Source organism: Trachemys scripta, chromosome 18, assembly GCF_013100865.1.
Source record: "Trachemys scripta elegans isolate TJP31775 chromosome 18, CAS_Tse_1.0, whole genome shotgun sequence".
Lineage (NCBI taxonomy): Eukaryota > Metazoa > Chordata > Testudines > Emydidae > Trachemys > Trachemys scripta.
The window spans coordinates 5,740,709-5,812,797 of NC_048315.1; the positions used below are offsets into that span (position 1 = coordinate 5,740,709).

At 43.3% G+C, this 72,089-nt stretch overlaps 1 protein-coding gene across 1 annotated transcript; it reads right to left on the reverse strand.

The window, feature by feature from the left end:
- Positions 1–8,274: 8,274 nt before the first annotated feature.
- On the reverse strand, positions 8,275–59,809 carry TBX4 (T-box transcription factor 4). Its single transcript, XM_034752600.1, has 8 exons — positions 59,654–59,809; positions 55,925–56,019; positions 41,412–41,531; positions 38,883–39,030; positions 19,657–19,809; positions 12,301–12,389; positions 11,605–11,846; positions 8,275–9,679 (listed from the first exon to the last, which is right to left on the reverse strand). The coding sequence occupies exons 1-8, from the start codon at positions 59,807–59,809 to the stop codon at positions 9,054–9,056; spliced, it is 1,629 nt and encodes a 542-aa protein (XP_034608491.1). The 3' UTR covers positions 8,275–9,053.
- Positions 59,810–72,089: the final 12,280 nt, after the last annotated feature.

Below are 72,089 nucleotides of genomic sequence, written 5' to 3' on the forward strand. Positions count from 1 at the left end.
ATGGGACTAGATTTGGCTCTGTATCTTTAAAATAGCAACTGAGAATTGGCTAATGAGGTAACAAAAGAGACCAGGAGGAAAGTTGTGTTTTTCAACTAGGATTACAGTTACTTCTCATTTTCAGAGGCCTGCGCTTTTAAATGACCCAATAGCAATGACTGGGGCTGTAGTTAACTTTAACTTTTATGCTTTTGCAAGATGTCATCCATAGTTCATTACATGTTAAAAGACCAGTAAGGGTTAATAGAAGGAAGTTCGGAGGGCAGCCTAGAACTGTCAGTGTGGGGCCCACAGTAGGTATTATCTCATATAGAATGGGGTTTATAAGACGACCCTTGCAATGTGTTAACACAACAAAGCAAACTAGGTCCCTGATCCTGCAAAGACTTATGCACACGCTTTTCACTTTACTTAGTGCATAGTTCCATTTGATGCTTGACAAGTTTTTTCCTTTCCATTCTAGTTTGTTCCATGTCATTTTTCTCCTAATTAATTGCCTATATTTTTCTTTAATTGTCTGTTTCCCTTGATTTTGTTTTAAGCAGATGACACTCCTGCTAGTGGTGCTGATATCACTTTTCATCTTCAAACAATCCTCCTTCACTTCTCTGAAGCAGGCATGACGGTGTGATTTCCATTTCATGGATAAGGAACATAAGGCAGACCCTAAATGACTTCCTGAAGGCCACAGAAGGGATCCCTGTTAGGTCAGTGCTCAGAAGTTCCTGAATTCCAGTCTTCTGCTTAGACCGTTGGATCATGCCACTCGCTCTCTCTGAAACCCCAGGTCAGATGCACACAAACAGGTACAGATTTACTTGTTTCCTTACAGGCCTAGTGTAAACTATGATTTAAAGATCTCTCCCCATAGGCTTTAACTCAGTCAGTTTAGGACATGTTAAAAAGTCAGTGTGTCTTGTCGATGCTGGACCAGATGTATTGGTTAACATGGGCCAACATCACACCTTTAAATTCTAGTCAACACAGGACCACAGAGGGGTGGGATACGATATGTAGGATAACTACACTCTTAAGTGGGTGCTCATCCCATATGGAATCTTTGGACTCCAGGCTATTCATGTACTGCATAGCACTCATGCTGGCAGCCATCTCTAGAGTCTTTATTTCACAAACTTCCAGCTTCCTCTCGACTATGTGGAGCTGCAGAAGATTCAGATTTTTCCCACTTAAGGAGACAGTACACTATTCCCTGATCATTAAATGTTCCTTACCATTTGTTGGGTGTGCCAAACATCTCGGTTTTTTCTAAACAAATTTAAGTCCAATCATAGCCCCACTCCACAACCTATACAACTGGCCATGCTTAGGATAGTCCCCCTGGAGCAAAGAGAGGGGAGAAAATCTCCCTCTGTTTCCCAGATTGCAGAGCCGCTCCAGGGCCACACTAGAGCAGCCTCTGTTAGTTTGACATCTGTAATATGCAAGGTCTTAGAAAAATTTTTGAAGGAGAAAGTAGTTAAGGATGTTGAGGTCAACGGTAATTGAGACAAAATACAACATGGTTTTACAAAAGGTAGATCGTGCCAGACCAACCTGATCTCCTTCTTTGAGAAGGCAACAGATTTTTTTAAACAAAGGAAACACAGTGGATCTAATTTACCTTGATTTCAGTAAGGCATTTGATACGGTTCCACATAGGGAATTATTAGTTAAATTGGAAAAGATGGGGATCAATATGAAAAATTAAAGGTGGATAAGGAACTGGTTAAAGGGGAGACTACAATGAATCATACTGAAAGGTGAACTGTCAGGCTGGAGGAAGGTTACTAGTGGAGTCCCTCAGGGATTGGTTTTGGGACCAATCTTATTTAATCTTTTTATTACTGACCTTGGCACAAAAAGTGGGAGTGTGCTAATAAAGTTTGCGGATGACACAAAGCTGGGAGGTATTGCCAATACAGAAAAGGACCAGGATATCTTACAGGAAGATCTGGATGACCTTGTAAACTGGAGTAATAGTAATAGGATGAAATTTAATAGTGAAAAGTGCAAGGTCATGCATTTAGGGATTAATAACAAGAATTTTTGTTATAAGATGGGGAGCCATCAGTTGGAAGTAACAGAGGAGGAGAAGGACCTCGGAGTATTGGTTGATCACAGGATGACTATCAGCCGCCAATGTGATATGGCCGTGAAAAAAGCTAATGCAGTCTTGGGATGCATCAGGCGAGGTATTTCTAGTAGAGATAAGGAGTTGTTAGTACTGTTATAAAAGGCACTGGTGACACCTCATCTGGAATACTGGTCTCCCATGTTTGGTCTCCCATGTTCTGGTCTCCCATGTTTGAGAAGGATGAATTCAAACTGGAACAGGTACAGAGAAGGGCTACTAGGATGTTCTGAGGAATGGAAAACCTGTTTTATGAAAGGAGACTCAAAGAGCGTGGCTTGTTTAGCCTAACCAAAAGAAGGCTGAGGGGAGATATGATTGCTCTCTATAAATATATCAAAGGGATAAATATCAGGGAGGGAGAGGAATTATTTAAGCTCAGTACCAATGTGAACACAAGAATAAATGGATATAAACTGGCCATCAGGAAGTTTAGACTTGAAATTAGACGAAAGTTTCTAACCATCAGAGGAGTGAAGTTCTGGAATAGCCTTCCAAGGGGAGCAGTGGGGGCAAAAGACATATCTGGCTTCAAGACTAAGCTTGATAAGTTTATGGAGGGGATGGTATGATGGGATAGCCTAATTTTGACAATTGATCTTGGACTATTAGCGGTAAATATGCCCAATGGCCTGTGATGGGATGTTAGATGGGGTAGGGTCTAAGTTACTACAGATAATTCTTTCCTGGGTGTTTGGCTGGTGAGTCTGGTGAGTCTGACTCCTGTGTCTCCACTCCACAGCTGGGGAGAATGACCAGTTATCCTCACCTGCCTCTCCCCTAAATACTCCAGAGCACAGATCCATGGTGTGTGGATCCTCTGTGCAGGAGTTGGGAATTCTGTCCCCTTTCCTGAGAAGTGGAAACACATTGGTTCCACTTCCTTACAGAGACTCTGGCATAATATGTTCAGATACAGGATAAGTAGGGTTTGCCCCGTGCCCCCCCTTTTTTTTAAACACATACCATTGCGTACCTTGCTTTCACTGACTGCTTTGGACTCTTAAAATGCTTAGGAAATGTCTATGGAAATAGTTAATTTCTCCCTCCCACGCTCTTCACATTACAGAGGGAGAAATGTCGAAAAACTACAACTCACCCAAACGTTTTTGTAACGATCCTGTGCTTTGTTTTAACTGTAAAATGTAAATCTGTTCCTCTTTAGTGATACTGTACAGAAATCTCAGTGGACATTTTTCCTGCTTCTAACTGATCTACTTTCTTTCATAATGATAAATGGTTGGGCAGGTGGGGAGGGGGAAACTACTCTTCAAACTGGTTGCTTTTTAAAAGGACAGGAAGGAGGAATGGTGATGCATATAAAACAGAATCTCTGTTTATAGGGCTGCGGCACTGATATTTTTATCTTCCTGACCTTTCATGGCTCTTGTGAGGAAGCCTTGGACAAAGATGTCTAATCAGCTAAGACAGTCACTGTGGTACTTTGGTCTCCTGTTTAAATTGAATTGATTACCAATCCCCACTTCCATTTTCTTCTGTATCCAGTTGCTTAGTAGCTGTCACCTTTACCATTCCATGCTGACTGGTTCACATTACTTTAGATACATAGTGCAAGTTCATCACCTTTCCAGGATGTCTCCTGATTGATTCCTTATGTCTTGTAGAGACCTGCTCTATATTTTCAGGCTGAAATAAGTTGCTTTAGGTGTTTTCCAGGAGTTGTAATATTTTTTATCAATGTTTGAGGCTACTCTTTTTTGTGTATTGTGCATTTTTATTTATATGCAGTAAACTGATTTAAGTTCAGGGTTTCGCTGTGTGTGTAAACCCCATTAGCAAAAAGACAGATGCAATGAAAATGAGTTATACATAACAATGTGTGATTTTGCCCTTCATCAAAGGCCTTATACCCTGTGCCTTGCATGTCAATGTCCTACTGCACATCCCAGGGCTAGTGCCTCCGTGAAAGATATGGGTTTGGACTTGTTGATCAGGCTCTTCATTTTTATTTTCATGCCATACTCAAGTAAGTCTATGGGAGCTTTCTCATTGACTTCAATGGAAGAAAGACTGGGCCCTTTTATATCTGCCAAGCACTTAAAGGTGGGATACTCTCTGGCTGCAAGTTGAAGTTAGACACATTCATCAGACTGGAAATAATATGTACATTTTTAAGTGAGTAAACCTTGGAACAATTAACCAAGGGACAAGGTAGATTCTCTGTCAATGGCAACTTTTAAATCAACTTTTAAACTTTGTTTTTCTTTAAGATATGCTCTAGTTCAAAAGGAACTATGGCCAGTCTTGAACTGGAAGACAGACCGGATGATCACAGTTGTCCCTTCTGGCAATGGACTCAATTAATGTAAGTAGGATTTATTTTTGTTTGGAATATCAGATACACCAAAAAACTTGTTGTTCTTTGCCTGTTGTTCTCTGTGAAGGGTTTTATCAAAGGCTTCTTTAACTCCACAAGAGCGGCGTCTAAGGCTTTGTCTACACACAATCTTGGACTGGTTTAATTAAACCAGTTTAGTTAAGACAGTGCATAGTCCTATATGGTCACTATAGCTGGTCAAATGTTTTCATTCAAAATGTTTTGACAAAAAATACTTTTTTTTTTCCCAAAATAGAAATTTTGCTGGGAAATGTTTGGTTTTTTGCCAAATCAATTTTTAGCTAAAAATTGAAATATTTTCATTGCTGAACAATTTTTTAAAATGCTGTGGGTTTTGGGGGCAAAATCCTGTTGCTTTTTGCAGATAGATTTTGGGGGGGGGAGGAATTTTTTGTCAACTTCTGTCACAATCTGCTCTAGTGGCTACTTGTTTTGATTTGAGTGGGTTATTTTGGTTTATGTTAAACAGGTTCCTAATTGACTTAAACTAAACCAAAATAAGCCTGGTTTAAATCACAATAATGATGTCAGGCTTTTGCATTAATTAAACTAAATAAAACAGTTTTAAAAATCACACTTCAAGTTAAACGAGTGCAATTCTCCAGGTATACAATCCCTGAGGTTGAAGATAAATGGCAACCAGATTATGCTGATCCTTTATAGTTCCCACTTCTTAGTGACGTCAGTCCCTTTCCACTTACCTGGTACTCCTCTTACAGCTGGCTATCTGCTTACAATCTTAAAACAAAAAGCAGAACTAGGATGCAAAATCCACCACTAAGCATGAGAGGCTGATCTCTTAAGAAGTCGGAAAGGTGTGTTTTAGATTCCATTTGATTATCTGACTCCACAGCTTGAGTCTTTCTAAAAGAGACACAACGGCCCCTGACTCTCACATGACAGTGTCTTGCTACGATTAATATACATTCTTTATTGAATGGGACCCTTTGTCTTAGTGTTCTCCATGTTCCCCCTTTTTTAATAAATTGACAATATAACTTGTGGAGGGGGAGATACATTTTAAATCCTTATTTTCCTCACCAGCAAGTTGGCCATGTTGCGATTTCCCTGAAATCTTCAAGCGCTCTTAGAGCTCCATCCAGCAAAGTCTCAGTACTTTCTTCCCACCTGGCATTCAAATGAATTCAGCATGTTACAGGAGGTACTGAGCACTTCCCTGGATCAGGCCCTTATTTTCTAAAACTGTCATCTCTTGCTGTTCAAAGACCAGTAGGGAATCTCGACTGGCTAATGAAGAGATGACTTTTCTTCCTAATGGAATGTTCCACTCTAACCATCCCACCAGGGGAGTTCTCATCTTCAAAAGAAACATTTTTTCTAAACAAGCTGCAAAAAGAATTATTTAATGACATCATAAATTAAGACGGAGAGGCCCAAATCTTCCAAACTGTAGAGACACATTTAAGCCTGGAAAAAAACATTGGGTGTGTGTATATGCCAAAAACACCCCAGTTATTCCAGCTTTAGGCCTCTGTCAAGTATGCGAGCTGCCAGTGATCCCAGACTAGTGGTTTTTCTGGCATGAATTAATTTTAGCTTGTTTAATTTCTGACATTTGTATCAATTTGTAGACTAAGTAAGTAATACTAATATATTTAGAGTGAGGGCCAAATTCAGAGTTGGCATGAGCACTATTCAAAGCAGTGGAACTCAGCCCAACTTGCTTCAACATCACATTTTGACCCCAACCTTTAAAAAAAAACATACTTCCACTGATACTAATGGGAATTATGCATAGGTTATTAATGTCTCAATGAACAACAGACTCTAGTACGTATCCAGCTTTTTTCCAACCCCTCTCAATGTTTGCTTTAATGTAAGCCCCTACAGAAGAAGTTTGAAAGCCTTATTTCCACACTGCTCATCTTCCAAATATTGTAGGACTTTTCAACCTTAGGTTAATCTTGTACCCCATTCCCCAGCACAGTAGCACACTTATAGGGCTATTTGTTCAAGTCCTTTACAACAAGTCCCAGTGCATTGAATGTAACAGGAGGCAGGTAACTGGTTTTAAAATGGAAAGGATAACTGTTCAGGGGAAGGGCACTATTTCTACCAAAAGAAAAGGAGATGATGTATCTAATCTATAGAGATATATCTATATTAAGATATATATAATTTGTAAAACAGGCAAAAGAATCCAGAATAGATGGTCACTGGGACTGCAGGCTCATGGCCCCATAAATTTTAGGAAGGGGTGGCAGCACCAGTCTCTTCTAGTGTTGCCTCACTGTCACTATGACAAATGAAAATGTGTACTTCAGCCTCTGTCCAGTGACACCTGTTACCTTTTTCCCCCTTAAGTCTTGAGATGTTGCTTTTAATTATAAATGTCATTTAAACATGTAAAGATGCACCATTTTGGTGCTTTTATTTTGCAGGCAGGGTAAGGATTCTTCTCAACATGAGTGCTTTGCAGCATGGTCTATCACTATCAACTTGTTTCTAGAGCTTGAGTGTCTCCATTTAAAAACAAAAACAACAAAAAAAACCTTGAAATAGGCAATTGAAATATTATTGAGTGGCTGTGAGCTGGTAAAAAGGTCAAGCATGCAAAAGAGTAAGATTTATATTAGGACAGAGGGAAAGATCAGATGTCCAATGACTCACCACAGCACATTTTATACTAATTATTGAAATGCACCCAGAGACAGTTTATAGTAATAAAATGGCTTTATGTTCTGATATGTAAAATAAAATGTCCATGCTATGTAACAAAACATTTAAAAATTCCACACCACCTGTATCTAATGTGGTTTCATCTGTGGTATATATGTCTTTTGTCTAACCAATTCTTAGTTTTTACAGCAAGTGTGTAATTAAAAAAATCTTAAATAATGTCTTTCAAAAAAAAAACCCTTTCAACATTCATTTTTATTAAGTATTTCATTTGTAAAAAGCAAAGCTGAATTGGACAGGTGGCCTGCATTTGTGATATATATTTTTATATATATAAATAGCTATTCAGCATGCAAAAATTGTAGTGATTTCCCAAATCTGATTACAAAATCCACACATACTGTCTGTTGAATGCGGTATATATGAATGTCCTGGCTAAAAATAACCTTCACTTCAGTGCCCTCGGGCTTGTCTAGCTTAAACGTCTTCATCAATCTCTCCTCATTGGAATGGATTCAGAAAAGAGCAGAAGTGACTTAATTTTTTTTTATTTTTTTAGCCCTCCACCTATTCATTGATTGCTTGGCAAACAGGACCAAATTGCGTACTCCTTAATTGAACCAAACTCCCAATATTATTTTTATGTTTCCTTCTATTTGTTCTACAGTAACAGCTGGTGGTCCTGCATAGGACTGGAGACCTAATGTGGTGTATATACATAGAAAAAGATGCAATTCCTTCCCAATAAAACTATTCAGTTGAAATCAGTGGGAGTTTTGTTTAATAAAGAATGCAGAATTTCCCCCCTAAGTGTCCATGTCTCGTAATGGCTGGGTTTTTTTGTTTGTTTGGATGAATGAATTCTTGCAGGCCTTTGATAATTGAAGGAGGTATCCTTCCATTTGTCACCTGAAAATAATTCCACAGTAAAAATATTAGCAACAAATATATTGGTCACAGCTTTTCACACCTCCACTGATACTTTAATTAAAATGTGTGTGTGTGGGGGGGGGGAATTGGTTCACTGTCTCCACTGTCCTGAAAACAACTCCCTTCAGTTCAGTGCAAATAAAATGAGTTGTTTTTTTTAATAGAATATTAGGGTTGGAAGGGACCTCAGGAGGTCATCTAGTCCAACCCCATCCTCAAAGCAGGACCAATCCCCAGATCCCTCAAGGATTGAACTCCCAACCCTGGGTTTAGCAGGCCAATGCTCAAACCACTGAGCTATCCCTCCCCACCTATTTAGAGGCTATTACACTGTGAAATAGTGGGAATGGTGGAAACCCCATTTCTAAAGCCATTTAAAACTAGACTGGACAAATCTCAAGCCATTATGGTGCAGTGTCTGGGAGAAACAGAACCAAGAAGCCGATGACATGGGTTCTGTTCCTAGTTCTCCAATTGGCTTCTTACGTATGCAGCCTCAGGGCAAGTCACTTCACTGAGATTCTGCTTCCCCAGCTATAAGGGGCTAATAATGCTTATCCACTGCTGAGGATAGAAACAGTCCTAGATGAAAAGAGCTATGACTTGCAGACATTGGATTACAATTGATGGTTTTGTCTTTAAGTGTTATAAGCCCCATAAACTAAGGGTAATAATTTCCCCCAAAATCTGCTGTTTTAAACAAAGGAAAAGGACCAGCCACGTCACATTTTAGTCATTCGGACAGTCCTTAGAGGGCTAGTAGGACTGAATTAATTTAGAAGAGATTGGTGAATCCAGGCCATTGAGTCAAGAGTTACTTTGTACAGAATTGTCTATGGGTAAAGATACAAACGCCTCATACACACACACCCCCTTTGGAAATGTGCATGTGTGTAGGTTTCACTGAAGTGCAAGTTACCCACAGGAATTAACACTGAAGTAACATTGTTCAGGAGCAGTAAAACTAGCTGTTTTGTTACTTAGATAGTAGAATCATCCATCAGTCCAGTTTTCCACAGTCCCCATTCCTGAATGGTATGGTAATGAAGATTCCCTCGAGAGTGAAAAGCTTTGTGAGTACAGAAATTCGTTTGCTGTGTTTAAGTGCGGAGATGGGGGCTTCCTCTCGCAAACAGATGGGTGCACTCTTTCCCTCGGGAAGGATGAAGGAGGAACTCGCTCCCGAACCTGAGACTGGGACAGTTGATTGTAGACACTGAAGGGGCTATTACCTGGTGGTTGTGAGCTTTGACTTGTGATAGAGGGGAGTCTTGGCATCATGGTGGTGGTTGTAAAATGAGCAGGGAAAGGCTGATAAGGCACAGTTTCCATTGTCTGAACGCTGTAGCTGGTGTAAGGTGCAACAGAAGTCCACATATTGCAGCTCAAAGGGGGAGGGGGAGGAGGCGGCAAGTCATCGACTGTTGAGACACCTGCGATTTCAGCCCCAGAACCTGAGTACATACAAGCTTCCCTAGGTGTCACCTCACTGCAATAGGAAGGACTTAACATTTGCTGGTCATATGGAGGTGGCGAACGAAAATAATGATCTTCTCCTACAGCTGAGGAGGCTTCCAGATAGGAGCGTTTGCAGGGCAGGTCTAAATGCCGAGCACTTTCTGTAAACAAAGAAATAAGCATTGAGGGAAAGGTTTCCAGTGTAACACATTACATTGTCAAGCCCTCGAAAAGCTTATGGATTCACCTTAAAAGCATGTGAATCTTACAGTCATTTTACTAGGTTACTGGCATTGTTATTCAGGCGAATCCAGTTAAGCTACTTAATTTTGAAAAACAATATTTAATATTAAAAAGGCATTACACTGTTAATGTTAGTCTAATCCAATCGGCCTTAAAGCATTTTTCGGCTACGTTTATCAGCTTAAATAAGTGATCTGGGTTACTACTTTTACAGCCAGAGATTACTTTTCATTCATCCAGATAACTGAGGACCACGACGCTTTTGACAAATTCAAGAAGTCTTTTTAAATGTCTTATCGCAACCTTTCTTCCTGTCCTCACAAAAATGACTATACATTTACCAGGTATTCACGTCAAAGGCTGCAGAAATATTTCAAGATAAAGCCAAGGGAAAGTGCTCTGGTAAGGATTTCTGCTATGTGCTAGAGACGCTGTCTCTTTCAATTGACTTTGTATGTTGTTTACAGGCATTCTATCATTAGGAGCTATTTACTGTAGGAGAAGCAGCAACTCTACCAGCGGATTGCTATTATTAAAGTTTTGCATTGCAGTTCTTATTACCTGTGTCTTCACCAAGGCTGAGATTAATTAGCAGCAAATGAGACATGGTAGTATAAGGATTTTTCTCAGCAAAGCCCTTCCATTTAATTTAAAAACAAAAGAATCTGACATGATCTCATCTGATACTGGTCTGAAGGGAGCAGTGTGTACTTAAAAGCTGGTTACATTTAAAAACTGGCTCAGTGGGCAAAGAAAATGTCTACAGCTAGCTTCTGTAATCAAAAATAGACAGACGTTAACAAACTTACTAAAGGCTTGATTCTGAAAAGTGCTGAGCATGTACAACTCCCCATAATCTCACTGGCAGTTGGAGGAGCTCAGCACATTTCAGGATCAGGCCTCAGTTGCATAAAGTTTCTGATTACATAGACATATGTAACTGTTTGTAATTGAATGTATAATTTACCAACAGAATCTCACTCCTTTAGACACACGCCATGATGCTCTGCTTTGCTTGTTTGCTCTAGTTTAGGGCCTAAGTCGGTCTTTTTTGGGGTGGGGGGGAGGGGCGCTATAGGGTAATAAGCACTACTCTCAATAGTGTTTGCAGGATCAGGACTTAGATCTAATCCCCAGCCCACCGGAATCCGCGGAAAGACTTGCACTGAGCTTTGCATCAGGCTCTTTAGGGTGGCAAATGAGATTAACCACTGTGGCACTATAGAAGTGATATATAATAAATCACTTATGGCACTATCCTGTCACCTTTCTGATGACATGAATTTTATTCCATGAGTAGTACTGTGTTTCTTTCAATGAGACTCTTCACCCGAACTACTCAGTGTGAGTAAAGGTGGTAGCTGAGTCCCTAGTGTGTCATAATAGTTGTTTCTAGATTCTCCTTTGGTGCACTTCACTGAACACGTTTAAAGTGCAGAGACAAATGGCAACTTTACGCACAGATTTAGAGTACAAATGAATTAGCTTGTCGGCTATATTTTGAGCTCAGATAATTTAGAACTTGAATTTCCTACATTTAAAATATTGTATCATGAATATTGACATCCAAAATATCACTTCCCTTAGCACCTTAGCATTGTTCTCAGGGCCTGATCCTACAAGGGCCTGTATACTCGGGCAAACCACTGAGCATTCATAACTTGCAATGAAGACAGCAGAGCACCTTGACAGATTGTACTCAAAATACTATCCAAATCAGAAGTTCCACCGGTGCTTTGCACAGCACAGCTCTCCTGGCCCTGGAGAGACAGGAAAAGGTGCCAAAGAATCTACTAGGGTGTTTTGTTTTGTATATGGAGGAAGATCTATAAAGGTCTGTTACCTCTTCTTTTCAGGCAGTGATAAAAGAGCCCTGAATCTCTCTGTGCTGTGAAGGTGTTGAGTGGTAGATCTTGAGTATCGGAAGCAGCAAACGGCATATGAGCACCATTCTCATACTGATAATGCTGAAGGGTCTGGTGATTCCCATGGAGTGGGTTGACATCTGTTTTTGTTGAAAGCTGGCCATGAGTGGAAACCAACCTCTGCCTCATGATGCTTTTGGAAATCACTGGATATTCTTTGCTGCAGGCGAGAAAAGTTATTTACTAGTTAGATAGCGGGCAGCCCTTGCAGGACAAAATACTACTACTTTAGCATTCCTATAGCACCTTGCAGCCAAGGATTTCAAGGCATTTTACTAAACAAAAATAAATTAACCAAGTTTCACAACCACTGTGTGGCAGTAGATGAGTATTATAGTAACTATCACAGGTTGAGCCACAGAGTGGTGGAGACTTGTGCAAATTGGTGGCCGAGCCAGGCTTAGAACGCTGGAGCCCCTTGCTCCTACTCATTAGCCTACATTTGCTCTCCCAAAGCCCTGTTACCATAGCGTATTGGATTGGAACAAAACCCCCCCTGAATGCATTTCATACATCCATACCCACACATTGCATCAGTGCCCTCTGATGGCAGAGGTTAGAACTAGATACTGTACTCTAAACAGCTGCCATCTCATTGCCCTTTTTATCCATACCTTTGTAGCCGTGCCACACGCAAATCGCTGTCATCGCTTCCCCTGAATCCCTTGGCAAATGGGTTGTTTTCAATTTTCAGCTGGGTTATCTTTAAAAGAATGAAACAAAACAGGAGTCCGTCAATAGTGTCTCAGAACCACACGTAGGGTTGGGGGACTAGGTTTGTAGATCTGAAAAGATGCATGTAAAAAAGCATCATCCAGTGGCATTCAGCGTCTACTTCCTGCACCGCTTCAGTCACCTAAAGATGCTACAGCGGAAGGGGCTGGATCAGTTGAAAATCAGAGAGGCCTGAGCTGCAAAGTTTGGGTCTAGAGCTGAACTTTCCCAAAAGGCCTTTTTTATCTTATTGTCCAGGGTTGAAGGCAGGAGGTTTGGGCTTGAGATAAGGGCACAGTGAGGACTGACAGTTTTTATTCAGTGCTATCATTAGGGAAAATGTACCTTTTGTGGCCTAAAGTAAAGGTCTTCAGAACAGAGACCTGGGTGGAGAGCCGCCACCCACCCCTTTTAAACCATCTTCCCCGACCCCAGGCAGTGTCTTCTAGCCCCTTCCCTTATGGCTGAGAAGAATTACTACTGCTTTATAGTCACTATTGCTCAGAAATACACTAGCCTTTCCAGAGACTAAGTCCACCACAGTGATCCAAACCCCTCCCCTGAGATCAATTTCTATAACTTCATGAAAATTTTGCAAAAAAAAAAACAAAAAAAACAAATCAATCACACACACTAGGGGAAGTTATAGGGCCGTGGGTAAAGTTTCATTTAAAAATATTCATTAGTTTCACCCCTCAAAAAACACAAGTAAACAAGCCTCTTCTCTCATTCCCCCCTCTCCCTCCGCAAACACACAGCTGAAATTAAAACCGCACACAAAAGTCATAGGAAAGAGTGTTGGGTTGCAGGGTATTCTCTAAACTATGTTCTCTTTTAACAAACGATTTTTGTGGAGAATATGGGAAGGGTTTCAGAAGCTGGGAAATTTCACATTAACACTCAGCTAAGTAGAAAAAGCAGAGCAGATCCACCAAATCCCCTTAAGACCTTAGTAATAACTTCAGTCTCTTTTATAAACTATATGTACACAGAAATCACTTCACCCACCCTATAATGCAGATATGCAGAAACATACCCTGCAATCTAACACGTGCACAGCACCACTACCCAACTGATTAGTGAAGAGGAGCTACAGGAAGATTTTATGGAGACAGACTAGAGTTACCAAAGGTGATCACTCTTTCCCCCCTACCCTTGAGAATAGTGCTATGGAATCGTTAAGGCTCAGAAATGATCAGGACCTCAGTTTTATTTCTCAAGAAAAAGGGCATCTCCCATAGCACAATGCTGGGCCAAGCCCACCTCTGGGGAAAAGAACACAAAAATCCAAAGATGAAGGTCAAACGGGACCATTATGGTCATCTACACTGCTGTAACACAGGCCTTAAACTTTCACTTGGTAATTTCTTCAGCAAGCAGACTGTGGTTGTGCTAGAACATCTCTTTAAGACCGACAGCTGAGTGAAAGGCTTCAAGTGATTGCAATTCCACCAGCATTATTTTCCCATTGTTCTAATTGTGTTTCAATAGCTATGGAGTCACCTAATCTACGTCTTACAGCACCTGGCGTTTTCCTTGGTGACCCCACGCAGGCTTACTTTCTAAACTCACACTTGATGATGAAACTCCAGGTGATACACCCAAGCAATTGCACCTTTAGATCTGGAGTCTTGTCACTGATGTTAGTTGTTTGTCTCAGCACCTCTGTGACTTACAGTAATCACTTGGACTTTTAGAAAAATACCACAACCCATAGAGTTCAACTTTTTCAGGCAGGAGCACTAAAAGTGCTACACAAGCTGTGTGGTTGTTTTCACATTTTTTTTTGCTCGGGTTGCTAAAACCATAACCACCAGCAAGTAGACTGAGGCTTTTCAGTTTACAAAGGCATGCTTCTGCCCCCTTGTAGTTCAACGGCAGCAAAGCCACAATTTTAACTTAATTAAAAATGAGCATAACCTGGATTTGCCAAAGATATTTGTAAAAACAGGGCTTTGATGAAAGAAAAAATGGACCAGACTTGGAGCTGTTAAACTCAGAATAACGCTATTGCCTTCCCAGGGTTTACACCATTGTAACTTGGGGGGGGGAAAGGACGGGGACACACACACACAAAAAAAAAAAAAACACCACTCATGGCCTCAGAGCCCATCTCAACTGATTTAGGCTCACGCTGCAGAGCTAAAAATAGTAGTGTAGATTTTTGGACTTGGACTGGTTTCTGAGACATCGCAAGCGTGAATCACTTAACCTGCCCCTGGAGGTGGTTTTTTTTGAAAATTTTACCCATAGTCTGAGCAGAGAGGGGTTTACCCCAAAGTCATCTGGCAGTAACTTTCATGCCAATACCTTAAATATTTCCTCAAGGAACAATAAAACTCCTTATACAACACACGGCGAGCAGCTTTGTGGGTGCATGCATACATCCAGCAGGTCATGCAAAGAAGGCTGCCTTGCATGGGAAAGAGCTTTTAATAACTTTCCTACTGATTTGAAGCAGCCCCTGGAGCACTGACACTCAAACCACTTTGGTTAATACCAACTTTAAGGGACTCTGAAGATGTGGGGGCAGCAAACATGTCAAAGTAGTTGTGGGGCGGGGCCTGGGCCTGCTGCTGCTTAGTCAATGGCACAACTCCCAATGATTTCAGTAGGAGTAAGGTAGAGCTCACAATGTCATCTCCGGGTTTATTGCACCATCCCAGGCCTCAGGAGCTCCTCTCTTGTGATTCACATGTAACAAGATACCAAGGAAATAAAAATATCTAAGAAATATTGACTGAATGCTAAACAACTGTGAATTACAAGGCTATAAAGCTTTCATCCGTGATGTCCTCACTTGCATTAGGGCTTGCAGTTCACACTTCCTAGTTGGTCTTTCTAGATTTCCTCCTCTTCCCTGCCCCCACAAACAACACTTGAATCTTATCAGGGTTTTTCCCACAGTCTTTTCATTTTTCTGCTTCCCCTCATCTATGTTCTTGGATTCTCCGGCTGTCTCCTGAGTTTCCCCTCTGGTAATAAAGTTCAGTTGCCTCATCAAGTTTCCCCACAATCCTCTCAATCTCTGCATTTATTTACTCTCCCTGCCCCTGCTGTAATCTTCTCTCAATTCTCTTGCTTTTGTGCACCCTTTGTTTCTTCCTGCTGTTCACCCTGAAGCTCATAGTGGTAGCCTTCCAAGGTGACCTCTTCCAAGTCCCTCTTTAAAAGTAATTTCTTAAGCCACACCATTTTTGTGCCTGATCCTTCAGTTTTTGCCTTCTACTGGTGAACATTAGCAGCTCCTTGGAGAAGAGCCCCTGTTTACGGCTGTGTTTGTCAACCCCACTGTACATCTCTAATGTTACGACAACGATGGGCCACGGTGGTGGAATCTTCGTGATGCGCTCAGGTGAAAGGCACCAACCTTTGGAAAGTAACTGTTGTCAAGGGTTGCTTTCTCTGATGCAGCATGCCTAGCCTCATCTCTTCCAGGCCCCTTCCCCTCCAAACACATAGTAACAATTCTGTGCTCCTCCTCTGCTTCCCACCCACTGAAAACTGATATTTAAAATAATTACCACCAAATTATTTTCTATCAGAATACTGACCCAGGAGCTCTGGAAGTGGGCATAAGGCATCTCTTCCCAAAGGGTGTATACATTCATACCAACTTTATACAAGTCTAAGAAATACCATAGACAGACAAACAGCCCTGCATTACTGTGCTGTTATGGTAACACAAGAGCAACACTCAACCTCGTCTCCTCATGCATTTGATTGCAAATGAAAATATGAATAATTTCCATGCGGAGGGAGTGGTAATGTGCAAAGGTTATTGATAGTTTGAAGGGAGTATACACACATACTATGGCCCTAAACTCCAGTCACTCCTACAATGTATTCTGTCTCTGACATGGGGCAGAATCCAGATAGCCACCTTAGCAGGCAGGGGCGAGTGGGAGCTGGCTAAGGATTTTCTGGCAAGTACCTGTACCATCCACCATTTGGCTCTTATTTCCAAAAATGCTGCTGTAATTAGCATCTGTACTTTCAATAACGCTTTAACAATATCCCTTACCCAACAGAATGAAAATTATAAAAGAGCTTCTCCCCCCTGTCATAATGGATCTGCTGGTATTTGTAATCAAAGAAGGGATGCGTCAATACGTGAACGTAGCCAACATTGGATGCCACTTTCAACAGCTGTCAGGAGCTGCTCTGTGCAGACTGTAAACTGAGCCTGGCGTTGATGTTGTTGGCTCCATGTTGGATGGAGTCCGTGCTCTCTTTTCCCCCCGCTTTGATTCACTAGTGGATTCTGTGGTAGCCTAACAATCATCTGAGGAACCACAAGAAGCTTAAGGCCTTGCCTGCCTCCCCACCCACAGACCAACATGAAGCCACGTAAGCCTTAATTTAATTTCTTTGATGCTGTAACATGCAGCCTGACTTGATTCTGCTGCAGTCACAACACATTTTTAAACAAGCCCCTTTTGGCAGCAGAAATAATAATTTCCATTGTGTTCCTGCTATTCTTTTTCTTCAAAGAAATTTGAGATGACTGTTAGGTAGAGATATATGAGAGCTCAAATATTAATGCTTTGGGGTTGAAATTTCTCCCCCACTTCAATGCAAAATCTTTGGCACGTAAGGTGAAACCCTAGCCCCACTGAAGTGGATACGAGAATTGCCACTGACTTCAACAGAACCAGGATTCCATCCTGCCTGCATCTACCCCAAAAGGGAAGTTTGGGGTAAATATACCCGGAACGATCTACTGCCTAGACCGGTGTGCATGCAGGGTGGAGCTGGGGATTTTACCCAGTAGCATTATGCTCATTTCAACTTCATATTCAACTGTGAAATCAAGCTCTCGATTCTCTTTCAGAGAAGCTGCCGTTATTAATAAGTGCACCGCTGGCTGGCTGAAGGTTTCTTGAGCCAAGGAGTTTGGCAATTGGCTGAAATCTGGAAAACAGACCTTTTAAAGATGATGTGCAATTCCTGTGGTTCTGGGGGTTTCATTATCGATGCCAGAAAGGATGGTTTTCTAATGAAGAACTTATTATGTATTTAGCACCGTGAGATGATGATTTGCTCCAGGCCACACACTGAGTCCATGGCAGCGCGGAGATTAGATCACAGGAGTCACTGGCTCCTCGTCCTCTAGCTCATGTGCTCCACTAGCGGTGCAGCAGGTCTGCACTACCTCGGCTCTGGGGGTCATCAGGTTCAAATCCAGGCAGTGCCAGGGAGCCCTTTAGCCTTGGAGGTAGGCACATGGAGTTCCACTTGTTTTGTTCGGTCATGACATTTCAGAGGTGACATTAACAAAGCTCGTCACATGGACGGTGAAGGTTAGATTTTCAAAAGAGCTCCGCTCCCGTTTAGACACCAACATGAAGGGCTCAGCTCTCTGCAGCTGCGATAGTTCTCCATAGAACTGCTATAAGCGGAGTTCTTTTGAAAATCTGGCCCTAAAGATCCCTAACAGTAGTGGTTTGTCCTGGTGACTTTACCCCCAGCCACATCACCATGTTGTGTGCTGTACATCTGTTAGCTACCAGCCTCCCCACAAGAAGTGGCTGCATGTCAGTTGTAGTGCAAGTATAAAGTTTATGAAGCACATAAGGCTTCTTCAGGATGAAAGGCGCTATTGACGTAAAATATTATGAGTAGCTAGTAAACGAGCTCTTCAGTGCCTTTCTGGTTAACCATGTTTGGGCTATTGGTCATTTTACATTTACAGGCACAAGTTTGTAACTAGGATCCATCTTAGCGTTCAGCTAAGGCTCTCTTTTGCCTGTTTTACTTTGACACACAGAGCCCTGTTTCCATTGTGATTCTTCGCCCTGCCTCAGTAACTGCACAGGATTCCGGCCTTCAAATGGCAAAATAAACAGACCAAAGATGGGCAGGAATTTCACATGTGTTTGGGACAATCTACTTTTGTATGAGGAGTCTCTCTCTTGACATACAGTGCAGATATTAAAGGCCTGCCTATGTCACTGAATGTAACAAAACTCAGTTAAGCCTAATACATCCCTAGGAGGTAGACAAGTGGCCTCACCTCTATTTTACAGACAGGGAAATTATAGTATAGAAGCAGCAAATCACAAGCAGAGCTACGAATAGAACCTAAGAGCCCGAATTCCCCATCCCCCTGCTCTTGCTCCTACATGCACTGGACTACTCCTGAGAGCCATGGGAAGCTGACCGGCTGCACTGTTGTCTATCCGGCCTGGGGATTACAATGCTCCTTAAGTCTCACAATCTGTTGCCTCCTCCCCCTTTCTTTTGTTGGCCTCGTTGGGAGAGGAGACGGCCTCAGATAACCACTCACGCATCTTCCCCTGTGTTCTTCCCCCATAAGCACCGCCTCCGCCCAAGTTACAAAAGCAACAAGCCCCATTAGATGTGCATTCCTGGCGCTGCAGGAAAACCTGTTTGAACTAACATGCTGGGAACGACAGGGTCGTTCGTGTAAGAATATGATCCCCCTGCTCTGGACATCTCTGGACAGCTTCAGCTTACACTGACATCTTCTCTAAGGGCTAAATAAGGGGGGAAGGGAAGAGGAGGAGACAGAAGAAAAGAATGTGTATTAAGTAATTGGTCACATTCCTCTCTCTTTTCTCCAATCAGCTCACTTCTCTTCTCTTCCTATGTTGTTTAGCACCTTCCACCTCTCCCCGTTTCAGATGGGACCACACCAAATTTTGTCACTCCCCTCCTGCTCTAGCCCCTCCCAATCTATGATAATCCATTACGTGCAGCTGAACTGAGCCCTTAGAATTTTATATTCCCCAAAAAACAAAAACACGCACACACACACAAACCCACCTTCCCTCATGTCCTAACCACAAGTCAGGCTCTGCGCTGCACTTTTATGGTCACATTCCTTGTATGTCTCACTAAATATATATACTGTAATTACTTTTCACTGTAGATTTATGAGCCAGCTTTACTAGTCATTATTAGATTTGCTTGCTGTTGTGAGTGACATTTGAGAGTTTATGGGCTCTCAGCTTCATTAGTTCTATACTAGTGGAGATTGCCAAGATATTTTTTGCACAGTACATTTTTCATGCATCTCCTTAGCTGCCTCTCCAGTCTTGCTAACCAATCGCTATGCTTGGACATTTCCTGCTGCACGATTGCATCATTAAACACTGTTCCTCAAAAGCACAGTGCCTATAACGGTAATACTGTGCCTGTTCCTATCAGTTCATTACAGTCGTCAGTGCAGGGCTGCAAAAATTACACTCACCTAACAAAGCTAAAGGCCCTTTTGCTGCAAAGCACCATACCTTGTGATTCTGATAGGAGGTCACCGATATAAAGGATGTCTCTGGAAACACATGTGTGCAGAACGCTGTGTTCTTGGACCCAAAGGCGTTGTTTTCATCTGCTTTCACAATGTGCAGTCTCGGCTGGTATTTATGCATTGAATTAAGAATAATCTGAACAGCAAATAAAAACATGGCAAGTTTGTTAAAAGTAGTCAGAACCGTTCAAGTGGCGTCAATAATGCAATAAAATATTACTCAACAGCTCCAGCTGTGCGCTTTGATTTCCGAGAAAAACAAATATAACAGGTTGGTGTGCAGTCCCGAAACAGGCTTTAGGAATACATGACTGTACTTAACAACGGCCAGGACTGTGGCGTATCAGTGAAACTGCCTGTGGAGCTAAGGACCAGGGAAACATGGGGGCCACAGCCCAGGACCGAGGTGTATTAACAGAGCTGTATGGGGAATCCCTGCAAGGTTTGAGCTGTCTTGACAAACGTGCCTGGGGAAGCTAGCTCAGCCGCTTGCCTCAGCCCAGCGTTATCAGCCCTTCGCAAGCACTAGATTTACTCACGTTACAAATAAAGGTCTAGATTGGTTGCTGCCTTTAGTGCCAAAACATCCCGCCTCTGTTTTCTCCTTTATTACCCCTCCCCTCCCCCCGCACCCTTGCCTGTCTTCTTGGTGCAAGGCTTATTCCCCCTAACTATTCCTTCCCCCATTACATTCTCTATCATTGTCCCAGGGGGCCCATTCATCTCTAATGGGAGAGAGAGTCCCCACCCCCACCCCGTCTTTTCAAAATCCGTATTCCTTGCCACAAACACTGGTGCCCAAAGCTGCCTGGGAATGGCAAGGATCTGGCCTGTTTGATTTGGAGAGGCAAAAGATGCTGGTTCCACTCCCTTTGGAATCGGCTGGTTTGGTTAGCAAAACTTTCAGATTTTGTGCCCTTCAGTACTGACGCATGCAGGGAAAAAAAACAACAAAAAAACAAAAAAAACCCCAGAAGCATATTCTGCATTTCAGACAAAGAAGCAGGTACCGTATGGGACTTTAAAGTCTCCTCATCTGGCTGCACATAACTCTGCCCACAGTAGCTGGCTGCATCATATACCATTTAAATGTAATTTTTATTGTTGACATTTTCCAGACAACCTTCCCTCTCCCCCTCGCAGAAGAATGAGGAATTTTTGGCATTTTATCAGCTTTGCATCGTTTCTCTTAACTGTTTTGCTGCTATGTTGCAGGGCTCAGAATGTGAGAGGGTCAGCTTCGTGTTTGGTTTGTAGGTTTTGCTGTCCCTTCAGGAATCAACCAGTGGAAGCACAAACCCCTAGAGAAGCATGGGGCAGAGAGCTGAGGCGTTCCTGAAGAGGAGGTTTTCAGTTATTAGTCATCAGAGAGGAGCCCACACTGCAAAATCCAGTTTAGATCTGAACTTTCCCCAAATCAAGAGTGTTCAGTTCAGTTCAAGCTTCATCATCCTCATTTTACAGCTCCATAGAGCCCAAGGCCCGAAGGGACCATTATGATCATCTAGTCCAACCTTCAGGCTAACACTGGTCATAGAACAACTCTGAAACAATTCCTGTTTCTAACAGCACAAAGGGGCAAAGTGACTTGCCCATATCACACAGTGGGTCAGTGGCAGAACCAGAAATAGAACTTGAAACTGGGATTTTTCAAAGGGGGAAAAAATGAGGGACCCATTACATTTGGGGCTCCTTTGAAAAGCCAACCCTAAAGCTCCTCACTCCCACTCCAGTGCCTTATCCTCTAGGCCATGCTACCTCTCCTATAATGCATGTTTCAAGACCCTGCTTGAACCTAACTGGAACAGAGCCAAGGCAACAACTAAAGGCAGTATTACTCGGTTGTAGACCCTGATGGAGCATTCAGAGTTTGACCAGACAAGGATATTTTACAGAGACTCTGAAGGATATTGTTGTGACCATAAATACATCCAGAAGTTCATTTCGGAACTCAAACTCCATTATTGCTTAAGCTGCCCCACCTCACTTACGAGGTTTTGTATTTTTGTCCCTTGCTGCACCAATCTGAAAATTCACCACTGCTCAGAGACCTTACAGCACACAGACCAGGAAAGGAAACAGCCTCAGATTTGCCAGATCAAAGGTGATCCCTTTACATGAAGTGTGATGAATATACATGAGAAATGCAGAGGGTGGAGGTTAACGTGATTTAGTCAGTGGCCATGGACATGAATGAGGAACAGCTTTCAGCAGAGAGCAGAAAAGCACAAAAATCCAACAGCACAGAAGGGAAATGTGCCATTTTCTTGATAATAACATTAAAAAAGCAGTTTTTCCCATGGCCAAAGGACAAATTACACCTGCAAAAACTGCCATTTGTGTTTGCCAAAAAGCTGAAGCTAAAAAGAAATGCCTTTTCATTCTCTTCTTTCTCTTGCTCTCTCTTTTTTTATTATGGTTCCACTGAAAAATACATTCACTCATAACTCTCGCTGTAAGCACATTTATTAAATACCATCTCACATGTTATGCAGCAAGTTATCCTGTGTGATTACAGAGGTGCTTCACATTGAATTATAAGGTACTGGTAGAGAAGCAGGAGTTTAAGTGAATGATTGTCTCACCAGAATGTGAATTCAGTTAACCCTCCCCCTTGAAAGCAGACATATTTTAAACCAGTCTATTACATCTTTACCAGTCCCCAGTAACGTGACGCTAGAATCCAACAAGAATTTACAAGGTGCTGAATGCTCAGCCAGTTGAGAGGTCTGATTTGGCCTTATGCCCCATATTCCTTTATAACACTCATGGTATCCATGCAGGGCCGGTGCAAGGAAGTTTTGCACCCTAGGTGAAACTTCCACCTTGCAGGCCCCCGCTCCCAGCCCTGTGGCAGCTCCCCCACCCCACCCGCCCTGAGGTACCCCCTCTCCCCCCCGGCAGCTCTCCCCTCCCTCAGGAGCTGTGCGGCAGCTCCCCACCCCAGCTCACCTCTGCTCCGCCTCCTCCCCAGCGTGCTGCCCCCGCTCTAATTCTCCTCCCCTCCCAGGTTTGCGGCGCCAAACAGCTGATTGGCACCACAAGCCTGGGAGGCGGGAGAAGTGGAGCAGCGACGGCGTGCTCAGGGAGGGGGCGTAGCAGAGGTGAGCTGGGGAGGGGAGCCCTGCGGCAGCTCCCCCTCACCGTGAGGCACCCCCCGCCATGGCAGCTCCCCACCCCCCCGGCAACTGTGCGGCAGCTCCCCACCCCAGCTCACCTCTGCTCCGCCTCCTCCCCAAGCACGCCGCCCCCGCTCTAATTCTCCTCCCCTCCCAGGCTTGCGGCGCCAAACAGCTGATTGGCGCTGCAAGCCTGGGAGGTGGGAGAAGTGGAGCAGCAGCTGCGCTCAGAGAGGGAGTCTGAGCCGCACGTGTCAGCGTGCCACCAGCAGCCCAGCCCAGGAACACTGTAAAAAAAAAAAAAAAAAAAAAAATTGGGGGCACCGCTTTTTGGCCCCCCCCAAATCTTGGCGCCCTAGGCAACCGACTAATTTGCCTTAATGGTAGCACTGGCCCTGTATCCATGTCAGTCAAATGTTTTAAAGCCTGAGATTTTGTTCTGACATGCCAAATTACCAATTGATACCTCTTGGGGGAGGGATAGCTCAGTGGTTTGAGCATTGGCCTGCTAAACCCAGGGTTGTGAGTTCAATCCTTGAGAGGGCCACTTAGGGATCTGGGGCAAAATAAGTACTTGATCCTGCTAGTGAAGGCAGGGGGCTGGACTTGATGACCTTTCAAGGTCCCTTCCAGTTCTAGGAGATAGGATATCTCCATTTTGTGGTTATACGAAGACAACCATAAACAAGATATGACACAGTGAGGTAGAACAGTCAGCAGTTCCAATTAGAGAAGAAAAAGGAAAATCCATTATTACCCTTCTGACATTGCCAACATTTCCAGAGCCTCAGCCCCTTTTCTGAAGCTGTGCATGCGTGAGTTTTTGGATGCATCATTTTTTTCCTCGTCAAAAAGTTTTGCATGTACAAAAGCATGGAGTTGTGCATGCAGGTTGTATTTGCACACACAAATATTCCTTACTTATATTTGATTTAGGTTTTATGTGAACCACCCCCCAAAAAAACTTAAGCATGAAAAACTGTGCACGTGAAAATTTAGGGCCTGTCTCTATAAGCAGTTAACACGTGGCAAGCTGGGTGCAAATCTATCTTGCACTAGCCTGCTGTGCACCTACTGTCTGTGTGGACTCGGCTACGATGCCCTAAAAATACTGTAATGTGATTTGATCTGTTCCTGTTTCAAAGCGGGGTAGATCGAAGTGCACTACGGCACTTTTAGTGCATCGTAGCAGAGTCCACAAAGACCGCTGGTGCACAGCAGGCTAGTGCGAGATCGTTCATGATATGCTAGGATGGAAATCTAACTGTTTGTATGGACACTCCTTTAGGTACCTACAACTCAGACCGTGATATTAGCAGCTGCTGTTGAAAATACAGTCTTGTGTCATTGTCTAAAAATGCTCAAAACAAATGTAAAAAAATGCTACTTCTATGACCAATATCAGTGGAAATACTAACCTAAAGAATAAGAGATAATTGAATTGATAAGATAGAGCATATGACATATTATGCAGGATGCATATCAGAAGCATTGATAGAGTCAGGACTTTTACAGGCGGAATCCTTGGGCAATTCACTTAAGAGCTCTGTACCTTAATTTTCCCAATAGGGGATGATAATACTGAAATGATCTTTTTATATTTTCCTTCTCTTAAGTAGGTTGTGAAATTAATGTTTGTAAAATATAAAACATTATAATGTAGATTTTTGAAAATTATCTTTGCAGATCATTACTCAGTATATCATTAACTGAAATATTAGTTCCCAACAACAACAGGAAAAGTGTGTTTACATTATTGTCTGGAATGGTTAAAAATACACTGGTGAGAGACAAATATTTATAAGTCTATATGAATAAAACATTAGTATAGCAAGTTGAAAAACAGCACTTCTTAACTAGCATTCCAACATGCTATGCTACTAACTGTAACGGTCTCACTATACAAATATTGGATTTTACTCTTATCTCGATTAGATTGGTTGCTATCACTCTGAATTAAACGTGCAGTTGATCTTGTTGGCCATTTGTCCACGAGGAAGCACAATCCAGCTTCCATGGTATATAGTCTCACCTAGAAGGTTCAGAGCTATGCTCTATTTATTGTACTATTATCTTATTTTTAAAAAATTCAAAATCAGGTTAACGAAAGTGAGATAACTAAAGCCATATTTGGATATCTGATATTAGCCTGATTATGTAGCCACAGTTCTCAGTGAGGTTAACGGGTGCCTCATTTGCTCAGCATCTGTGAAAAATCAAGTCATTTTTATTTAGGTGCCTAAAATCTAGAAGATTTTGGGTGGGATTTTCAAAGAGCTCTACGTAAGTGAATAGGTGCTTTTCTAGACCTATTAAGAGAGGGTCACTTAGGTGGATCTTGAAAATCCTACTTACAGTTGCCGAACTAGGCACTTAAATTCTAAACATTGAGCTGTCAATTCTTATAGATCATTTTAGTCACTAATATAATATACTGTCTATTTATATAGGGACTTGTTTGGTCCCCATCACTGCAACATCCATGGTTGCTTGGAAAACCAGTAAAAGGCAGATTGAGGCACAGTCTCAGATACACCATTCTTTCAGAAAACAAAATGGCTGACTCAGCATGCATATGCTGGGCCTTTAGTGAGACCAGGGTCAGGCCCTCTTATTAAGAGAGTTTTACAGGTACGTATATCACATTCATATCTTTTAATAAAGCATATAGGGTCAATTACCTCCCTGGTATAAGTCCATTGCCATGAGGGGTGAACATGGTATACAGTGACTTGTGTTCTTCAGTATGAGAAATATTACCGTTGGCAACAGAAAAACTTTCCTGAATTGTGGAATCATGCTCAAAGTTGATCACAATCCCAATAACTTTTCTATCATTTGGGCAATATTTTACAGCCATTTTCTTCAAAGACAGTCATTTTTTACACACACACACACACACACACACACACACACACACACACACACACACACACACACACACCCCTGTTGAGTCGCACTCCCTTTGTGCCAGTGCTTAAGCTGTGTGCTAAAGTGGACATTTTACACACACGTATCAAGAGTCATATCAATTTTATAGTCTCCCAGCCTAGCATTCCATGAGCCTTTCATGACAAAGCCTTATTTCGACTCCTAAAAACAATAGGAGCTTAAGCAATGTCTTTTTCCCCCCCTCCCATTCACTGATCACGTGGTTGGCAGCTGGAATTTAAACTTTAATGTGGCTCAATTAAATAATCCTTTTTCTTGTATTCTCTAATCAAAAGCAACAATTGGCAAAAAACAAATGGCATCATTTGCTCCATTCATTTTCTTTTCTCTAGGAAAACATTGCTTTGCGGCCTAACCCTGCAAGATGCTGAGTAGCATCAGCACCACGGCTTGAAGGTGTTTGGCACTTTGTAGGATTGGGCCCTTCGAGTGAGAGCTTAGGTATACACGGGGCCTGCTCACGGTAATGCAAACTCTCCCTCTACTCATTGTAACATGTATTAACTTTCACATGACATTTTGGGAGTTGATTTAACAGAGCTTGCTGTTTCTCCAAGGTATCATGTATCATGTGATGCAGGGGTTGTCATGGCAATTGCCCTTTTTATATTGAATAGTAAATAACTGCGTAAAAGCTGCATAATTTTATGGTTGGTCCCTCGGGATCATGCAATTAATGTCAAATCTTTCATTTTAATGTATTTTCTATTTCTTTCTTCCTTCTATTCTCTTTGAGTATTAGAGCAAAGGAGGGACATGTTCTTCAATGGTTCTGTCCGTTAAGTTGGGCCTCAAACAGGTATGTAATAAAAATGACCCTTTTAATTTGTGCATAAAGAAAAACGGTGTCTAAACAAATCAGAGCACAAAGCATATAGGGACAAAATCAGAAAGCTAAGGCACAAACTGAGGTACACCTAGCAAGGGACATAAAAAGCAATAAAGACGAAGAGGTTCTTTAAATATATTAGGAGCAAGAAGATGATGAAGGAAAGTAAGTCCTCTATTTAGGTCGGAAGGAGAGCTAATAACTGATGACATCAAATGCCGACGTTGCTTCAGTCTTCACTAAAAAAAGATAATGGAGACAGATACTCAGCACTATTAATATTAACCACAACGGGGAAGGAATGCACGCTAAAGTAGGGGAAGAACAGGTTAAAGAATATTTAGAGATGTTAGATGTAGTTAAGTTGGCAGGGACTGATGAAATTCATCCTGGGGTACCTCAGGAACCAGCTGAAACAATCTTGGAAGTGTTAGCAATGTTCTTTGAGAACTCATGAAGGATGGGTGTGGTCCCAGAGGACTGCAGAAGGGCAAACATAGTATCCATCTTTTAAAAGGGGAACAAAGAGGACCCTAGGAATTATGCACCACTCAGCCTCATTTTGATACCAGGAAAGATACTGGAACAAATTAACAATCAGTTTGTAACACCTAGAGGATTATGGGGCTATAAGGAATAGCCAGCATATATTTGTCAAGAAGATCTTATGCCGTACCAACCTAATTTTCTTCTTTGATAAAGTTTCGGGTCTAATGGACCTGGAGTGGAGAATACACTTATAAAATTTGCAGATGACACCAAGCTGAGAGGGGTTGCAAACACTTTGGAGGACAGGATTAGAATTCAAAAAGACCTTGAGAAATTGGAGAATTGGTCTGAAATCAACAAGATGAAATTCAATAAAAATAAGTGCAAAGTACTTCATTTAGGAAGGGGAAGAAATCAAATGCACAAATACTAAATGGAGAATAACTGGCTAGGCAGTAGTACTGCTGAAAAGGATCTGGGGATTATAGCAGATCACAAATTGAATACGAGTCAACAATGATACAGTTGCAAAAAAGGCTAATATGATTCTGGGGTGTATTAGCAGGAGTGTTGTATGTAAGACACAGGAGGTCATTGTCCCACTCTACTTGGCACTGATGAGGCCTCAGCTGAAGTACTTTGTCCAATTGCATGCACCACACTTTAGGAAAGATGTGGACAAATTGGAGAGAGTCCAGAGGAGAGCAACAAAAAAATCTTGGGAAAAGATGACTGAGGGAGGACCTGATAACAGTCTTCAAATATGTTAAAGGCTGTTATAAAAAGGACTGTAATCAATTGTTCACCATGTCCACTGAAGGTAGGACAAGAAGTAATGGGCTTAATTTGCAACAAGGGAGATTTAGGTTAGTTATCAGGCAAAGCTTTCTAACTCTAAGGGTAGTTAAGCTCTGCAATAGTTTTTCAAGGGAGGTTGTGGAATCCCTGTCATTGGAGGTTTTTAAGAACAGGTGGGACAAATGCCCATCAGGGATGAGGTAGGTTTACTTGGTCCTGCCTTCTGCACAAGGGGCTGGACGGAATGACCTCTCGAGGTCCCTTTCAGCCCTACATTTCTATGAGTCTATGATTTTTGTGAAGGTTTTAGTTTCAGTGAATTGACTCTGATCTGAACCCTCATGCCCCAAACAACAGCACAGGGCATTGTTGCCAGTGCACATAAACCACACATTGCCACTCGAGGTTTTTATAGTCCATATTTAAGTGCTACAAAAAAAGCATCACCTGTTGCCTGCTTCACTTCTTAAACATGTGTGCCCCCAACAACCCTTTTTCTTTTGTTCAGTTCTTTCAAAGGCCTCTTTGCTTCCCTGGCCTGCTGTAGACCTCACAGTTATTTTTAAGTGTCCCTGAAAGGTGAGCTGGGATAAAATATGCTCCAGCATAAAAAGCAAGTGTCTTATGGGCGCCATATGCTCAGAGAGTAGAGCCCTAATGCCAGGGCTAAATCATGAGCGTTCTGTCTATTCCACATGGCCCAAGCCCTGAATCCTTCCATGCTGTTTCCTTTCACACTAACACTGGAGCAAGCAGAAAAGGAGGAGTCCGCCCCAAGTGATATATGTGACCTGACAATTTACAGAGCGAGAAACAGAAAGTGGAGAACCTTGGGAAAAGATTCAACAGGAAAGCAAACAAATTGTTCCTTCTAGAGGGCCAAAGCCAGAGGTCCTCATTCAGTCCTTATTCCATCTAACTTCCATTGCAGTCCACGGGAATTTTGACTGAATAAAAACTGAGTAAAGGCCATAAGATGTGGCCTTGGTGGCAGCGTTTGTGGGGGGAGATGAGTCTTCAACAACACAAATCTTTTTTTTTCAGAATGTAACAAACAGAGCAAATGCTGAGGTCCATATGCAGGCAAAATTCCCATTAAATAATATGACTAGAATTTGGCCTTATGTCACCAATAGGAGCAAAGGCACTATGCAAATCTTGACATCTTTCACTGATTGCTTATTTAGGCAAACTTCCCATTGAAGAGTGAATGAAGGCTCTGATTCTATATTAAGAAAAAAACCTGAACTTCCTTAGATTGATTTAAAACAACAGTGTTACCACAAAAAACACCTAATACATCAAATATAAATTCTCATCCCAAGCCATATAGTTTAAACTCAACCAGGAATCACACCAGCCATTTCTTATCTATGTAAATAAATGTCACGTTATCATCTACTCATCCCGATCGGTCCCATATAATATAGCAGCACAAGGCTCAGTTCTTTTTCATAGGCACAAAGCAGACAATATAAAAGTTCAACTTGGCCTTTATAATTCAATATCTCTACATCCCTGGGATCAGGTCAGTTTCAATACAAAAAATGAGACAAAATAAAATCCCTCACACAGATATTTCTACTGGCAGAACCAACCTAATAAGCAACCCAAAAGACTGAACTGGGCAGCCAAACACAGTGCTAGACAGAAATGTATTCACATCAGAAACAACAGATCATGGAAAAGTGAAACTAACTGAAGTATAAACTACCAGAGAACAAGGACATCAGGTGAGTCTATTGTTAAGGATGTCAGGACACATTCAGCATTGGTGTAGGTAGGTACAACAAATATATGGAGCTGTGCCCTTTTATGCAAGCAGTGAACTTGGCCCAAAAAGTTTTCACAGCTTTATCACTAAGCCCAAAATAAATGCTGAATGGTGCACGTGCAAAATTTCTCCAGAAAGGGGCATGTGAATGTTGTTGGTAAAATATGCACCTAAATTTACATACCAGGTCCCAGATAGGAAACATTTCCTGTCCCACAAGTCAACGTAGAACTGCAAAAATTAACTAACCATCTAACTTTATAAGATTCAGACTTTTAGAAGATGAATAGGCTGTTGACATGATTAAATGTGCTGAGTGCACCGGACAACGAGACAGAAAATGCAAAAATCAATTTAATAGATAAATGAGAGAGAAGTCCCAAAGGTAAGAAAAAGCAACGCCTTGCAGAAAGAGTCCAATAAAAACAGGTGGGGAGAAATTACAGACCTGATCAGAACCAAACAGCAAAGCAAGTTAAAGAGGTCCAAGAAGATGCAGATCAAGAAAACTGCAACTGATAGCTCATCTAAAATGTCCCATAACATCAAACTGCAGCAGTCCTCTTCTCACAAAACAAAATGCATTTAAAAAAAGACAAGGGAATTAAAGAGCAACAAACCACCAGCAAGGGAATGAACAACAGAGGTATGTACAAAGATCTTTGCAGTCAGAAGACAGGTGAAAAAAAATACAGTAAAGAGACAAAATCCCAAACAGTGTGAAGAACAAATGCACCTCTGAAATGCTGAGCTTTCAGGGGGTTAAGATACATCTCCAATTATTTAATTTCAGGGGAGTTTTTTATTTAAAAAATAACAAACAACTCTGTTGTGATGCATTTGCCCCCTTGCAGTTTTCAAATGTCACTACATGCCTATGAAAGAGAGTCTGCCATGGTACTGTTTGTTCAGAGCCGGTTTGAGGTTGATGAAAAACTCTGAGACAGCCTGAACTATGCTGTGCCTTTGCAGCCAAGCTAACCTCAGTGTCTCTCTGTAGCAAAGCCTGTTTAATGTGGCAGTTCCCCCAAAACTGTCTGGTTTCAGTAGAAGTCTTATTATCACAACCACTTCTTAAAGGGCTCATCACTTTAGTTCCTGTGTGCTGAGAAGCACGGTCAGAAAACCCTCCACAATAAACCAGGATAATCACCTGAGTTCACACTGGCTTTTCCTGGAGATGGTTATTCCACTGAGATCAAGGGAAATGAACCCTTGGTAGGTCAAAAACCACCATGAAGAAATAGTTTAAAGGAGTAGGATGTCCCTTTAAGAATGTGAATATCCTAACTATGATTCTGCCCACTCCACCCCCATGTATCAAAAGGCTAATTGTGCAGATTAAAATACTACTAATAATTGGTACATTGTGGTTGAATGAATACTCTCAGTGTCTTGTATGTAAACTGACCCTCACCCTAAGAAAAATGCTTAGCACTCCTCTGCAAAGTACTATCCAAATGTTAACACTTAGTCCTGCCAACACCCTGGAGGAGTACTATAGCATTACCATCCACCCATTTTACAGATGGTAAACTGAAGCTTGAGTTCAGGTGACTTTCCCAAGGCTTAGAGGAAGCCGGAGCTAGGATTAGAACTCAGGAGATCCAGGCTCCCAATGCTGTTATTGCCTCTCTCCATACATTAATAGCTTCAACGGAAGCCACTTTTAGAGGTAGATCCAAGCCACACCTCTGCAGGTGTAAATGGACCTGCCTGCAGTGGAACTGGAGCAGTTCTATTGCCTGGACATGGGGATGATTTGGGGAGCCTACGCTTGGGTTGCACACAAGGTGAGCACTGCCGACTAGTTCAGCTGACATAGCTGTGCAGGGCAGTTATGGAGACATTACCACCTTCCTCCAGCCATTTCCATCACCCTGCCATAAAAGGATATGGGTGGAAATGGTGGCTCGGTAGCTGTTCAATAGCCTAGGAGAAGGATTGTTTTCCCCCTTGGGCCACATCCAAAGCCTGTTAAAGTAAATGAAGAGACTTGCATGGATTTCAGTGGACTTTGGACTAGGGACCAGACTCAGTTTCACAGCCTGTATTCTGGGACTGGGCTTTGGCTCGTGAGCTGGTATTATGTATTATTTGTACGTGGTAGCAGCTAGGAGTCCCCAGTCACGGACCAGGACCCCTACTGTGTTAGGTGCTGTATAAACACAGAGCAGACAGACAGTCCTGGGCCCAAAGAGCTCGCAATCGAAATATCATTGTGGACGGAGATGTGGGGAAACACCCAAATGGAATGAAAGTCAGTGCCCTGCACATTTTAATTCTGGTCGGCTTAGACATAAACTGGTCTCTCAGGGAAAAAAATAATTCACTGTGGGCCTGATCCAAAACCTAGTGAAATCAATGAGAATGAGAACCTGTCAGAGAATTCCTTTGCAACAGTCTGTAAGCACTCTCTCACCCAGACCTGGACGAAGAGAACTCATAGACATTCTTCAAATCTTTAAAAGACAATGGAATTCCATTCATAAGGATCTAAACTAATAGAAATATTTGTTAGGTCTCCCTTAATGCTCTGTATTAACCTTCTGCAAGAATAATAATTATGTAGTCCTTTTTAATAAAGACATATTTTTGTAGAATTACCAGATTACAGATAATATTCACTAAATGAATTAACAGATCGTGGTTAGTGTTCTGAAGGAGTAATTCTAATTTTTCATCTGGAACCAGTAGCTGGATGGGTATTGTAGCCTGAATAAATCAGTAATTTTAGTGGATACCTTACTGTTGTGTCAGCGTTCTGACTCTCAAGTTTAAAAAATATTTTGTACTTTCAAAGAAAGTGTACGTTGCTACCAGTCATTTACACGGCATTAGGAAGGAAAGTCCCAAATCTGTCAAAATAATGAGCTTGTTAGATCACAAACCAGCCTCGGGACACACATAAATCAGAGGTTCTGTTGGGCTGATTATCTGTGCATGTAAAGTTTTGAAATACATAAAGGTCTCACTCTAGAAGGAGGGCTTTTACCTTTAAACATAAATGGCTTAAAAGGATTTCTTTAGGATCTGATCAACTCTATCGCTGAATATCACAGGCACTTGCTCACTTCTCATTAGGGTGACCATATGTCCCTTTTTAAAGGGACAGTCCCATTTTTGGGGCTGTTTTTCTTATATAGGTGTCTATTATCCCCCACCCCGTTTTTTCCACAGTTGCTATCTGGTCACCCTACTTCTCATAGACTCACAGACTTTAAGGTCAGAAGGGACCATCATGATCATCTAGTCTGACCTCCTGCACAATGCAGGCCCCAGAACATGACCCACCCACCCCTATAATAGACCCCAAATCTCTGTCTGAGCTACTGAAGTCCTCTGAATCCATATTCAGCACGAGTATTTTTCAGTCGAAAAGCCTGATGTAAAACACAGGCCTTTCCTGATAAAAAATTGCTCTGACAGAAAAAAGGTGTAGCATTAAGGGCTTCTCTGCACTGGGGACTTGGGTACCAATACAGACTCCTAGTGTAGACACGTTGCACTGATGTACAAGGTCACTTGCACCGGTGCAGTTTAGCCTGTGCAAGTCACTTTTTGTACTTGTGCAGTGTGTATCAATACAAGGGGCTTCCACCGGTGCAGTTACATTGGTGTGGCTCCACCAGCACAAAAGTCCCCGATACAGACAAGCTCCACAACTTGTGAATTGACTGAGGTATAAACTGAAGCACAGAGTGGGGAAGCAGTTCACCCAAGCAGTTCTGTTCCAAGCTCACGCAAGAAATCTATGGCAGAGCTTGGAACAGAACGCAGGTCTCCAAACTCCTAGCCCTATGCCTCAGCCACAAGATCTTCCTTCCTACCTACACAGGTTCTTGACTAAATTAAAAAAAAAAAAAAAAAAAGTATGAATCTTCCTAATTGTTTGCTCTAAACCAGCAAGGCTGAATCCACACGTCCTGAGTCACCTGCAATGAAGAGCTGCCGAGCAGCATATTTATTTGCCAACTGTTCGCCATCCAAAATAAACATTTGCAAATGCCCAAGTGCAGCAAACTCCTTCCTCACCCATCTGCAAAGCTCCCAAACAAGTGCATCAGCAGCAACTTTTGACAAGCACCTCAACCCGAGAACCTCCCCTGGTTGTTGAATAAATATTTCAGTGTCCAAAGAGGCAAAACACAGGTTGGAGGCTAATGGGAATAGTTAAAACATATTTAATTAACTCACTCTCTCCTTCCCCACAGACGTCTCAGGGCTCATCCACATGAGAGAGGCACACTGATTTAACTAAAGGTGCAATTTTAAATTGATTTGAACTGATGCAAACTCCTGTGCGGATACCTATTTCAGCTTTTTTTTTTTTTTTTTTTGGTTTAGGTTAGGAGTCAGTTTAAACTAAACTGAAATAAAGCACTCAAAATTAAACAAGTCTCCCCACACAGGGGTTTTCATCAGTCTAAGTTAGATAGCGCAACTTTCTCATGCGGACAAGCTCTTAGAATGTGAATTCTTTCAGACAGAAACTGCCCCTTGTTATGCTTGGACAGCACCTAGTATACTGCGGCCGCTATTCATAATCCAAAGAATTGACAACAGCTGATAATTTACCGACTTGATCAGGAGTCTTCACCAAAGAGACAGCAGTGAATGTTTTAGGGGGTCAGTTGTTCAGTCTGTTAATAGCTCATAGTCAGAATCTGACCATTTTCAGAGCATAGTCTAAGGGCCTGATCCCACAATCCCTTACTAACACAAGTAATCGTCAGTCCTACCTCACGGAGTTCAGAGAGCGAGCTCAAGTCTGCAAAGCTTCAAAGTCTTTTTATTACAATGAATCAGTTTAACTAATTTACCTAATTAGGCCTCAGGCCTGCACACGCTTAGCTTTATGAACTCAGTGGGCCTATGCCTGGATAAAGGTAAATATATGCATAAGTTATTTGCAAGATCAAGGCCTTAATCAGGTACTGAAGTGCAGAGAATCCGGGCCTGGATTTACTTACTAAGGCATTCAGTGAGGGGACTGTAAATGATTTGCCTACTCATTTAATTATTTTTAAAGAAGATACCAGATGTGTAGCTGCCAAGGTAGAGCCATGTTCAAAGTAAATGAGCAGATATGCACTGCACACTGAACCCCCAAAGATGGAAGTCTCCTAAACAATTATAAATGGAGGCTGGGGATGGGAGCAGGGCGGGAGCCTAACAATTTCTTTTGCTTCACAAGTGTCTGCGGTAAGCACTCCTAGACTGTGCTTGTAGGGATGCCAATTGTGGTTGGACGTATTCCTGGAGTTTTCATCACATGACATAATCTTTAATGAAAGATTAATCTGTAATTCCTGGAGTCTCCAGGACAATCCTGGAGGGTTGGCAATGCTGTGTGCTTGTGAGACAAGTCCGTGAGCTAAGCCTGAAAAAAATCAACCCCCCAAAACTTCGCTGGGAAGTGAATAGACGGGGAGATGTAAGGACATTTTTTCAAATGATGCGTTTGCCAAAAAGTGTGAATGCAGAAATGGAGTAGTTCAAAGCAGAGCTATTTTGCAGGAAGACAGCAGACGTTGTCTGCAAGGAGGCTATGAGAGCTCTGCATGTCACAGCACGTTATAAAGGGATTACTTACACACACACACAAAAGCTGCAGATTAGGGCAGGGCACACTAGCTTTGTGACAGAGATTCTGCAGCAAGCCGGGCCGTGCATTTAGGATCACTCACTTAACAGTTCAGTCTCCATGTGCGGAGATTGGGTGGGCTGGTATCAAACCCTGCGTTTACATACCGGGTTGACACGAGCCGTTTCCCTTGAACTAACAGGCCTCAACAGCAGCCTGCTCTGGCCCTCTTTCTGGGTCACTCTGTGCACCACAAAAGAAAGTGACTGCAGCATGAGGAAACAGACCCGCAGTGGTTTTGAGGTTTTAGGAAAATCAAAGACAAAAGAAAATGGCAGGCTCGCCTTAGGGAGCAGGAATAGAAGGCAAACAAGCAGCGTGGGTTTGATGACCTGTTTTTAGGGAGCATTACGAGATAGTTTGCGAATACTTTGAGAGCAAAGTCCTAGAAATTAAAAGCGATTATTATTAATTTAGTAATATCTGCATAGCAGTAGTATCCCTTGACCCCAGTCAAAACTGGCACCTATGTTGTGCTAGGGACTGTACAAACACATACAAAGTCACTGCCTCTGCCCCAAAGAGCTTTTGTTCTAAAGGTTGGTCTATAACTGTACCAATTAATCTGGAATAAAGTAGGGTGTGAATTCAAAGCAGATTAACCTGATTAAATTAATTTGGAATAAAGCACTTTTATTCTGGAATAAGAGCGCTCACACATGGAGTTAATCAAGAAGGGTTAAATCAGGAATCACTATTTTTCCTCCCTTGGTATCCTGCTGTCAATTGAATTGTCTCGTTAGACTGACCTCACACTTGGTAAGGCAACTCCCATCCTTTCATGTATTTATACCGGCTCCTGTATTTTCCACTCCATGCATCTGATGAAGTGGACTCTAGCCCACGAAAGTTTATGCCCAAATAAATTTGTTAGTCTCTAAGGTGCCACAAGAACTCCTCGTTGTTATTTCAGAATAGCTCCTGGTGTAGACAAGCCCTATGAAGTGTCAGTGAAGGTGTAATAGACGCAATGAAATATCCTGCATTGCTAGGAAAAGTCTGACTAGCCCAGTACATGGTCCTGCCTTCCTTCATATGCCTATAAAAAAAATTAAAAGTTTCTAAAGCACCTAAATCCTATTTTCAAAAGTGATTTAAGTTCTTAAGTGCCTAAGTCCCACTTGGATTTAGAGGCTTTTGAAAATGGGACCTAGGTACCTTTGAAAATTTTACTCCAGGCATTTTTCTTTAGCATACACTGTACTAAAATCGTAGATAAAAGGGCAGTCTTAGAGGACAGATTACATGAGGAGAGAGGGCCAAATCCTGATTGGTGTTGATCGTGATTATAGTCAATGGCACTACAACGACATACGCTAGCCGAGGATCTGACCCAGAGAATCTAAATAGAGTCCCCGTCATATTCTGAATGTGTTCTCGGAATGACAAACAAAATGTTTAATAAATGGGGAAAAAAGCAAAAAACTACCACTCAGTCTGTTAAATACAGTGTTAAAATTGCACAGTTAAAATTACAAAAAAGGGCCAGGAAAAGCAGATGCTGAATGTTCCAACAGTAACACTAGATATCCTGGGTTTTTTTTATGACCGCATTGAACGTCCTGTAAGTTTTACAGTATACATTTTACAACATAAACAGTAATATATTAAGATGCACAGTTACGCGGGGGTTGGGAGAAAAAAATGGGATGTGTGCAAAGCAGTCAAGTTACTGCTGCCGCTGAGACCTTAACATTGACATTTTCCGAAGATGAAAATTTTCGCCATGCAATCTTTAGCGTAGTTGCTTGCATTTAATTTCCATGGTGTTTTTTCCCTAAAGAAGAGAGTGTGGGGGGGTGTGGGGGAGGAAGCCTGCGCTTAATAATGTAAGCATTTAAATGGTTCTGATTAGTCTTTGAAGTTCACACACATTTCATTGGGGTCAGTAGGTTGGAGAAGGGGGTCAAGTTCCCAACTTTGCTTGACTGTTTTCTGTAAAGCTGGGTTATCAAGGCATCACATTGTGATGACTGGGAGCTTTGCAACATTGACATTTAGAAATGGGAAGATAGTTTAGAATTTGCATAAAGTCATCAAAGGCATCAAAAATTTTGGACAGACCCTCAAATGACCAGATCTGCACTATTTTGGGGACCTACAGCATTCTGCTTTCCCTATGTTATTGCAAAGTGGATTTGCTTATTCAGGGTTTTGTTTGTTTTAGAATTTTATTGTGTTTCTGTTGGACTTATACAATCTCCCTGTGCAGAGTGTCCCATCAGCAGCCCTTATTTCTGCTCAAGCCAGTCAGGGAGAATGTGCAAAATTTGATTTCGCAAAGAGCTTTCTTAGGTTCTGTTGAAACCTTGTGTGCCATAGAACTGATCCACATGCACTGTAGTCATTGGAAAGGCTGCTATTAACTTCATTGGGCTTTGGGAAAGACCCCCAGATCAGTATGTTTAAAAATAATTTCTCTCTCCAAATGAGTTGTAACTTTTGTCTATTTCAGGACAAGAGCACTTGATTTTGGGGTGGGGGCTGTTTGTTTGTTCTTTACTCACTATAGGATGCTCTGAAATGCAAAGCATTAGTATTAGCCTCTGTTCCCATTGACATTAATGGCAAAACCCTTATGGACTTAAATGGGAACAGAGTTCTGCCATGGGGCCAGGATTGAACCCTTCAGGGCAGATCCTTGTGTGATGTAGTTTGGACAATTAACATTGTGCCTACCTCATGATTGTGGAGCGATGGCATCTTACCCCAGCTGAAGATCTGACTATTAGCATATGGCTACATGCTTAGTTTGAGCAAGACAGGCCCACTTCCCCTTCACTTTGCAATCCTATCAGCATCCCCCACACTGCCCCTCCCAACACCGGGGGTATTTCAAGGAGCAGCCGGTAAAAATCATATGTTGTTATGCAAAGCCAATGCGCTGACTTGTGTTACTAAGTGCTTGAGTCCACTAAAATTAAAAGAATTCTACAAATCCTAAAAATCTAACATTACTTTTTCTAGTCACTGTTGTTTATTTGTACATGTCCTTCAACTTGCAAAGCGAAAACTAGACTGGTCAGGATGCTGTATTTACCGACGCGGGCGCACACACGGCTGGCAGTCTGGAAAGGCCAGTGTTCTAAGCTATTAAACGTATTGTGGTGATAACGGTGAACTTCCCAGTCCTACATCTGCAATACACAGGAATTAAGAGTTTCCAAATAAAATACTCCATCTTTTATAGGAGTGCCCAAGCCAACTGGGAAAACAACAAGCTTATGTAACCTGTTTCTGAGTGCTCTGCATGCCCTGTGCATCAAAGGCTTTGGCTGAAACATCTGAAAACACTGACTTGAAATTTCCATAGAGAGAGTAGAAGCTGAATAGCACCACGCAGATGAATAACTGAACAAGTCACGCATGGCACTTCCAGAGGCCAATGCAACAGCACTAAAGCAGTTAGCGGGGAGTGCTGGATCTGGTATCGTTAAAACGTCTTCATTCTCAATTACATAACAGAAAAAAAGAAATGCTACTAATAATTATAAAAAAGTTAATTAATTAGAGGCCACTCCTAAGTGGAGCCCCAGAGCCAAGCCGGCTTGAAATCTGAGGAAGTTCAGACTCAGATGCAATAACGTTTCCAGAAACTTACGTGTCCGAACGGATCGAGGTGATTGTTAGTGAGCTTTAGCTTCTGAAACGACACCAGCTGCCGCATCCAGTGAGCGCCGGTGGCGGGCGAGTCCGGATGAACATATAACCGCCCAGGCATCGCGGGCTCCGCTTTCCCAGCCACCATCCTGTGAGCAAGGCACTTATGGGTTACATCTTCCTGGCCAATTAGTACTTCACAACAATTCATTGCCTAACTGAACCTGGTAACCATCTTACAAATCGTGAGCTACTATCTGTATTCTAAGATGGATTTGGCCCGGACAGATTGGCCTGGTGGAGAAACACAAGAAGTCTAGGATGCTGCTGCTGCTTCATGGATCTGGGAAGGATGAAGCAAAAAGAGGGGCAGGGAACACAGGCCTCTTTTCTCGTTTTTGCAGTTCTCATTGCCTGGGCAGGGTTTTCCCTGGACACATAATATTGTGTGAGTGAGTACATGGCAGCTGTATGAGAACTGGCTATGGGCAAGTCCTGTCTTTGCCACTCAGAGGTCCCTGAGCATGGGGGAAACCGTATGGCTCCACTGTGCAGAGGCAGGATCCAACATCACTCTGGGGGGACTCCCTTCAGCCTTGGGAGGAGGAAGGCATTTGGGGAAAGTGCAGGGGGCAAGTCCAGGGCTGGATCCAGGTAGCAGGGCTGCAAGAAGACCAGAGGCTACTGTAGCTCCTAAGGCTGCAATGCCAGCTTGGTAGAAACTCTTGGGAAGTGATTCCTTCCTCGCCAGCCCCTGTGGAAGCCCAGTTCTCAGGCTGCAGCTGGGACACGGATTTGTCCTCACATTCCCCCTGCCAGCCACCTTTGTTCACATGTCAAAAGCTTGGTTAGTTTTCATGGATTTAATGCTCTAATACAGCATGTGACAGTAACTCTCCCCTTACTGTGTATTGTTCTTATGCTATAAAACATCAGTAAAAGCAGTATTACCAAAAACAGCAGAGCCTTTCCAACAGCAATAAAACATGGAAAGGGAAAACAGTTCTAGTGATTGGCCAAAGTTAAATTAAAAGAGTTAACATCATCTAGGACTTAATGGCTAAAGCAAAGAATTTGCCCTGGGTTGCGTCAGGTTCCCAGTGAATACGACTCCCATCCTACAAGGACTCCAGAAACAAGCATTAGCTCAAAAGACAATTAAAAAATGAGAACAATGCCCTAAAATGTGCGTGTAGATTACATTTGTATGGGATCTCACTCCCTTCAAAGTCAATGGGAGTTTTGCCATTGACTTAGAAACAACGTCGACAATTAGTGGAACAGATGAAGCTCCAGACAAAGAAAGCAGGAGGATTCTGGGAAAGGCACGGCATATTTTCAGCAAGGAGAGATTTTCAGGTGACAAGATGCATGAGATTCCCATGGGCAGGAAAGTAAATATTAAACCTGGCTTCATGCTGAGTGGTCTTGCTGTCATTGAGAGAGGGCGAGAGGAGAGACAAAGGGGAAAAAATCTGGAGAATAAAGGGGGGGTGGGGTGGGGAGGAGAATAAAAATGGCTCCAGAACTGGGCTACATTGGACTGACCAATTCCACTTGTCCTCCCTCTTTCTGAGACCACAAAGAAGTCCCATATTTTAGCTATCCAACCTCTAGGGGCTGTGACTTTCAATCTGGGATAGGCCTCAATTCCTACGGGTCCCTACTACCACAAGAACTGCAAGATCCCTACCGCTCCTGTGTTTCCAAAATGGCAACAGGAAAGGAGAGCGGGCACTTCAAAAACTCTCTGGTGGTGCTGGGTTTATTATTATTTTTTTTTATTTTAAAGCACATATATTTCATTTCCAACAGACACTGACATCTCGGGAGGGACAACAAGTATTTTTGCTCAAAGACGTAAATCCAAGATGGCCACCATCAACAGCTCTTCTGAGACTATATGCAGGTGAGGCCAAGAAAAGGCGCACCCGTTTGGATAAATGAGGAAGATTCATCTGGTCTGCCCACAGATCTTCACCTGGTGGCTTTGTGGCTCTTTCCCACAGAACAAATATAATTAGAGAAGAAATAGTCAACACTCAACCCACTGCAAATCTAAGGCCTCATAGATACATATTTTTTTTAAGGCCAGAAGGGACAATTACATCGTCTAGTCTAAACTGTATATCACAGGCCATAGAGTTTCATGCAGTTACCCCTGGATTGGCCCCAAACTTGTGTCTGACTAAAGCATGTCCTCTAGAAAGGCATCCAGGCTTAATTTGAAAACATCAAGTGATGGAGACTCCACCATTTCCCTTAGTAGTTTGTTCGCTGGTTAATTGCCCGCGCTATTAAAAAAACTTGTAGTTTGTTTCTAATTTGAATTTGTCTGGCTTTAACTTCCAGCCATTGATTCTTGTTCTGCCTTTCATGGCTAGGTTAAAGAGCACTTTGGTATCTGGTATTTTTTCCCCATGAAGGTCCTTATTGACCATCTCCTCAGTGCTTATTGAAAACAGTGGACACAGATATGAATACCTCTCTTTTGATGACCCAAGAAAAAAAAAATCAAATAGTCTCTTACCATTTGTTGTCACAAAATTTGTATCGGTGATCATCAGCTGGGACAATGTCAATCAACAAGATGTACTTGGTCTTGGGGTTCATCCCGGTTACCTTAATTTTGTAGCTAGGAAACATCCTCCTTATGAAAAGCAAAGGGTTAATACATTAGCACATAACTTAACACATAGTACAAACTAACAGAACAGCAGAGAGGAGCCCCAAAAGGAGGTTCCACTGAAAGTCTAAAGTGAAATTCACCCAAAGACTATGTACCACTTAAGTGTCACTTAAGGCATTTGAATTACATTCATCCCTGTGGAGAGCTAACACAAGGTCTGTGCGCCACTTAAGTTCCCCTTCCTCATAACAGAGCAAAAGTGGGACTTACATGGGGTGCAGGCCTTGCATTGACCATTTTCAGAATTTAATCCCCAACGCATGCTCAGAGAAGTGAGCAGGCCCTTATTAATTGGTGCACTGGGCCTTGTACAGGCTCTCTGCCTGAAGGTGATTTTCACCCTAAAAATCTGGGGTACTAGCTGATTTGATTTTAAAAGCTACTCAAGTTCATCAGGGAATGACTCTGGTTGGCTTAGTGCCTTCCAGAGGGCACACAAAGCACGACTGCTGACAACGACTATGGGTCTGAAAGAGGCAAAGGAACTATCTAAGGGTATGTCTATACTACCCGGCGGATAGCGATCGAGCCAGCTGGGATCAATTTATCGTGTCTCGTCTAGACATGATAAATGGACCCCCAAGCACCCTCCCGTCGACTCCTGTACTCTACCGGCACGAGAGGCGCAGGCGGAGTCGACGGGGGAGTGGCAGCAGTCGACTCACCGCAGTGAAGACACCGCGGTGAGTAGATCCAAGTACATCGACTTCAGCTACTTTACACACACAGTTCCCCCGGCACTGAATTTTTATCAGAAATTATGAACATCCAATCTTTAGACAGCGAGATTGTGTTTGTGCAGCACCTAGCACAGTGGGGGCATGTTCCACGACAGGGGCTCCTAGGTGCTAGGGTAATACAAATAATAAACAACAATACTATGGTGAAAAACCCTTACACGAGATGGCAGGGGGAAAAAAGCGTTACTAATCGATATTGACCCAACATGGAGCCCTGCCTCAGAGACCCCGGGTTTTCTCTCTCCAACGGAGGGGGCAGATTAAGAGTCAAAGTCTCTGCTGATGTAAACAGATGCTGCTCGATTGACTTTCCTGTGCATTAATCGAATGCTGCAAATACTGTTTAAGAATGGAGTGTCTGACTCAAATTCTCTGCGAGGGTCAGTTGGCGCAGTGCTGTTGTAGCCAGTGGAGTTGTGCCAATTTACATAAGCAGAAAAATCTCACCCTAAGATGTTACATTACTGAGCAGTAGTTGCAGCGTGAAACCAAGCAACAGCTAGATGTGACAGGGAAATTAATTCATACAGTCACAGCGTAGGAGCTTGCAACGCTTGCTGGTGTGGGTAACTTTGATCCACGTGATTACTTCCATTGGTTTCCATGGGACTAAATACCAAGTAAGCAGTAAGGGGTTGCAGGACCATGCATCTTCAATCTTATGAGTAACTTTTCGGTTGGCTCCATGTTACCAAGCCTCTCCTCATCCAATAAAAACAAGTTGCTTGCGCAAACTGGCTCATCACGGTCTTTAAGCAAGAAGATGGAACAATGCAATACATCAACATGCCGGGACGGCTCATTTGCACTAGCAAAAAAACTGGGCAGAGTGGATGAAAATGTCTATATCCTGAGGCAGCATCGTCACAACCAGTGTTAGCAACAACGGGCCAAATCCTGACGTCATTACTCTGTCAAAATACCTAGCAACTTAAATGAGAGTTTAGTCTGGATTAATAGCTTGGCCCAGCATAGAGAACCCTCCCCTACCCTCGGATAGACCCAGTATTTTAAATTCTCTTTTCTCCCCCTTTTCTCTTTTTAATGAGCAAGTTTCTTCAGGCCAATAAAAGGGATCGCTGTATTTGTGGCTAAGGAAAGTACTAGGGACAGCTGAACAATCTGGGCCTGTGAGATGAGCGGTAGTTGCTGTCTGCGCCACCATTTTGTAAGTGCTCCGGGAGAAGGCAACAAAATGGGCCCTGTTAGGATTCATTTGAATTGACTCTTTTAACACCATGCATAAATTCCAGATATTTATTATGTATTTAGCTGGGACTAACCAGGGGTGGTTTACCAATGTCCATATTTGATTTTCATTCATAAACGGTGCACTCCTCTTAACCTTGTCCTCACACAGGTAAGCACCAGTATAAATACAGTAGGACATTTCAGGTTGTGAATACACAGCCCAATTCACACGGTAAAAAAATTACACAAGGAATCCAAGCCGAAGGCCAAGATTTTTTTTTTTTTTAAATTAGGTCTTAAAATTGCACTTAAAAATGAAATGAAAGAGAAAGTAGACTTTAAGAAGAAATTAGAAAATAGGATTTTGGATAGTTATTGAGATATACCAGTAAAGGATTCTATAGACATCGGGGTTGTTTTTTTAATAACCTGTAGCTTCTGAAGTTTCCCCCCCCCCAATCATTTCACATACTGAACTACATCCAAGCTGCTAAAGTAGCCAGACTAATCTACTGTAAATGTTAAGTGCTTTTTTAATGGCATTTAAAATTAAGCTTCAGCATATGGAGTTCATATAGCGTAGACATGCTTGAGTTTATAATGTTCTTTAGTATAGCCCTCTAAAATAAATACAAAGAGGCGAAGTACTACTATAATATACACAGCTGAAATTCCTGAAGGATAACAAATGAGAACTCACATCTGATTGAAGGTGTTGCTTAACTTGCAAACCGTTCAGTATCTAGCAGTGGTAGCATTACACTTAGCAAGTCAACAGATTGAGAGACAGTGGCATCTGCCAACTCTCGGCATTTGTTTCCAGGAAAGCATTGAGTATCAGTTTTTAATTCTGGCCCTGCATGGACATTTCATCATTATTATTAGCTGCTGCATTTTGGCATTAAAAAAAATATGCGACTAACATGCTATCCAGGGACGTGTCACTTTAATTTTCTTAATGAAAACATATTTCTCAACCCCTTGGCAAAGTCTAGTTTAGTAAATATCTCTGTGCAATAGGCTACAAACATGGGTCATGTGTTTCTGGTGACGATGCACAACAAATTGGGGAGCTGGGCCCAAAAATGCAATCAGTGTTTTGATTCAAGAGTTAAAGAGAGAGTGTATTAGTGCTGTGTAGTGTTGCCCAGGCTCTTATCTGGATGGTCAAACAGAGAAAACGAAGGGGAAGCACATCTCCAGGGCTGCATGTGGAGCACGCACTCTTACAGTGAGGCTATGTAGTCCACTAGCAAGTCCTGGTAAGTGTCCAAAAGTCTGCATGCATAGCCTGCCCTCAGGAGAATTTCTGTCCAGCGAGATTTGGCTGAGGGCTTGATCCTGCAAACAGTTTCTGCTGAACGCCGAGCTTATTACTGACCTGTAGCAAGTCTGGCTTTCTCGAGAGATTCTTTTTTGGAACTCTTTCATTTTGCCCTGGGCCTGGAATCCCTCTCTGTACATTACTTTCAGTTCCTGTCCCATCTGAAACCAGGAGCTGCTCAACAGGTACATGGAGTACATAGATACACACATTGTGTGTACACACACACACACACACACACACACACACACTGCTGATCACACTTTTCCCAACTGCTGAAAAAGGCTCAGGCTGGAGTTGGTTTGAGATCTGGATGAAGATCCAGACCGATTATTATTTTAACCCATACTGGCCCCCTCAGTCACGCTGTATTTCAAACTCAGGAAGTGCTTCATAGTTTGAAAATCATTTACAAACAGGAGCCCAATGTGGCAGTGCATATACAGGATCCTTGACTTCATTGGGAACTCTGCCTAGCTCAGACTGCAGATGAGATGCAGCACTTAATCCTCAAGAACACCTTCGTTGAAGGTGGAGGTAAAAGTAGTTCTATTCCTGCTTAATATGCTAGGTGCCCTAGCTGTGGGCCATGAACGCATTGTTGATGCACTGAAAATACCTCATTTACTACCCCCACAGATGACTACGAGGACCCCATTGTCACTTAAAAAGCTACTGTCCCTTTTCCATGCAACCACCGAATGCCCCTCTGCACAATGTCCACGAAGACAACAAGGTGGGGCCAGCCATGAAGAGGTGTCAGAGATCGGCCATGACAAATAGCATGTACCACCATGGAAACCACGGAGCCCAGGCAGGAAACATAGCAGAAAGTTAGTGCTGCTTTAAGCAGCTTTCCTCTGCCCGTGAACTCCCTGGCCACCCTGGGAGGAGTCAGAGTCTAACCGTAGTCTGGGAAGCCTGTAGTGGGGCTACAGGAATGAAGTAGGAGACTCCTTCCATGCATCTAGCTCTCTAGGGATGGGTTCCGGCTTTCTCACGGGTCTCTCAGCCCTGCTCCCTTCCCACACTGCATCCCCTCCTGTCCGGTGGGTAGGCGAAGGAAGAGCAGTAGAGAAAGCCAATCCCCTACACCAAGACCTTGTGCTATAGGAGTCATGGGTTTCTTGGCCTGATTTGTTCCCCTTTATACTTTTTAAAGAAAGCAAAAACACACAATGTGTGTAACCCACTAGTCAATGTTTGCTATGCATCTCCCTTTGTTTAGGCTCCACAGAGGACATGGATCTGTTACAGCCCTTAGCTACAAAACATGGCTTTTTAGCTCAAGCTATAAAGACTCATATGTTTAGCTCTGGATGTCCCCAGTTCAAGTTCTGCTGTGTCCGCCAGAACGACCGCCAACACAAAAGCACATACTGGCCTCTCCATCCCTCCAAAACTCTCCCCTGGTCTATGAATGGATTTTAAAGGCACATCCCTATTTTCTTCCCCAAATTTTGCAGTTTTGGCAGATGTGCAGAAGCTCCTGCTTTGTAAGGACTGTTGCTCTCACTAGAGCTTAGTGGTGAAGAATTAAAGTTATTTTTATGTTTACATAACATAGGCACCCTCCATGGAAAAGATCAAGAAAGAGGAACGGTCATAATGTTCTTCCTTATCCCTGGGGGAGTCCAGCACCTTATGTTAAAATACTGTCTTTTTTATCTCAATTGCCATCAAGTTATCTGCAGATCGATGTTCTTTGGGGAGGCCTGCGGATAGCAAAAAATAGAATGTGCATTGCTTTGGGGAGTTGAATATGGGGGGGGGGCACAAAACCCACATGAAAAGGTTGGCAGGGCAATAGTACGGCCCCAGCTAAATTCTTCCCTGTGCCGTTCTACAGATGAAATGTAACAAAAACAGTCAGAGCAAGAAAAATAAGCAAGCAGCACAATTCTGTAGCCCTCGCAAGCTTCAGAGCTGACGTGCTAGTGAATTATGTGCTCTGATAATGAAGCAGCCTTTGCTTAGCTAGTTTGTGCTATGCACGTTTTATCTCTACATGATATTCACAAATTGTTTTCAAATGAGCTGTTAGAATAAGCGTCCTTTGTTTATTTATTTATTCTTTTACAGTCCAATTCCTTTTACTAGGCAGCAGTTACTGACGTGGAGCCAAAACTTCTGATGTTCATACAAACTTTAATTGGTGTTTAATTGTGTGGTTGGTTGGTTGGTTATGCAGCAGAATGATGAGAGAGAGACAGACAGACAGATTCATTCCTCTAAGGCAGGACGTTCCACCCTTTAAGGCAGCTGTACAAGTTTAAAAGTTTGATGGTACCAAATGTTATACTTTGTCTTTATTGTCCAGGTATCTAAAAGGGTGTCATAAGGAGGAGGGAGAAAACTTGTTCACCTTAGCCTCTAAGGATAGAACAAGAAGCAATGGGCTTAAACTGCAGCAAGGGAGGTCCAGGTTGGACATTAGGAAAAAGTTCCTAACTGTTGGGGTGGTTAAACACTGAAATAAATTGCCTAGGGAGGTTGTGGAATCTCCATCTCTGGAGATATTTAAGAGTAGGTTAGATAAATGTCTATCAGGGATGGTCTAGACAGTATTTGATCCTGCCATACGGGCAGGGGACTGGACTCGATGACCTCTCGAGGTCCCTTCCAGTCCTAGAATCTATGATCCCGGCATCTACTCAGCTGTGCGTGGCCTAACCCAAAAGGATACTTGTTTGGAAGATGGGGGTTTGGGGCAGTGCAAATTCCTTTTTGAGACTGGAAAGTACGGACGTTAAAATGGGAGGTGCAATGTTGCAACACCCCAGCATCCAGTAGTATCTTATTGGCGAGGTAGAAAAGAGGAACCTTGCGTGCCAGTCGCAAAAGCCTAAAGCACCAGTATTGGTACAAGAACTAGTAGTTTGGAAACACTGATGTGAGGCTTGGCTGTCCTTTGCCTACTCGCTCCTGATGCTAGACATGTCAAGAAGCTGCATGTGTCTCTCTGCCAGGGACTCCAGATGATGGTTTGGTCTGGACCAGATCACGAAGTGGCTTCTATACCTCCCTCCATTCTTAATGACCTTTTTACCCACTAAGAGGCTTGATCTAGCCTTCCTTTTCAGGGCAGTGTGTGTCCCCTCAGTGAAGCTGCTAATCTGGTCTTGAGCAAAGATGTCTTACTTTTCTAACCCCCTACGGTGGCATGGTGAACAGGAAGGTATAGTACACTTAGGGAGTGCCGTTACCTCTCACCCCCTTTGAGAAGATTGAATGGAAGCAAAAGACCTTAATCCTGCAGCTGAAGTCTAACCCTAACTGCGTGATGTTCTGGTAGCACCACATTTTTCTTTGCAGTTTTGGAAGGAACTAATTTATTCACCAAGGGCCTGATCCAAAGCCCACTGAAATTAATGGGAGTCTTACACCATTGACTCCACTGGGGTTTGGATTAGGCCCTACCAACATTAGAGGTTGGTTCACAAGACAGCCCAGGTGCCATTAAACATTTAAATCAGTCTTTGCATTTGGATAAAATGTTCAAAAGCACCTAAGTGATTTAGGGGCTTAAGTGCCATTTTCTAAAGGATTCTCACTAAGATTTAGGAGCCTAAAGTGCCAGATTTTCAAATGTATTTAAGCCAGATGGGTACCTAATGGGGTCTTCAAAAGCACCTATGCAGGAAAAGCACCCAACTCCCATTGATGGGAAAATCTGGCCCCACATGCCTTTTGAAAAATAGGACTTAGGCGCTTGTGAAAATTTTATACTTTGTCTTTATTGTCCAGAAGACAAACTAATGGTGGGTAGATACTTGAAGAACCAAATTCTTCTTTAAAACTATCTTTCCTTATTCTTCTATCCCCCCCTTGTGACAAATATTTCTCATATCAACATAAAACATCTTTAAAAATGTTTTCCAGGGGTAAATTAATACAAATTTGGTCATGTCAACTATTTCTTTAAGCTTTTTTTTAATGGCATTTCCTTTTTGATAGATTCTTGCTTTCAGAAAATACTTTGAAGAGATCAAAGACTTTTTCAACAGGGTCCCATTTTCCCAGTGAATCCTAACCCTCCAGTCCCTTATTTCTCTTATCACCCACGCCACTCCGCTATGACGCTCTGTATACAAAGTAAGAGCAGTTAGCTTTGAAGTGCTGGATTAGCCCATGCCAGATCCTTGCCTCAGAATAACAAACAATACAGGTTCAACAGGAGTTCTCATCAGTAGTTCATTTTTCAGCCCCAAATTCACTGTCACTAACACAAGCAACATTGAACTCACAGTCTATGGACAGATAGGAGAGATTTATCTGGTGGCAGGACCATGACCCAACGATGAGGGGGTCAGACAGTTAGGGAATTTTTCTAGTTTGGCAAAGGGAGGTTATATTTAAATTTTTCTGGCTAACATCTAAGTTTTAAATAAAACATTGTTTCTCACATGCTTGAGAACTTGGTTAACTATACAGTTGCTTTGATGATCTAGTATTTTCTCTTCTTGCCCCAAAGCAAATTAAAACCTAGACAAACTTCTTGCAAGAAGATGCTTTACCTCCCGTTTGATTTCCCCCCATGAAAGCTTAAACGCTTACAGCATTCCTTTAGAAAGGTCCAAACCATATCAGAGGATGAAGGAGCTAAAATTAGATTCAGTTTACTGAAGCATAAATAGCAAAGTACAAAGGTATCAAAGAAATTGCACAAGCATGAGGGAAGTTAACAACTCTGTGCTGGTTCCTAATGATTTTAACTGTTCTTCTGAAGAAAGCCAACTTTCTCCTTGGTAGAACTCCATTAGTGTTACACCCTCTGTAGGAGCCATTAGAAGGAGGGAAAATGGATCTGGTCCATAACGTTGACTACTCTCACTGCTTACAGTATTTGATTTAGTTCCTCAAGATGGATTGGATCCAGCATGACATGATCTGAAGCTTCTGTGCCCTTCAAGGCAAACACGCAGTCCAGGTACTGGAGACCTGCCCTGCTAGGGATTATTAGCATGAGAACAACAAGGAGTCCGGTGGCACCTTAAAGACTAACAGTTTTATTTGGGCATAAGCTTTTGTGGGTAAAAAACCCACTTCTTCAGATGCATTCAGCCCCAAATTTGTTGTCACTAACACAAGCAACATTGAACTCACAGTCTATGGACAGAAGAAGTGGGGTTTTTTACCCACAAAAGCTTATGCCCAAATAAATCTGTTAGTCTTTAAGGTGCCATCAGACTCCTTGTTGTGGATACAGACTAACACGGCTACTCCAGGATACTATTAGCATGAGAGTTATCTAAAAGTGAACTGAAAATGCTTTGGAAACACATTTAACTATTAATATCCCAAATCATTAACAGAAAATAAAGGGAGACTTAAAAAAAAAAAAAATACTGTCCTTCACTTCCCTGACTTGTTCCAAGTTCAAGAAACTGTATGTTCCCTGCTGGAGTTGTTGACATCTCTAGCAAGAGAGCCAAAAGCGAACGGATCCTGCTTTCTTTCCCACCGATTTCACTGGGAGCAAGATCTTACCTGCAAAGGGTATTCACAGAACCCTGAATTTACGGCTCGATAGGTCAGACATTCTTTGAATTACTAATTTATTTCCAAGTTCTAAACGGATGGTTCCCATTCCATACCTGATCTGGTTTGCTTTTTTAAATGTAAAGCTTTGGGCTGAACTTTTCAAGACTGCCCGAAGTGATTCTGGGGACACAATTCCCTTTCGTTTTAATGGGAACCGGCATCCATATCTCCTAGCTGAAAATCTTAACCTGGCAGGGCTTGTCTATACAAGACAAAATTTCACCAGCTTAATCTAAGGTGTGAATTTAAACCAATTTAGTTAAACTGGTGCAAACCCTTATGACCTTAAACCAGGGGAATTTCAATTTACCTTAAATTGATTGTGAACATGTTTAAGCTAAACTGAAATAAGCCATTCTTAAACCAAAATCTAAAAATCACAGAGGTTTGCAAATTTTCCATGTATGCTGGGGTGAAAGTTGTTCTGTGCACTATGTTGTAAGAAGGTTCTTAGAGGAGCTTAAAACAACAGCCATCAATCCACATGCAGTTTTTAAGAGATGTTACAGTAAAGATTGAGGCTGGCTCTGTATCCATTTATACACGGTGTTGTGCTCTGAACCCCACTCCATAGTTACAAACCCACTATTATCATCATCTGGATGTTCGTCACTGTAGAGAAATTGACATATTAATTTAGAGTCAGGTCTCCACAGGAAGGGAGTCAGCTGCTCTGTGGATTGGCATTCCCTGCTGATTAGCAATAAACCTGTCTTCACACTGCCTGTGGAGTGATGGCGTGCCCATTCACCTGGGTCATGGAATGGTACCGGGTAGGAACCGTAAAAATCGGCGCCTCAGAGGGATAAAAAACCCTAAAATTAGAGGACAGACAGCTCTGGAAAAGGGTGAAAGGGGAGAAGAAATCCTGAAACGAATGGGACTACTCACATGAGTAAAGACTACTTGAATGAATGAGGGTTTGGAGGGTCAAGTCCACTAGAGAATTGAGACAGATCTGAACCACAAAGTTAGCTACAACTACAGGACTTGCCTAATTCAGGACAGAGCACGGGGTCAGAAAAGAAAAGCAGCTTATAATGAAGTTGTACAATTTGCTTTGGGTATAAATTGCTCCATCATATTAAATTTGTGACTATTACATGCCTTAAATACAAACAAAAGCGGGCAAGTGCCCTTAGTGAGGAGTGTATTAAGCTGCAGCACACTTTAAAAATGTACCTACTGTGATACATACTGGAGAGCGAGTATATATAAGGAAGAGGAACACGAACACACACATACAAACACACACACACCTTTATTTTCAAGGCAACTATGGCTTGGGGATTATCTTTCTGTCAGGAAAAGTGCTTTTATCTTTCTGAAAAATTGTATTGTATGGATACATCTGAACATCTAAAGCTATCACCTGGCTTATTACACACACAATAATAGACCATAATGCTGCAAAAAAACCCACTCCACAACCCCTTTGACTTCCCTAGGTCTCCGTGCAAGTCCAGTGTTCCACTTAAGTGCTCCTCTTTGCAAGATCAGGACTGAAATGAAAGTCATTGAAGGCAGTGGGGTTGTATGTATGTAAGGGCAGCATTTGACCCACCAGGTAGTCAAATATACTAATTTTACATTGAATAAAATGCAAATCTTGATTTTTTTTTGCATTAAAAAAGGATAATGAATTTTACTTTAAATTTCTGCCATTTCTTTAGGCCTAATCCTGCATTTGTGCACACCCAATGCCTGGGAATTGCAAGTGTGCAAGGAATGCAGGGCTGGCTTCTTAATTGTTGTGTTATGTTTAATGTGTTCCTTTAAAGACAATACAAATTAAGTAGAAGAACAAACCTTTTTTTAAAAAAGAGACATGACAAAGGTATTGATTTGCATACCCTGCATTGCAAACAGGACATGAAAAGTTGTGGCATTTTATATACAAAGAAGGCGAATGGTTTTGCACAAAGTTCAGGAAACTTTGCTAGCAAACTTTTTATCTTTTGATGATCCTTTTAATATAAAATAATCTTTTTTTCCCCTCCCACAATGAAAGAGTCAAACATTAAAAAGATAGTGAGTACATTTTAAAGATGTTTCCACTTTATAAATCAAGCTTTCTTGGCAAGAACATCATTCCTATTTCAGTACTGAGCTTGCTGTGTTCTCCAAACGTCTCCTACAGATCAGTCCTAAGAGGGAGTAATAATCCCCCAAAGTAATTCTTAGTCCTAAATTCCTGGTAATTTATAGTTGACTTGGTCTGTGGAGTTCTACAGATTGACAACAAATGAAATAAACACACTCCTCTTGAGTTATTGGTGTCTGGATTATAATTAAAGAAAGCTTATTTTACACCAGCACCCTAGAACTAGATCTCTCATTATCTTATTATTTTACCCGCTTTTGAAATAACTGGTCATTAAAGTTACATTTGCAATTTAGAATTTAAAAAACAGACACTTTTTTCCTTCTCTTTTTTGCCTTTTGAAATTAAATAATTAGACAGTTAAGTGACCTGATCCTTAAGTTGAGTGCACATGGGTGCATCCCTGAGCCTGCTTAGAACCCCCTCTCTTTGCACACACACACACACACACACACACACACACACACACACAGTGTCTGTTGCAGGATCAGGACCATATTTTGTGTCTGCACTCAACTGTTTCTATATTATTTTCAGACAGAATGAGAGCCTGGTATGAGGCCCCTTGAAACAACAGAGTCTGTATCATCTTTTTAAAATTGGGTCATTGGGGGTGGGTGGGATTATTATTACTACGCATTTAAACAGTTTGGGTGAAATACGATTTTCAATAAGGATTGAACCAAAGTCTACTCTTGTGCTGCTGGACGGTTCTGTTTCTAGAAGGTTTTGCACACGGATCAGTTTTGAACTGTGCGTCTAAATCAGACTTATCGTCACGTGGCTTAATTTGGTTGTTTAGTTGTTGTAAGACTAGCTCTTTTATTAATTGTTACAGGTATTTTTATTTTCAGCGCTGGTGAGAACTGTTGGAGAAACAGGCCTAGAGGAGACTGACTGCCACTCTTACTGCAGAACAGGCACAAGCGCTGTTAGAGGAAGCTCACACACACACACACACACACACACACACACACACACACACACACACACACACTCTGTCTCCCTGCTTACATGCCTCATCCTTGACATGGAGGGATCACCTTTAGAAGCCAATGCATCAATGGATGCATTACACTTCGGCGTATTAGATAGATGTCAAGTAACAAGGCCCATTCAGTCTTTGGCCTCACTGCTGAGAATTAAAGTTGCCATTTGGGATGAAGTTGATTGTAACTCTCCACTCAGAACAGAAGTGAAACTACCCACTTATTTCATGTGGCTTGTTAATGAATCACTACTGACTTAGGCCCTGATTCAGGCTGAGAGCTAAATTCTCTGCTGGCATAAATTGGCAGCGTTCCAGTGACTCTGATGGAGCTGCACTGATTTTTCACCTGCAGAGAATTTGGCCCTGGTCTTCTAGAAGCGAAAGGCTCCACATCCCCGGGACAGTTACCAGAGCCACCCTGTCCCCTCTGAGCAGCTGTGAAGCATGAATATGATTTCACTGGGAGTTTTAAGCCCCCAAAGAATGCAGGACTGGGTCCTGGCCATATGGATTTGTTTAAACAATCTAAGTTAAGACTGACACGGAGATAACCTACACATTTGGGATGTTGAGTTTCTAGAATTTGGTCAAATTTCTCTCTCCGTTTACAGGCCCCGTATTTGCAGTCCTGATCCTTCAGCCATTTCTAATGTGAGTAGCAACCCCGTTGAAATTAATAGGAGTATGAATGTGAATAAAGGCTTCAAGATCCGGCCCCAAGACTTTATATAGCAAATTACAATCCCATGGGGGATCTTATCTCCATAAGGACTGCAGGATCGGGTCATAGAGCTGACCCACTGTACATGTGGCAGCTTCTTTAAAGTGATTTACAAACGCGGTTTCACCTCGTCTCTCTGGTGGGATAGGTTCCGTTACTCCAATGACAGAGTTGAGTGCGTCTGTCAACACTGCCAATAGAGACAGAGCAGCACTTCTTTTTTTTTTTGGTGGGGGGAGCAGGGGAGATATGGGGAGGAGAGGGCAACCCTTTAAGTGCTTCAAGAGCAATAATGCAGAAAGGCTGCCTATAAGGAAGTATTCAGTGCACGTTTCCTTACAGGTTGAGAGCAGGACACCATTACCGTGCCGAGCTGCTCATATGCCACATTGTAGCAGAGTTCTGGAGTCTGGATCTCACAGTCAGATTTAGCCCTACTGAACCCTGGACCTGATCTAGCATCCACTAAAGTCAAGAGAAAGCCTCCCATTGACTTCAGTGGGCTATGGGTCAGGGCTCATAGAATAGATGTTACCACTAAAAGGCATTTTTTTCCAGGTGATTTCACACTATTTCCATTGCTCTTTTTTACATCTTTATGATTCTCCAATGTCCTGTCGTATTAAGTCAGCAGTTGCCTAGAGAAGGGTGGCACTAAAGAAAATTAAAAGGGTTTTAAAAACATCTTTGTGGTAATCCTTCACAAGAACCTGATCTAATTGCCCAGATGTCAAGGGCAACCTTTCCATTGACTTCACGGGATATCGCACCTTAGTGGAACAGTTTGTTAGACTGGGGCCTTTCAGCCCATCACATGTCCACTGCTGTGAGATTCCATTATAACAACACAATGGGAACCACCTTCCTCCAGTCCCACCGACTTCACTGAGAGTCGAGGGTGCTCAGCACAGCACTAGGCCCTCTCTCACATTATGAAGATGATGGTAGCTAAAATAAAACATAAATCGAGGTTACGGACACGTGAATAGCATTTAATGCAAAGGAATGGCGAGCAATCTAAAGCAGACCCATGCTCACTCACACCTGGCCAGTCCCCACACACAGGGCTGTCACTAGAGGGGTGCGGGGCAGAAGTGACAGATTCGTCTCTTCTGGGACCAACCGTGCTGGCCAATCGCACCAGCCCCTCAAAGCACGGGGCCTGGAGTGGTTGCCCCAATTCACCCTAGCCAAGGGACGGCTCTGCCCGCACACACAAAATGGGAGCTTCAACCCTCCACTCAACAAAGGTTTGATACCAGCATTTATGACAAGGTCTCAGTTTGCAAAGGTTTTATTACTTCCACAAGTGTACCAGAGAGCATTACTAGTCTATACACAGTAGGTAATCTCTCGCTCACGAAGGAATCACTGTCACCTATAGAACTGACATCACTATGGTCCTGATGGTCTTAGAAACACAAATAATCAAAGGAAATATTAGCATAGAGAATTAAAACTAAACTAGACTTATCAGGGGACCAGAGTATACCGTCCAAGACAATATACTTGCTTTTCTTATATTGCGTGCTCACTTCTGACCATATTCAGCAAAGTACCAACGTGGGTGCATAACTTTCAGTATGTGAGTAATCCTATAGAAGTCTTAAATCAAGACCTAGTTTCTTAAAATTCAATCATTTGCAGTAGGTCTCCCCCCACTTAGAAAGATTCCGTTAGGGGCAAATTGTGACATTTAATATAGAGACTTTAAGGATGTGAAATGCATTTTCACCAACCTGCCTGCTTTGGTTATTATCATTTCGGTGCCAGCTTCATGAAACTTCTTCCATAGTTCCTTCTCGTGGAGATAGACTTTGATGTTTTCTATTGTCTAAAAAGAATCAAAAACAACAAAAACAAAATCACCATCATCAAAAGTACTCTCAGTCTGTGATTTCTCCCCTCAGAGCAAAGCTGCCAGCTGATGTTCTTTGGACAAGAAAGGCAAAACCAGGACTGACTGCACTGGGCGCAGGAGCAGGGCCTAAAGATTCCACTGCCTTTTGCCAAAAAATGAGAGAAACAAACGGAATCAATTTTAATTGCAGAATGCTTCATATCCAGTGAGGATATTGCAGCCAAATAGATTTTAAAAACAACAACAAAGACTTCTGAGTACCGGCTCTAAGAGTTGTTGATATGATCAACTATAACTGTATCAGTAGGTAAAACTCCACCTTTTAAGATGAGGGACAGGTAAAAACAAAAGGAAAAAAAATCCAACCTTTTATCGGTCTGCTCGGTTCAAGGTGAGAAAAATACTTGTCCTCAAAAAATAAAATTAAATTCAGAATGGTACTTTGCTCTAGGATGTTCTGGTAGGGGGGGAAAGCAGCAGCAAAGGGTGGAGTTCTGTAGGAAAATGTTTACCTGTTAAGTGCATATTTTAAATTAGCTGATAAAAAGCCAGCAATTGCCACGGTGGTAACTCACCCTTATATGAGCAGAATGCAGAACATTCAGGCCAAAAGGAATCAACTTTTTTCCCCGTTATTCAGAATAGACAGTTTTAAAATTAGGAGAAAGAGTTACATGGATTGTTCTCTGCACCACCATCCCACCAGCCTAGCAAGTTATTTAATAGATTGTGATTTTTATAACAAGATTGATAATAAATGATTTGATGGGTATACATAATATATTATTCTCCTGCAGTGTCCTTGGCTTTCTCATTGTACACTATAGGCCTCGGTCCGATCCAGCAACTACTTACACAATTAACAATACTCAGGGTTTGTCTATACATGAAAATTAATCCAGAAGAAAGACAAGTGTGAATGGAAAACAGTTTAACTATTCCAATTAACTCCATGTGTGGAATCCATTTCCAAAGTGGATTGAGAATTTGGAATAAGGGACTAACTCCACCTGTAGACACTCTTCTTCCAGAATAAAATCAGGAATTAGCTATTCTGGAATAACTCCCCATGTAGACAAACTCTCATATGATCGGTCCCATGTAAAAACACTTCGGATAATCCAGTTTTATCAGTGGTTAGATTATTTTTACATTACTCCTACATTGCTTCATTCAGTATTTCCTTGAAAGTAGAGATTACAGAACTACAGATAAAAAAAGTGCTTGTCGTCTTTAAAGTGTTTTACAAATTAATTATCTAAGTAATGAACTGTAAAAGGAGATTCTAATACAACTAAAGATAAATGCATCCACCAGAAAACTAATAATGCTTATATAATGTAAGAACAGAATAATTGTGTTGCTGAATTACATTTTTCCAGTATCATCTTTATATTCATTTTTATTTCAATTTTTTAAAGTTCAGTTTTTGGGAGAAAAACTGATCAAAATAATCTAGCCCAACATGCTAAAACTTGCAGTTCAAACCCGCTGCAAACCAAATATTATAACTTATTTCTTTAGTTTGTTTTGCCATTGACTTCAGTGGAAGCAGGATCAGGCCCAGAATGCACGAAAAAATTAAGGTAGGGTATGTGCTATTCAGGTTAGTCAAAGCCTTGTAAATAACAAGAAAAACTGAAAGCAAACCTGCCAGGACTTGAAAAAGTTGTGTCATGTTCGGTTACAAATACTGGGACCAAGCCTGCTCCTACTGTAATCAATAGCAAAACTCCCACGGATTTCAGGTGGAGCACAAGCGACCCAGTAGATGAAAACCCTTATTTTTATTAGATAGACACACACGCTTCTAGTGAACATAATTTCTCAGGAGAGAACTCCTGACCTGTTTATTCAGCTGCCTATATAAGAAGTTTAGAATAGGTGTGTAGGTACATACGTAAAATATAGACAAGATAGGGTTGGGTGTTTGTTCCCTTTTAAGGAAAGTGAGGAACATGAGACCAGAGTTCATGGAAATCATTTGATAGCGAGGTTGAAGTAAGAGGAACTCAACACGAGATGCCTCCTCCTGCCCCCATTTAAGTCAATGGGAGCTTTTACCCCTTGATTTGAATGGGCGCAGGATCAAACCCTGGATGTTCATATCCTTCCTTGAAATCCCATGGTTATTTGCTAACCCCATAAGCTTCAGTCGTTGATGTGTGAAATCTAAAGGCGAGGAAACTAGGATGGAATCATCTGGGCATCTGGGACCCACTCACTTTTTCAGCTCTAAGCAAACCCACCTCTGTACTTGGCTCGTGTGGTGAAGGAGACGCTGAGCATCTTGAAAGGTTTCTAGTACAAATAAGAATTTTCTATAACCTATCACTAATTGTCAACATTTCACGTTTCTTTTCACGGTTCTATTTTCCCTTTCCAACACCTGGCTGGAGATCAGATTGGAAGAAAAACAGAGGAAAATTGAGCTAAAAAGCCTCAAGGCATAATTACTATTACTTGATGCATTTATGATTACACAGTATAGGGTGGGTTTTTTTTAAAATAGCTTAAACAGCAAATACAAACTACATCGTTTTACATTTCTGCTTCCTTTTTCCCCCCTCCTCACCCCCTTGACAGGTTATAATTCTGATATGGGAAAGTTGTCAACACTTTATAAAAAGCACACTAAATACCCCTAGCCAATCAGAAGGCATGATTGAATGCAATCTAATTTACAGTCAGACCTTTTTGGCATAAGGAGCTTAATTGTATTTAATTAATGTATAAAAATCTCAGGATGCATAACATTTTTGGGAGTGGGGTTACAAAATAAACGGTACAGGGGCACTCAATCTGGCATATGAAATCAGAGTGGTCAGAATTATGTTTCTGTAGCAATGCAGATGAAGAAGGTCCCTGGGTCAAAAAGGTATGATCTAAATCTAGACAAAAATGAAAGACTGGCCAAAGGAAACCCGATTGCTGAGAACTCTGGATAACCGGGATGGCTTGGATAAATTCTTGATCTGCGTCTGATGAAGTGGGCATTCACCCACGAAAGCTTATGCTCCAATACATCAGTTAGTCTTAAAGGTGCCACAGGACCCTCTGTTGCTTTTTACAGATCCAGACTAACACGGCTACCCCTCTGATACACTTGATCTTGAATGTGGATTGCAAACAGCAACTGCCGTTTTGGGGTAGACTGTGCAAAGACAGACTCTTCGGAGTGGCAGACTTTAAACACGTCCTTCCAAAGAAAACCAGAGCAGGCGGGGAGAGCTTGCAAGTTAAAAGAGGAGCAAAACAAAAAACAAAATACCCCAAACTGGAGAAAAATTGAAACATTTTGAAATCCCGCCATCTGTGGCAGTGACAGTAAATTCTCTCTGTTATGGCTTCTTTCCCCTAAAGCGCTTGTGGGGTACTCGGGTAAGAGCCCTGGAAGTTTAGAGCAAAGAATGTCATGAAAACTCAATCCCCGGGTGCAAGAAGATCTCGGGGGGAGCAGGGAATGTATTGCCTTGGGGAGAATGAGCTACTTGGGATGCGGGTGCTAGCTGGAGAGGTTAGGGGAGTGGAAAGGGAGCCCGGCAAGCAGGGGAGGGATGCAATTCACAGTGGGGAGGGGCTGGGTGTTGTGTAAACGGGTGCGTACCTGCTCCGGATCCTGGCCCTGCGGACTGCTCAGCGGAGTGCTGCCGATTCCTGCCACTCCAAGAACCGGGGAGCCCGCGGTAGATTCGGCATGACCAGGTGCCTGGGCTGCTGGAAACCCTTCTTCCGTTTCAGACAGGCCCTTCTCCTGGAGCATTTCCTTTTCGACAGGGACACACGTGGTTAGTGCCAAGCCGGCTCGAACCCGAGACAAGCGAACGGGCTCCGTGTAAACGGCGCCGGTCCCATTTCCAACCCCGCTGTCTGAATGCGCAGGTTTGCTTCGGTTTAACATGAGCGGCTCTGCCTAGCCGGTCAGACCTGTCCTTTGACTCCCCCCAATACTGGGCCCTGGTGCGTCTGGGGAGCCCAGTCCTGTTTGCCAAATTGAAATCGGCCGCCTGGGTGTCAAGTCAAGGGCAGAGCTAATTTGCAGCTGGAAAACCACAAGTATCCGCCGCTGGCCCAGACTGGATCTTTGTCCCAGTCCCACAAACATCCCCATGGACCCGCTTGTGCCCAGAGCGGCAGGTCACTGCATTCTGGCCGGTTACTTTTGAGGGGGCATTTTCTAAACCTGCCCTTGTGTTTCCCAAGCAGGGGAAACGTCACGGTTCCCTTTAGCTCAGGTAGGACTTTAAGAAACAACCCCCCCCCCCCCCCAACGCTGAACTCCGCTTTGATTCCCATTGCCACTGGAGCGGTGCCCTGGGTTTGAGCCCCATTTTGTTAATTCTTTTCCTGATCTGGTTTATAAGCAATCAGGGCCTGGGGTTTCGCAGGCTGCTACCAGCAGAACTCAGAAATCTTGACTGAATTATATTTCTACGCATGGGTGGGTGACCAAACATCAGCGCACTCAGACTTACTCTTCCAATTCGCTGTGGATTAAACGGTGGGATTAAAAAAATCAGTTTAGCGGTTATGAAGAGGATCCCCCTATCCCCCACCTTGGAAATATGGCTAATGAATCGGTCCAGGCCCTGACTAGAGCCTACAATAGCAACTGCGCTGCCTTCTGCTTGTTCTGCTCCGATTGTTGACTAGGGGAAATATCGGTCGGTTTTCCTTCGCTTTTTATTTTTAAACTTTAAAAAGGGCAACACCTGGATATTAAAATGTTCAACTGATGGATCCAAAAAGCAAATGTTTCCCTTGTCTCAGTCCTACTGGTACGATTAGCAATGTTTTAGCTGCTGCTGGAAAGCTTTATATACAAAATAAAATAACTTATACAGTTCTCACATGTCCTCTAAACAAAACAGAGCCCCGAATAGTTGCATTCGCTTTTCTTCATCAAATAAAGTCGTTCCTGGTCAGTTACAGTAAATTTACTTTGTAGGAAAGTTTCCACCAAGTATCAAGGCTAAATCTTGGTCCCAATTAAGTACATGGGAACAGGACTTGATCCTTGATGTTTTCTCTCTGTCTCTTAAATTATAGATTGACAAAAGCTTTCACTTACATAGCTACAGTGAACGTGCTGCGTTTTTGTCTTTCAGTTCTCTTCTCGTTTCATATACTCCCCCCCCCCCCCAAAAAAAAATCAATGTTATTGGATTTATGCAGCGATTTGTTACACGGAAATTATTTGCAATATCTGCCGGGGAATTCACCTTCATTTTCAATTGATCTGGAAAACACCTAGAAGAGGGTTTGCTGGTTCGTTTTAATTTTGCTCTGTGATCTGGGCAGGTTCTAGTCCTGGGAGCCTACTTCAGTCAATATTACCCACTTATCTCCCGTCTCCAGTCAGTGTTTTAACCTCGGTAATAATGCTAAAACAAAAAGTTGCCCTGTGTAAACATTCGAAGTGCAAGCTCACGAAGATAAAAGGAGACCGCTCTTAAACTTGGACAGAGACTGGGAAAAGCCAATAAAGATAAGGCCTGACAGCTCCAGCGAGGCTGCTGCGCATCAAGCCGGACTTTTACTGCACAAATGTACTTTTCATTTACAGTATTATACTAAGCACAGCAAGCAAACAGCGTGTTTAGACTCAGGTCTTGTCAATATCTCGCAGCAGGGCCATAAGCACCCATGTTTGCCTGAAATGGTACCTGATGTTTAAATGAATCCGGCGTGGTTCTTTTCGGGGAGTAACTTTAGCTCGTTGGGAGGAGTTGTTTAACTAGGAGAGGAGAATTTACTCGCAGTAGAAATCTTTAAAGATTTCTGCCCCTTGCTTCTGCCAATCGGCCGTAGGATTCTCAAACCCCAATAACTCCAGCGGTCTGGTGAGTGAGTATTTTGAACAGGACGGTTTGATCCTATTGGGATTTGCAGTTAGTTTCATGGAGAGCAGGGGTCCATGCAGCTTGGAACCGCATTTTAGACATTCACAAGTTTTTGTGGGTAATATTTCCGTAGACCCAAAGGGTATATTTAAAATGTACCTTGTGTAGCCTATAAGTTCAGGTTAATATTACTATATTAGTAACTAAAATAGGCAATGCACAATTTATAGATCAGGCAACACTTGGAACAAGTCAGTTCTTTAAACGTAATGTCTGTAATTAAATACACAAGATCCGAGCTCGCATTTTAAATATGGTTTGGTCTCGACTTTAGAAAGCAATCCCGTTCCCTAAGCCAATCTAGCCCTTGCAGTGATCATTGAAACTTTCCCCCAACTGAACGCTTTCCTATTTCCCATTGCTGTCTTGGGTCTCGGTTTTGCCCCGTGGGAAATAAATCTGACCCATTTATTTATTATTGCCAGTAACAGCATCAAGCTACTCTTCATCGGCTCTGTTTTATGCCTCACCAATCTGCAAACGTTTAAACACCGTCCCATGGATTTCAAGCGCTGAGACACAAACTCGTAACAAAAAGTAGGAATTCGCAACCCAGGGACACAGAAGCGGGAGGGATCCTACCAGGCAGGGAACAGCCTGCAGCATTTCTGCTACCCTCCAAATCACAGCCAGAGAGTCCATAACCCCCAACGCACTGAACTCCCTTCAAATATCAGGGGGGAGGAATTAATGCACCCACAGCTTCATAAATAAATAGATCTCCCCTTTCACAAAACCTAGGAATGGAAAGGAGGGGAGGTGTATTCCTCGCGCGCCGAGGCATTTTAAATGTGGAACTTTGTACGAATGACAGCGAAACGGCTGCTATTTTCGTAGGCAAGAAATCCTGCGATTTTTAACTGCGAAAATTAGCGCTTTGTCGATAACCAGTTTACAGCTTTTTGGAGCGCAAGACAAGACTGGAAGCAGCGCTCTGTGAACCTGGGGATGCCGCTAAAGGAGAAGAGTTGTATCTAGACAATTGCGGGGAAGGGGAGAAAGCAGCCAGGCCAGGTTAAATCAATGCGCACTACAAACCCAAACGCGCATACCAGACAGTCCCGAATACCTAGTCACTCCTTGCCCGTCTGTCAAGAAGAAGCTCCCCACGGACATATACTAGGAGGGGGAAGGACATTTCTCACCCCAGAACCAGCTTCTAAGCAGCTATTAACTCGATATGCGGGGATTTGTCTCCATGGAGTTGCGCTACGTTTGTATTAAAATAACACAGGCTCGTTTTTCTATTCCAGTGGGTCTGGGGCAATTTCCCAATTCCAGCCTGACCCCCCCGGGAGGCAAAAGTACCGGTCCCTCTGTCTCCATCCAACAAATCACCTGGGAATAGGTCAAAGCTCTCAACGCATCCGGAGCGCAGGCTAGCAACAAACCCCACTCGTGCGTCCCGACAGCCACATCTCTGCCCCGCTTGTCTTACCGCAGGGGACTTGAACCTGCTTCGGGTACCCCCAGCACTGACTGAATGTACACCAGGCTGCAGATTGCGGGTCCTGCGTGCACACACAAACCCAGGCCGTGAGGCCAAACAGCGCTTTGTACCCGTACCAGCGAGCCCCGTCCCCTGGCCAGGCCAGGAAAAAGCTCCCCGCGCTATTAAAACGCGTCTTCACTAGCAGCTGTAGGGTTGAGTGAGCGGCGCATCGCAAACCTCGGGGGAAACCGGCGATCATCAGACGCCTGCTGGTGCCGGGACTTTATTCCCCTCCACAATTCTAGTTCTCGGGGTAATTGATTTTTCTTTTTTTCCTGTGCAGAGCTGGTTAGAGGTAAAGAATCACCTGATTACTAGTCATTGGACTAGCGCACACGCCTCATGTCAGCTCCAAGCAACACCAGACCTCAGTCCTCCCTTAGGGCCAGAAACTGCGCCTAAAACACTCCTCGAGGCTTTTCTCTTGTCAGTTATCAGTGAACACGTACAGCTAGAGATGGGGTTGGAGGAACAATTCGAAGTAACTGAGACCCCATCGCCCCAGGCGGCTCTATAGAAACCCGGCTCGCTGCTGCTGGCTTTTTTAATCACGCTGGCCAAGCCAACAACCGCCCCCCCAGCCCCCATTAACCTGTTCAGCAATTTTTATTCCTTTCCGCAGAGAAAAATCAACCCAGGGACCGCCTCAGAAGGGCCCAACGAGCTCTGCTCGAGGCTTGAACTCATCTGTCGCCAGGGCCGAGATCTAACGGTAAAAGGGCCCCAGAAAGGCCGGTGCGCAGTGGGGAAAGCGGCGCAGAAACAAGGCTCCAAGGGGCCCTCGCCTCGCAGCGCAGAGCCCGAGCTCACGGGATCCCCTCGGTGGGCAGGGGGGGGGGCGCATCCGGCCGGACACGAAGGGGTGCAAAGGGGAGCTCGGTGTTTAAAGGAGTCCCAAGAGAACAAGCCCTCCCCACCCTTCCCCGGGCTGGCCGAGGTGGTGTCGCGCAGTGCGGACCCGTCCGTGGTTTTAACAGGGTCCCCGGGCTGGGGCTGTCCTAGGATCGCTTACAAACAACCTGCGGCTAAGGCCCTTTCTCCCACCCCCACCCCAGGGCTTAGGCAAATCGCCTCTCGCCCTGCTGCACGGAAGGGCCTGGAGCAGCTGCCGGGGGCGGGGGATTTGAACACCTCCTGGGTGTCCGGCCCAGCTGGGATCTTTGCAGGGAGAGTCCGGGGCACTTACACTGATCGCCGGGGGGGCAGGAGCTCAGGCTGCCGCTGGGGGAGGGGGATCTTCACACTTCGCCTTAATTTGGCGGCTGCTGCCTTAAAAGCATCCAAAGGGGGGGATGCATCCTGCAGCCCCCCCGGGGCTCGGTTCGGGCTCCGCTTCGGCTACTCAGGGGAGCTCGGGCTCGCTGGCTGCTGCCGGCGGCACCGTCCCCATTCCACGGATTCACTTGCCCTTGATCTTCTCGAAAAAAAGTGTTCCATCAAGATCCAGTTTGGGGCCTTTCGCCTCCCTCCCTCTCCCCCCCTCCCTCTCCCTTCCCCTGCGGCGCTGACGTTGCTGCTGTCAATCAGCCCTGAAGAGATCAATTCCAGCCTGTTCCTGCGGGGGAATATCCCAAACCACTGCCCCTACCCCCACGCCCTGCCTCCCCCGCCCAGCAGCCACCTTCTGTCCAGGGCACCTCGGCACCCAGCCGGGACAGGGCCCCGGCCACCACTGCTCGGAGCCTGCTCCCCAGCTCGTGGGGATGGGGCTCCAGGCACGTCCTGGTTTAGATTAGTGCCTCTGGGAAGCCCTGGAGCGGGATGCAAACAGCTCCGGGCACACGCTACAGGCGGCTGGGCCTTCGGCCCGCCTGCACCGGGGCAGCAGGAACAGGACGAGTTTAAAGGCGGGGGGACGAGCTGAGGCTTCTCACCCGCTTCCAGTCACAAGTCCAGCAACCCCTAAAACATCCAGACCCGCTCCCCCCTCCCTACCAGCCTGCCCCCCCCCCTCCATCCCTCACAAGAGTCAACAAGTGGCTCTGGGGCTTAAATCAAAGTATTTCCAGCTCTCCCCTGGACCAGGCTTGCACTTTTCTCTCTTATGAATGACCCCCCCCGCCCGAATTCCAGTCTCACCCCAAACAGGCCCCGTTGCCTTGACCCTGAGCTCTAGTGCTAGGAAGAGACTCACATTTTCCAGGCATAGCAGGTACAGAGCGGGCTGGGCTGGGCGCTTCCTGCCGCTCTCCAAAGATCCCTCACTTCCTCGCATTGTCCCGGGCAGCGAGCTCCCCTGCAAAGGGACTCTGGCTTCATGGCCTTTTAACGCGAGGCCAGCGGAAGCGTCCGCGTGATGAAACCAGGCAGAGCTGCGCCTGCCTCAGTGGGCAACTTTCTAAAGACACCCACCCGGCCCCCGAGCAGAGCCCAGGCTGAAATGGAGCCCAAAGCCAGGGGGGCTCCTGGAGGGCTGGGGATGGGTGGCTGGCACATGGTGGGGATGGGTTACACAGAAGGCTAGAGGAGGATTTTTAATTATTAAAAAAACTTTTAAACTAGGCCCGGCTGCAAAAAGTAAATCGACCCTTGGAATTTAATCGTCCCTGTCTCCGACTTGTTGCTCAAGGACTGGATTGATTTCCTAGACACTTACAAATAAAACCAAAGCAAATTCACGTCGGCATCCGCTCCCTGGACCGATGTGTCCCTTAGCATTAGTGCAGAGGTTTATTCCTCCTTTGCTCGGGGCTCCGCGTTAGCCCAACTATTTCCAGTGCACCATTCTGTGTTCCCCTAATTACTGGGGCTCGCTGGGAGGAGACTCGGGGTTTCCGCAGGAGGGCTGAACGCTGGTTTTCCCAGTCCCACGCAGGAATGGGAACCCCCGCTGGTGAAGAGCAGGAGAGCCCTCCCCATGTTGGAAAAACGTGAAATATGGGTGGTTAGAGAGTGGTGTGGGTTTATTTTAATATAATGGTCGACTGAGAGGGTTAGGAATCGATTCAATCTGGGATTAAAGGGTCAATCTGAAAATTACAGTGGTTAAGGGAGCCCTGTGATTTACTGCATGTGCTGGCAAACTCACAAAATTAATCTCCTCTCTCTCTCTCCTCCCCCCCCTTTGCAATAAAACGGTGGTTTTATGCTCCTAACAAACACGGTTGCAGGTTGATGCGTAATATTTAAATATCCAAAATGGGCCTAGACAGGTTGTAATAAGCAACAGCAGACCTCGTGGGCTGCACTCAAAGTTTACAATCGTTTAATGGGGGCGACACTTGGGTACTTGAAACAAGAACGACAAACATGCCCAAAGAGGCATTTTTGATTTAAAAAAAAAAAAGGGGCAAATGAAACGCAAATCTATAAATTTAGGGGCACAAAGGTTAACGCCAAAATTAAAAAAAAAATGGAAATATGGTTTGAGATTCAAGTCTGAACAATGACGGGGTTCTTTAGTGCCAAGGGCCATATATCAGGACACAAAGGAAACTATTCAGTTAGTGCCAAACGTCATTAAACGGCCCGGCATCGAGACTGTAATAAATACAGATGGGGGAGGCGGTGGAATGCCCTCCGCGGACGGAGATTGTCCCGTTGCGAATGTTCGCAACTTCAAAGGATCCAGGGTGCGAGGAATGTTCGATTCCTGCCCTCGGGACACGGAGCAAGACCCGGGCATACGACTGACAGCTCTAGTTACCCGGCTAAGTTTAGCTCTAACGTCTGCAGGGACAAAAGGGTCTTTTCCCTTTAAACCCGACCCGTTTTTGCAGCGAGATTTACACTCCAGGTTCCTTCCTCACAACCCATTTTCTTCTCCCCCCCCCATCTCGTTTTAAATAATTTAAATAGCCAGAATTTCTTGCAGCCTGGATTGGGCTCTCCAATTAGTTCTTGGGATATTACTCCCAAGAAGTCGGCTACAAACCGCTACCACCCAAAGTACAGACAGCCCAGCTCCCGGGAGCTCCCAAAAGGTACAGAGTCCAATTCCCCTCTGCCTAAAAATTAAAATGTGGAGCCCTGACCTCTTAATTTATCCTCAAGCGATCAAAGTTTAGGAGCAATATTTAAGCAGAAGTCCTGTTTGAAAATCAATGCGAGCTCTGCCTACAAATCAATGGCACAGTAAAGCCCCCAATATCCGCAAAAGAGCATGAAAATTTGCGTATTTGAACTCTGAGTCAAATTTCTGAAGTCTACGGCGTGAAAAAAGGAGATATTAACACATTTAAAAAGTGGTAATTTAGACAAACTGATTTTTCATCGAAATTGGTATTTCTCCCTCTCAAACTCGCCAGAATGTGTTAATTCACATCATCTGAATTATTATATTATTTTTAAGAGGACATGGTCCACAGTTGTGCATTCGGCCCCGGCTATCCCAGAAAGGAAGGGGAAGGATTTAGATGAGAAAAAGAAATTCACGGTGAATACATTCTCGTGCAAAAATTCCTGTTCTAATTTTATCAGCTGAGCAGAATAATTTGGCAAACAAACAAAACAAAAACAAAACCCCGCATGTCTATGAAGCGAAGGGAAAACTCCACGCGGGTTCTTCTAGACCATTACATCCACCCCCATCCCTCTGCCTTTCGACCATTCATCTACCTTCTCAGCAGAGTTCATAAAAGAGAATAGATTATTAAAAAGGCAAAAATGCCTCAATCCAAGTCCCAAATCTTTGCCTTGCATGTGTGTGTGTGTGTGTGTGGTGGAGAGTTGGGCGGGGTGGGGGGGAAAGAAAAGGGGAAAATATAGATCTAGTGGCAAGTAACACAGCGGCTAGAGGAGCGATTATTTATTTTGAAAGAAAAATAATTCCCCCTCCTCCTTTCGTGTAAGGAGGGGAGTATATTCCAATTTTAGAAGGGGAGGGGGAGAAAAAACATCTTTGGGGCTTTATCCGAACGGCAGCTGGATTATAATATTAAAACCCACTCTGTTTAAAGAGTTTTCTAACGCCTTGTCTGTGACTGAAATCCCAGGCTGCGGGTTAATCGGGGACTTGCTATGTCCTCGAATTAAAACACATGCATCAGTCAAATCCCACACACCGGATTTCACTGTGCTGCTGGATAGTTAAAAAAAGTGCAAACATCACTATGAATTTTCTCTAGCAAATTACTTCTTAATTGTTTATTTTTATTTTCTGACAACTAACACCTCACCTAGCTCCCCCTCCCCGCCAAAAAAAAAAAAAAAAAACACACCTAGAAAAGTTTGCTCTTTATTTTCCATCACAAATTAAATCCAACGGAGAAGAGAGAGTTCAGAAGAATAAATTCCTATATATTTATGGATGGCCACTTCGATTCTGGTTTGTTTTTTTAGGTAGCTGAGGTTTACGGCTTAATTAAAATTAATCCGTCTTCTGAGTTTGTAAAACAAAACAAAACTGCACCCCCAAGTATTTATAAATTGACCGGTTAACGGAATACATATAACGTGCAATAGACATATGCATATTTACCCAGATACACAATACACATGAGCTACACACACAAAAACATGTGTTTATTATAACTATATGTGCACAGGTAATATATATGTAAATATGTCTATATATCTGTTTGTGTCTATCTATCTATAACATACACAAAACCCCACATCAGATCCTATTATACACAACTGTGAGATCCAAGTCTAGTCTTGTAGGTACAAGCAGAATGCACACAACAACTATGTAAATTCGTACTAAATTCGCCACAAACTCGATGCATTTATCATTTCAGGCTGGTCATATTGAATTATTTGGTTAAAAACACATACACCTCCACATCCTCTCAGTGGCTGTTCCTTCATCAATAAAGTAAATTGCTCAGGAATAAAGAATAAGAATTCTCTTACCAGTCGCGTTTGCTTGTCCTAGCTGGACTCCAAGTTCTCCTTTTTTTTCCTCCCCCCCTCAAAAAATCTTAATTTGCAAAATGGACTCTATGGCGGAGTACTCAGGGTTTTAAAAAGACAGTGTCATAAAACTACTGATTCTTTATGGGGCAAGATTTTTATCAGGGTTTTCTTGAAAGTGAATTTAAACCCAAACTCACTCCCACCGTCACGTGGTGCAGAAATTGGGAACAGGAGCAGAATAAAAACTAAACTGGGGTCAACCTCTTAATGAACCATTTTCCCACTCCTAAAAAAAAAAAAAAAAAAAAAAAAGTGGCCAGTGCAGGCCAATGTGATGTTAAACAAGGCAGAAGCAGCAGCTTTCCCATGTCTGGTAAGAATTCCCGGAAGACAATGCAGAAAACCAATAGGAATGGAAGATGGGCCTTCTCGGCTTTATTACCTGTTAATATCAGAGAGAGAGAGAGAGGGCGAAATGCAGACGAGAATAACGCTTAACTAGGAATCTGGGAGCGAACAGGTGATAGTTCTGCCGTTCAAGCGAAGGGGTTGGGGCATATTTGGGATCACAGAGACGGAAAAGCAAAAAAGCAAAACCCACAGCAACCCAGTTCCCTGAAGCAGAGCAAACACGTGGGTTGCTTTCTGTCATTTACACACGAACTTCACAATAATTACCCGCCACTTCGATCTCTCAATAGGGCAAGTTGCAGATATGTTGGGAAGAAAGAAGACTACCGATGTCAGTTTAAGGTGCCCCTTCCCGCCCAAAGAGTGTTGATTAACGTTTTGCTCCATTTTTGTTATTAGCTGAATAAAGGATTTTGATTTTTAGATGAATCCTTTGGCAAGATTTGGTTCTAAAGTCTAGTTGGGGGGGGGGGGGCTGCGTGTTTTGTTGCTGGGGTCTCCCCGCGACTAAAGAACAAAGGACTAGTATTCAGAACCTGACCCGGCTAGAGTTGAAGGTTTGCTTTTGGGAGCGGTCCTGGGAATTGTTTTGCCAGCGATCAGACTTTTGTCGATAACGTTGGATTTTGGATGGGCCGAGAGGGGCTTTATTTTTCCTGAGCTACTTCAGATGTGTGCGCGCCTACGAAAGGAGAACTGACTTCGCTTTGTTAACGCGGCCTGCTTTACTCGCGGCCGGTTAGGATTTTCTCTAGGGTGCTTGGTGTGCGCACAGCCCAGTGTGTACGTGTATTGCTTTTTACACACACACACTGCACACGGGCTTGTTGCAGTGAGTTAGACAGCTGATGGCTGTTGTGTTTCAGCATTTTGCCTCCTTATAGCGTAGGAAGGTGCATGATTCGATTTACACAGAGAGACACGCGGCACGTCCCTTATGGGCCCAAACCATTTCGATAAACTATATTCAAGCAGAGGGGGGGGGGAGGAGGGGTAAATAACCTGGCCCAGACCCATGGATTGGGCCTGGAAAGTTCTGGGATCCAGGAGGGCAAAACCCACCAGCCCCTCTGCAGCTCTGCTTTGCTTTCACCACGAAGGGAGACTTCCCCAAACTTCCACTTGCACATTTTTGTCCCCTTTCCAGATTTCACACCTCCAGGGCTGAGTTTACCAGCTTCTCCCGCGGGCCAGGCCGGGCCGGGGTGAGACCCCTCTGGCGGAACGGGGCTAGGGCTGATGGCTGGAGACGCCGGACTCAACATCAAGGTGAATCGACTATCGCTTTTATTTTTTAAACAAATAAAAGGATCCACCGAATTCTGGGCCCCGTTTTTGTTTTTTGCCAGCGCCGGAGAGACCCCAAGAGAACAGTTGACATTTTCTCTGCTCTCCAGACAGATCATTACAGGCATTTTTGAAAGAATCCGAATCAAACGGGAGGGGAGGGGGAGGGAGAAAACATCCAACCGACCCTTTTCTAGGAAAGGGAAAGCAAAGGACTCCGGCTTTAAGTCCAAAGGAACCAGCCCCGTCCACCTAACGCGATTTTTATACATTTGTCAACATACATTTGACTGCAAAACCGTTTGTAAAATTCAGAGCAGATCTGGCAGCGCTCTGGTGTTCTCGGCCCAGTCTCACCGCTAGTCAATGTACCCAAGGGGGGTAGGTAAGAAGCAACTTTTTGTCTTCCCTTCGCACCCCCCGTTCAATAATTAGCCACATCGCTAATTGGGAAAAAAAGAAGGACTTGAATACGGGGCTGTTTCCTGCCTGTGGCTCTCCTGTCCTGTGCCCATTTAAGTACCACTTTGCAAAGCTGCACTCGGCCAGAGAAGAACAGTACCGGCTTCTGCCCAGCTCTGTTCCCACGGCTGCATCGAGTGGGGGTTTATTAAGGGGGCGTTTTATTTTTCGTGTTAGAGCCTGTTTTGTTATTGCACCTTCGCCGGGCATCTGCAAACCGATTGCAAAGCTGCTGCTAATGTTACAAATGATGGAAACGCCAACATTAAAATTAGGACTCCCCCCTACACACACGAGGGAGCAAAAATTCAATGTGCCGTAAGCCTCCTCTTCGTGAGTCGGGAGACATCAGGGCTGTTACCCAGAAGAGACTAAATTCTGCAATCCAACCTTTTTAATTTTTCAATGCAATAGAATTCCTTCTGAATTTCTTTTAGGGTCTGCTAAGGGCACCTCGAAGGCAGCAAGAAGATATACAATCATCTTGGAGCAATTAACATCATTTAGCATTAGGAAGGAATTGTCATGACGCTGAACTCTGCCGTACAGTGATTTTGTACGGTATAAATCTTGGCTTTACAATAAATCTGAGCGCGCTCCTTGGAGCACGTGTGAGAGGGTCTCTCCCGCCTGCAATTGACACGGACGATGAAAACACACTGACCCTTCGAATCGCCCTTGATTTAGAA

What these genes read in the sequence shown, in the direction of transcription:
- TBX4 (XM_034752600.1), bottom strand. Translation starts at nt 59,809, where the DNA reads ATGCTCCAGGAGAAGGGCCTGTCTGAAACGGAAGAAGGGTTTCCAGCA. An exon ending in AGGGCCAGGATCCGGAGCAG is followed by an intron (nt 56,020 to 59,653) that starts GTACGCACCCGT and finishes GATTCTTTTTAG; the next exon opens with ACAATAGAAAACATCAAAGT. An exon ending in CGTGTGGCACGGCTACAAAG is followed by an intron (nt 11,847 to 12,300) that starts GTATGGATAAAA and finishes TCTCGCCTGCAG; the next exon opens with CAAAGAATATCCAGTGATTT.